The sequence below is a fragment of the Peromyscus maniculatus genome, chromosome 3 (assembly GCF_049852395.1).
Source record: "Peromyscus maniculatus bairdii isolate BWxNUB_F1_BW_parent chromosome 3, HU_Pman_BW_mat_3.1, whole genome shotgun sequence".
NCBI lineage: Eukaryota > Metazoa > Chordata > Mammalia > Rodentia > Cricetidae > Peromyscus > Peromyscus maniculatus.
In genome coordinates, this window is record NC_134854.1 from 143,134,078 (window position 1) to 143,206,166 (window position 72,089).

A 72,089-nucleotide genomic window follows, 5' to 3' on the forward strand; every position below is an offset into this window, starting at 1 on the left:
ATAAATAAAGTTGCCCGGGGGTCAGAGCTATTAGAGCCATAGCAAGAGTGTGGCGGCGGCGGCGGCGGCGGCGGCAGCAGCAGCAGCAGCAGCGCACGCCTTAATCCCAGCACTTGGTAGAAGAGCTAGGTAGATCTCTGTGTTCAGGGATACAGCCAGCATTGGAGACATATACCTTTAAGACCTGGAGGGCGGTACTTACAGGCAGTGACAAGGCAGTCATGTGCTTGGGTTTACAACCAATGAGAAGGCAGAACAGAAAAACTATTTAAAGACAGACAAACAGGAAGTAGCTCTTTCGGGGAGGTAGGAACACTGCAGGAGGTAAGATTTTAGCTCTGACCTCTAGGCTTTCTCTTTTACATTGGTTCTGTGTTTTTTATTTTAATAAGATGGTTGGATACATTTACAGACCTATAGCTTTCACTAGCTCTTATAACTTAAATTAACCCATTTATATTAATCCATATTTTGTCTCCCGGCTTTTTACCTTTTTTCCATCTTGCACTTCCTGTTTCCTCTCCGTGTTCTCTGAGGTCTCTCACACCTAGATTCATCTCTTCTCTCTCTGCCTGGAAGTCTCACCTAACCTCTTCCTCCTAGCCATTGGCCATTCAGCTCTTTACTGAACCAATCAGAAGGTGCCTTGGCAAAAATACATCTTCACAGTATATAAAGATTATTCCACAACACCCATGTAAAAACAAACAAACCAACAAAGTATGCACTCCTGTCTAGACAGTGAGCTCCAGGTTCAGTGAGAAACCTTGTTTCAAAAACTAAAGCACAGCCGGGCGGTGGTGGCGCACGCCTTTAATCCCAGCACTCAGGAGGCAGAGCCAGGTGGATCTCTGTGAGTTCGAGGCCAGCCTGGGCTACCAAGTGAGTTCCAGGAGAGGCACAAAGCTACACAGAGAAACCCTGTCTCGAAAAACCAAAAACAAAAACAAAAAAAAAAAAAAAAACTAAAGCACATAGGAACAGAGGAAGATGCACTACATCAACTTTTGGCTGCCACACACATTCATGTGTACCTACCCATCCATGTGCTCAAACATATGCTCTAACAGGAATGTGTACATATGAACATACAAAAGATAGAACCAATATTATTTTTATTATTTAAAAGAAATGTTTCTGATGGTAGTGGCATGTGCCTTTAATCCCGGCACTCAGGATGCAGAGGCATGAGGATCTCTGTGAGTTTAAGGCAGCCTGGTCCACAGAGTGAGTTCCAGGACAGCCAGGGCTACACCAAGAAACTCTGTCTGGGAGAAGGGGAAACTAGATTATTTCACTTAGTTACTAAATTACAGATTACAGACAGGCATGGAAGCACTTGTCTGTAATCCCAACACTGAGGAGACAGAGGCAGGAATACATACAAAAATTTGATGCCAACCTGGAGCTATATAGTGAGACCCTGGCTCAAAAAAACAAATCAAAGGCTGAGCAGTGGTGGCACACACCTTTAATCCCAGCACTCAGGAGGCAGAGGCAGGTAGATCTCTGTGAGTTCAAGAACAGCCTGGTCTACAGAGCAAGTTCCAGGACAGACAGGGCTACACAAAGAAACCCTGTCTCAAAAAACAAAACAAAAAAAAATTAATTAAATTGCCTTCTGTGGTCTCCAGACACAAAGGAATAAACTGAGGTTCAAAAGGGTACAGACTAGCTAGTCAATGGCCAGGCAGACCATGCCACCAGGCTGTAGTACATGCCCTGGCTGGCTGGTCAGTTTGCTAATGTCAGGACATCACAGCCTCGCCAGTCCAGGGCAAGGAGGGTAACTGGATGTCAGCAGTATACCAGCGAAGGGAAGGGTACCAGCCAAGGGAGATCGGGAGGGTTTAGTGTCAGAATGTCATCCAAGAACGCCAGGGAGTAAGTAGCTGCCTCCCTCCTGGAGAGGCCATGTCCTCAGAGCGTTTCTTAAAAAGTCGCCTTTGCCGGGCGGTGGTGGCGCACGCCTTTAATCCCAGCACTCGGGAGGCAGAGCCAGGCGGATCTCTGTGAGTTCGAGGCCAGCCTGGGCTACCAAGTGAGCTCCAGGAAAGGCGCAAAGCTACACAGAGAAACCCTGTCTCGAAAAACCAAAAAAAAAAAAAAAAAAAAAGTCGCCTTAGTTCCTTCTCTCGGGTCTCATCTAATAGTGCTGGGATTCGATGCTTTGTCTATTTCTTGGTTTATTTATTTAGCACTGAGGATGAAACCCAGGACCTCGTGCAAGTTAAACACTTGCCAGTCATTGAGCTGCACCTGAGCCCCAACCCATGTGATGTGAAGTGTTTAGATTGGTTGGTTGTATTGTTTTGTTTTTGAGACCTGGCTTCCTGGGCTGGCCTCCCTAGATAGCTGAGGATTGTAGCTGGTTGGAAGGTCAGCTTGCCCCAAATTAGAAGCCTCACCTGAAGATCTATGCTGACGGCCTTGGCTGGCCCACCCAGACTGCGGGCTGTGCCTTCAGGGAGCTAGGAAGGGCGTGGCAGAGGGGAAGGGCGTGGCAGAGGGGAAGGGCGTGGCAGAGGGGAAGGGCGTGGCAGAGGGGAAGGGCCAGGCCTCTCCTTTTGCTGGCTTGGCCTCCCTAGTTGCAGGGTTGAACTGCCCTGTTGCTGCTGACCCCTGCATTGACGTCAGAACCAGTGTCTCCAGGCTTTCTTGGTGGACTAGGGACCAGAGACTCTCGGGGAAATCTCCAGGCTTTTTATACCAGTGGGCCTGCTGAGGCACCCAGCCTTATGAGCTGACCCACCACTGGATGCCTCCACTACCTCCCCAACCAGATCCTGCCCCCCCCCCCAACTGTGGGACTACTCTGACTGCTGAGGTAGCAGCCTCAAGTACCGACTGCCCTCTCAGCTCTCAGGTGTGATTCTGCTGTTGTTACTATTTTAAAGCTGATTTAGTAATTCATGTATGTATGCATTCGTGCGTGCGTGCGTGCGTGTGTAGATATCCCATTAGTTCTGTTCCTCTAGACACCCTGACTCATAAACTGAGGGGTCCTTTGAGCTCCTGATCTTCCTGCCTCCACCTTCAGAGGGCTGGGACGGCAGGCATGCGGATCACACCCAATTTGCTGGGCTCACGACCAAACCCAGGGCTGTGTGCATGACAGTCAATACTGCAAATAAGCCACATCCCAGCCCTAGTTTGCAATTTCGTAAGTGCAAAGTACTCTCCCATTTTACCAAGAAAACCAGCAACTGCCCCCACCCCACCCAGCCCCGGGCAGGGCAGGGGATGGGATACAGGGGTACCTCCAGCTCCTTCCAGAGGAAGGCAGCACCCCATTTACCCAGAACTAGTACTGAAGTTCTCAGGGGAATTTAATCTCAGCACCTTCTCTTTCAAGTTCTGTCCTTTTTTCCCTTCTGGGGCACCCACCCACCCACCCTGTGAGGCATCATATCCCCAGACTAACTCCCACACAGGCCACGGTGGGAGATGCCGCCTGTATCCAGCAGCTTGGGGCAGACATCTGCTGCCTGCGTTGTTCTCTTGATCTTGGGCCCGAAGACCTGAGGAACTCTGACTTTGGGTACCAGCCACTCACACACCTTAGACGTTGGTGAGCCTTTTTTCTAGGTGAGCCTCAGTAGGAACAGGCTCTTCAGGTGCATTGACTGTAACCGTGGGAGGAGCTGAGGGGCACAGTCATCCTCCCTGGAATATCTTTATTAGATCCCTGGCCTGGCAAGTCACCTGCCCCCTCCCTCCCCTCTGGATCAGCAAAGGCCCTAAGGTCTAAGATAGAGGTGGTGGTTTGTATCACCCACCCACTGAGAGCCAAGCAGAGCTGAATCACAGGGAGCCACCAACAACATTTACCTGCCAGGCTTTATTCCAGAGCATTCCTGACCACCCCACCCAGGAACACCAAGAACCACAGTCAAGGTTGGGATAGAGGGGATCCTAGGGCAGAATCCTAGCTGAGTGGGGGTGTCATGAGGTTGATTGGTAGAAACACATCCACCCCTGCTCAGAGGGTGCTGCTTATGGTCTGGTGGGGGCGGACAGTGCTAACCATACAGGACACAGACACCAGGACAAAGGGTCGCACACCAAGAAAATGGTTAGAATGCAGGAAAATGGGATGGAGAAAATGCAGCTGAATGGAGTCAGGAACGGCCCCTGTGGAAAACAGTGGAAGCCCCAGCATAGAGGTTCACCCTGTAATCCCAGGATTTGGGAGACTGAGGCAGGAAGATGACTGTGAGTTCTAGGTCAGCCTAGGTTAAGAGTGGGGCTAGTTTCAACCTCCAATCCCTGCCTACTCTAAGAATTTGGTATTAGCAGAATTAACCGGAACCAGACCCCATCTAACACCAAATCAGCCATCAAGTCCTGGCATGCTAGGAACTCTAACTCAGGTGTCACCCGATCTTCCTGGTGACTGACTTTGTGGCCTGGCTGGCGACCTTCATTTCCCTGTGGACTGGAAAGTCAGCCTGCCTGGAAAGAGGAAGAGGAGACATGTACCTCAAGACTCTAGAGAGCCTAGTATGGTACCACACATCTGTGGTCTCAAGTGTTGTAGGAGGGTGCCAAGTTGGAAACCAGCCTGGGCTACATAATGACACCCCATTCCATCTCAGAACGTAACAAAACAAAAAGCTAAGCGAGAAGCCTAGCAAGCACGTCATCCCCACAGCAGCACTCTGTCTGCACTTTCTCCCCCAAAGAACAGATGCCTGGCTCCTGCCAAGCTCAGCCTGAATCTGCTCTCCATCACTTCTGGAAGGCCTTCCTTACCTCCTCATGGTTGATCTTGGAGATGTGGAGTTGGCTTCCCTTTACCCCAGGCTGTAAGATGAATTGCTAAAGGTCTTATAATAAAAAAAACCCAGAGCCAGAAATTGGGGTTAAAACCCGAGAGATCAGAGGAATAGGAAAAGCCACAGCTAACCTCACCTCACCAACTCCACAACTTCTAAAGAGACCTACTTCCTGTATACCCACGCCTTTATTCCTTTCTGTTCTGCTAACTCATTTCCTCTCTCCACCCAGCTACGCCACTTCCTCTTCCTGCCCAGCTCTGTCACTTCCTGTCTGTCTGTATAGACCTCCAGACCTTTATAGTTAACTAGTGTTAGAATTTAAGGCGTGTGCCACCACACCTGCTCTGTTCCCAGTGTGGCCTTGAACTCGCAGAGATCCAGATGGATCCCTGCCTCCCGAGTGATAGGATTAAAGGCGTGTGCTACCATTGCCTGACTTCTATTTCTAATATAGGGGCTGGCTTTTTCCTCTGATCCTCAGGTAAACTTTATTGGGGGACACGGATAAAATACCACCACACCAGGCCAGCCCATCACCCAGCAACTAGCCCAGTGTGCATTTCTCAAGCATTGCTTCACTCAGCGAAGGGCCAATTCCCATCACAACTTCAGTTCTAGGGCTGGAGAGCTGACTCAACCATTAACAGCACTGGCTGCTCTTGTAGAGAAGCCTGGGGTTAGGTTTCCAATCCCAACGTGGCAGTTCACAGCCAGGGGATATGACAGTGTTTTCTAGTCTCCATGGACACCAGGAACACATGTGGTGCATGTCACGCAGGGGGGCAAAGCACTAATACACACTAAAATAGAAGAGGAATTCTACCACTGTTCTTTTTCACTCTTATTTTTTGGGGGTCCTAGGGATTGAAACTTGGGCCCCTGGGTGCCGCCCAGCAACTGGAACCTGTTCACCCTTGCCTCTTCTGTACAACCAGGGCACTTCCCTGTTCCATTCTTTCTGGAACTCTACCCACGGCTAGCTAGCACAGCTCATAAGGCCAATGATAACAATCTATTTTTTCCTCCTAGCAACCTCAAGGAACAGACACCAGAGGTTTCCACAGTGACAGCTGGCATTCCTTCTTCACTCTCGCCTCCCTCCGTGCGTGACTCCAGGGATCCCCCCTCCCCACTTCGCCCCTTGTCAGCTTGAAGTAGCCTCAAGAATTCAGCGCCCTGTTCCCGTACTTGCTCTTATAATTCACCTCTTTCTATAATAATCGAAACGGAGAAATGTTAATATTCTGATCCCGCCCCTGGCACCACCCTGCGTCCTGATGTAGAAGTCTCTTTTTAAGGAAAAACTCCACCCCTTTTCTTTTCCTCTCCTCTACCTCCACTCTCAGGAGGTGTGCACCCCTCGACCCCCTCTTTCTTCCTTCCTCTCTCTCTCTCTGTCTCCCTCTCTCTGTCTCTCTGCCTCTTCATCTTTCTATTATAATAAACTCTCCATGTGGACGCAGCCTCTGGGTTGTGAATGTTCACCTGCCACCCCATCGCCATGCCCACAGGAGTGGGCCACTGCCAAGCCCGCCGCTACATCTGCCCACCATGTTTCCCTGTAAGCATGGGATACCCTTGGAGGTTCCCCCCCCCCACGTAATAAATCATAACAGGTGTGACCTTGTTGAAGGAAATGTGTCACTGGGGGAGGGTTTTAATATCTGTTTTTTTTAAAGCCCCATGCCAGGCCCAGTTGCTGCTTATGCTCTTTCTCTGTCTGTCTGTCTGTCTGTGGCCAGGATGTAAAGGTCTCAGATACTTAGGTGTAGTTTCAGATGCCTTTCATCTCAGCTCTGGGAAGGCAGAGACAGGCAGGCAGACCTCTGTGAGTTCAAATCTAGCATGTTTTACATAGTGAGTTCCAGGACACAGTGAGATCCTGTCTCAGAAGAAAAAAAAACAACTCAGATATTGCTCTGACGTCCGTCTGCATGCTGCCATGCTCCCCCACCATGGTGGTAATAGTCTGAACCTCTGAAACTGTAAGCAAGTCCTCAATGAAATGCTTCCTTTTATGAGAGTTGCCTTGGCCCTGGTGTCTCTTCACAGCAATAGAACACTGACTAAGACACTAAGCATTCTTCGGAGCCTCATTCCCAGCCAAAGTGACCTTTTGTTTTGTTTGTTTCTGAGACAAGATTTCTCTGTGCAGCCCTGGCCGTCCTGGAACTCGATCTGTAGACCAGACTGGTCTTGAACTCAGAGATCTGCCTGTCTCTGCTAATAGGTTTTCCATACCCCGACAATAGGTTTCTAAGTCGATGCAGTAAGCCAGATCAAGCCAAACTGAAAAAGCAAAAGACCAGGAATATATGAGCAAAGTAATTCCTGGGTGAACTGTGGGGCGTTTACCCACCAACCCCATAGCTCCCCATTTTCTTGAATGTGAGCAGCAGGAAATATTAGAAGGATTTATTGCGGATATAAACAGATAGAAAATAAAGGATAGCCCCGAGAGGGCCTGGAACCTTTTCCAACGGGCCCTGACTGTCTCTGCCCCAGGGTTTTTATAGAGATGCCAAGGGGTGGAGCAAAAGACCTCCTTCCCCAGCACAGCCAAGTGCAGACCATCTCAGACACCTGCACTCAGGCCCATGGTCCTAATCATCCTCTATACAGACATGCTGGGTAAAGCGACAAGGAACCCAAAAAACGGGCTCCCACAGTGAACCCTCCAGCCCCAGAGATGGGGGCCGGAGAAGCCACATGACCGAACTAAAGCTTATATATCCTGTAGGTGAGGGGGTGATGATGTACCTGCCACAAGATAGGTTTGTGCCCTAGTATGGTCAAAAGCTGGAATGCTTGGGCGGGGACTTGGGTGGCTGGTGACTTCAGGGGAGGAGCTACTGTAGGCGCCAAGAATTCAGAACTGGACTTTTTGGTGCCTTCCCATTGTTCAGAGGTCCTCTGAGTGGGCGGGGTTTCGAGAGACAGGAATGGGACTTTCTGGATCAAGCAGGAGTGAACTGGAAGTTCCAGCTGAACATCTGCCTCCTAAGTGCTAGAATTAAGGCATGTACCACCCGGCTGAAATGCTCGCTCTCTCTCTCTCTCTTACATTTATTTTGTATACATGTATGTGTGTGTATACGCATGCAACATCACGTCTGTGGAGGTCAGAAGACTACTTGAGGAAGCTGGTTCTCCCCTTCTACTGTGTGGGCTCCAGAGCTCAAACCCAGGTCATCAGGTTTGGCAGCAAACATCTTTACCCACTGAGCAGTTTTGCTGTTGCTACAGGACCGCACATGCGCTGTTCAGTAGCCAAACAAGGGGCCTTGTGACCTGCGCTGCGCAGTTGCGTAATTTGTGTGCAGCGTGATCATGCAATCTGTGTGCATGCATGGCGTAGCTATGTGAGCCCATACGCGAATGTATGTGTGGAGGATCCATAAAAAGTGGGTCACTGACTCCTCCCCCTTCTTCTTCCTCCCCTCTCAATGCACAACTGTCTATAGGCCTAAAGCACATTCCCCTCTGTTCCTTCCCCTAATAAACTCTCATAGTGGGTTTTGGCGTGCCTTGTGGCTTTTCTCTCATGGTAAACAGCACAGCTTAATGAATAACACAGCGATGCATAAAACCAACACTTGCCAGCCCCAGAAACAATCCCTTTGAAACAAAACCTTATTCAGGGCTGCAGAGATGGCTCAGGGATTAAGATCACATGATGTCCTTCCAGAGGACCTGGGTTCGATTCCTAGTACTCATATGACAGTTCACAACCACCCGTAAATCTACTTCAGGGGATCTGATTACCTCTTCCGGCTTCTGCATGTACCAGGCAGACAAACATGTTTCACAGACATATGTGCAGGCAAAACACCCATACACATACGATTAAATTAAATTTAATTTAAATGAGATTAAATTAAATTTAATTTAAATAAAATTAAATTAAAAAAACTTACTCAACAGACAAATATTAAGGATCAGTCACCATAAATGTTCTTTGCTTTGTTTTAATTTATTATTTTACTTTATGTGTGTGGATGTTTTGCCTGCATGTATGTCTGTATTCTTTGTATTTCTGGTGTCCTTGGAGTGCAGAAGCGGGCATTGAACCCGATGGGACTGGCGTTACAGATGGTTGTGAGCCACCATGGGATCCAGGTCCTCTGCAAGAGCAGCCAGTGCTCTTAAACACTGAGCCATCTCTCTGGCACTGGGTCTGTGTTCTTCTTTAACTTCTATGTGTTATCATTTCTGTGCTGAGGTGGAGCCCAGGGTCTCCCACACAGAGAGCAGATGCCTTCCCACGGAGCCCCAGCCCCAGCCCTCAGTACTGATTGGCTTTCAAGCTCCATTGTTCCCGAAGTGATCTTAGCCTCTGTGTTCCCGAAGTGATCTTAGCCGACGCCCCCACCCTGCTGTGAGGTGGTGTTGAGTCAACTCACACTGCTTCCTGCAGGGTTCTCCCTTCAGACTCCTGACCGGCCAGCTCAGTGGCTCAGGCCTAGAACGCACTCACACAGCACTCTCCCACAGTGGGAATTAGGTGCACCCCAAATCCTTGCCTAGTCTTAGACACTGTGAAACCTAAGTCGACTCCCATCAGAGGACCCTCCAGCCTTCACTTCCTGAGTAGGCAGCCCTCTCTGAACACCTGCTTTTATGACTTCCGATTTCTCTTTTCTCCCTACCCACTCCCCTCTGAGATAGGCTTTCCTGTAGCCCAGGCTGCCCTTGAACTCACTAGATAGACAAGGATGACCTTGAACTCCTGATCTTCCAGCCTCCAACTCCCTAGTGCTAGAATTACAGTTAATGCTGAGATGGAACACGGGCTTTGTGCATGCTGGGTAAGCATTCTACCAACTGAGCTGCGTTCCCAGCCTGGGCCCTGATTCCCGAAGGAGTTCCCAACATCGCTTCCACCCGAGTCCGAGTCCTCCGGGTGCTCTCTGCTGTGCCCGGTTCCTTTTTCTTTCCCGCTCCAGGCCCTTTGTCTCCAGCCGCACGGCCTCTGGGTCTCGCCCCTTGGCTGGCGGGGTGGCTTGTGTCTGCAGCCCCACGAGCTCTCTCTCCCCTTGCTAATCTCTTTCCCACACGCTGCTGTCTTCCACGGCCAGGCTGTACAGCAGGAACTGAAGGAGAGGCTGACAATTATCTAATGAGTCCGAACAATGCAGACAGCCAATTAAAATATCCTTGACAGGACACCCCTTCACTTTGTTTAAAGCTGACCTCCAATGAGGCCTGCCCTTCACAAAATCTGCCACACCATCTAGAGGACAGGCTGACAATAACTGATGTTTATCTCACTAGCAAGTGACAATTTCAGCACTCCCTGATGCCTTAGATCCAAATAAAGGGTCACTAAATGCACCCATAAGCAAGCAAGCAAAGAAACTCAGAAAAGCAACACACACACACACACACCGCACATTCTTATTGTTAGTGTATAACTTCAAACCAAAATCCAAGATCAAATAGTGAATACATTGAAAGAAAAGAAAAGAACAGAAAAGAAAAGAAAAGAAAAAATGAATCTATTCGTCTATAATTGTTTAATGCCAGAGATCAAACCCAGAGTCTCACATGTGGTAGTCAGGTGATCTACCACGGAGCCACATCCCCAGCTCTGGATTGTTTGTTGATTGTTGTGGCTTTTTGTTTCATTTTGTTTTGAGACAGGACCTTGTATATCCCAGGCTGGCCGGGAGCTCAGTGTGCATGCAGCACAGGATGACATTGAAATACTGCACTTCCTGCCTTCACTTCTGAAGGGCTAAGATTACAGGTGCGGGCCACCACAGAATGTCCGATGGTTAAAAATGATGTATCGATTGCAGGACTGGGTATTGAACACAGCGCAGCGGGGCCTCCTCACACATACTTGGCAAGTACCCTGTCTCTGACCTGCTTGTTTGAGATAGGGTAGCAAATAGCTCAAGCTGGTCTTGGACTCAGTATATAGCAAAAGAGACCTTGTGTTCTAATCCTCCCGCCTCCCAAATACAGAAATTTCAGGCATGCACCACCACAGCAGACTCTGTATTTTAAATATTTTTAGTTTAAAAAAAAAAAAGTTTGAGATCAAGGGTGCTTGGGTGCCCAGAGCATGTTGTAGTCAGAGGACAACTTTTGGAGAGTTGGTTCTCTCCCTCCACTTTTTTTCTTTAATGCATTTTAGAAAGATATTTTATTTTTAATTATGTATGTGTTTCTGGAGGGAGAGAATTGGGCTTGTGAATGCAGGTACCCACAGAGGCCAGGAGAGGTCAGATCCCCTTGGAACTAGAGCTGTAGATGGTTGTTAGTAAACCAATATGGGTACCTGGAACTATAATTGGGTTCTCTGGAAGATCTGGAAGAGGGATACATGATCTAAACCACTGAATCATCTCACTAGCCTCTCACGTGTATGTGTGTGTGTGTGTGTGTGTGTGTGTGTGTGTGTGTGTGTGTTGCCTGCATATGCTCAGTGCCTGAGGAGGCCAAAAGAGGATATTGGATCCCCTGGAACTAGAGTTACAGACAGTTGTGAGCTGCCACATGGGTGCTGGGAATCAAACCCAGGTCCTCTGCAAGAGCAGCAACTACTAATAATTACTGAGCCGTTGGGATGGTTTGAATAGGAGAGGCCCAATGGGTTCATGTGTCTGAATGCTCAGTCATCACGAGCAGCACTTCTTGGGAGGGATTAGGAAGTTTGACCTTATTGGAGGAAGTCTGTCACTAGGGATGGCCTTTGAAGGTTCAAGAGCCCAATCCAGGCCCAGTGGCTCTCTCTTTGTGCTGTCTATGGATGAATTTGATTGTGGGACTCTCAGCTACTTCTCCATCACCATGGCTGCCTGCATGCCACCATGCTCCCCACCATGATGAAAATGGACTAAACCTCTGACTGTAAGCGAGCCCCAACTACAAGCTTTGATAAGGATAGCCTTGTCATGGTGTCTCTACGCAGCAAGAGAACACTGACTAAGACAGTCATCTCTCCAGCCCCACATTAATTTTTGAGGCAGGATCTCTCTTGTCTCTGCTGCTGCACTTTGCACCCCAGGCCAGCTGGCCTGAGAGCTTCTGGACTGATTCTCTAATCTCTGCCTTCCATCTCTTGAACAAATGCCAGGATTACAGATGGATGCCACTGCATCCAGCTTTTTATATAGGTTCTAGGGATCAAAATCAGGTTATCTGGCTTGTGTGGCCCATGTTTTTACCTAATAAGCCATCTCCTGCCAGCCTGGTCTACAGAGCGAGTTCCAGGACAGCCAGGGCTACACAGAGAAACCTTGTCTTGAGAGGGGAAAAATCTCCTGGTCCTGTATTTTAATTTTTAATTAGCACATAGTTACTGTACATATTTTGTGGAGTACAGTGTGACCTTTTGACACATTTGCACAATGTGTAGTAGTCAGGTCAGAATAATTGCCCTGTCTATGACCTCAGACATACTTCTTTTCATTGAGAACATTCAGGTGTTTCTATACAAGCTGCTTTGAAATAACCAACATAAGACAGAATCTTCTCAGCTGGAGCTGTGGCTGAGTGGTAGCACGTACAAGAACCTGGATTCCATGCCTACCACCACATGAATTAAAAAGTTGAAGCCAGGATACAGCACCCATTTGTAATCCCAGCACTCAGGAGGCAGAGGCATGAGGATCAATAACAGTTTAGGGCAGGTTCTGGGATTACAAAACAAGTTGAAGGTTAGGCTGGGCTATATCAGACCATGTGTCAAAAAATAAAGAAAGAAAAGAAAGGAAAACCATAAAATATTCAGTTTTTCATTCTAAAAATGGTCTCAGTAATCTTTCACAGCATTTTGCTTATGTTCCTCACTCACATTGCTCACCCAGAACAAAGTCCAGGGCAGATTTGGTCTTAATGCCTTGAGAGTCCCAGCCCAATATCCAATAAGCCTCCTTAGGAGCTCCTAGAATAATAAAGTGCCTGACTTGGGGACAATGCACACCCCTTTCTTTCTCTCCAGGACCCCCTCCTCTGTGTCTTCTAAACTCCTTTTAATATAGGAGACAGGTCTTCCTGTGTTCTGATGGCTTGCCCCCAACCTCTCTGCTCTGGTGACCTTCCGTCCTTAGCCTCCCGGTGGCTGGAACCACAGTTCTCCACCAGGCTCAGCTGGACTGCAGCTCCTCCTTTCCCCTGGAGAAGTCTCCAAGGCAGTGACTTCGTGTGCTAGAGGGGCCGTGTGGCACACTGAACAGAACTCACCTCCTGTCCCTGAAGAATTGGGCATCTTCTACAGGTCCCAAAGCCTCTGAGCTTGTTTCCTGAACTGTAAGATGAGAATAACAATACTGACCTTGTAGAGAATGTGTAACGGGTAAATAAAATGTAATGGCCAGGTAATATGCCTCCAATACGAACTCTTAGGAGGTGGAGGAGACAGGAGGATCAGGAGTTCAAGGTCATCTTCAGCTACATATCAAATTCAAGGCCAGCCTGGTCTACATGAGATCTTGCCTCAAACAAATAACAAAATTGAAAACAAACCCTAAATTTATAATTTCCAGCACTCAGGAGGCAGAAGCAGGAGAATTACTACAAGTTCAAGGCTAGAACTCTTATGAGAGCTCAGGGCTATCCAGGAATACACAGAGAGACTCTGTCTCCCCCCCCCCCAAAAAAAAAATGGAGAAGGAAGAGACCCAAGAAAAGAAAGAAGAAAGGACAGGAGGAAGGGAGGGAGCGAATCACAAAGAAAGGTTCAGGATACAGTTGAGTGCTAGGGTGCTTGCTTACCATGCACTGGTTTGCCCACCCTACCTGGGTTTGGTCCTCAACTGGCTTGAGGCATATGTGCAGCAAGGCACACTGGGACTTCTGTGTGACGGTTTAGGGAAAATCTCCCATTTGCCATCTCGTGCCCAGGCCTAGTCAGACGTGCATATGGTTGAAATCAGGTGCATCATGGGAAAAGACATGCAAGGTAAAGGACAGCTCACATTAACACCATCCTGTCAATCAAAACAGATCCACCCATGCTTTGCCTTTTAATATCCCACCCATCCTTTTCTTGGCCCTAGAGAACAGCCAGGGGTCCTGAGGGCCCCTTGCAGGGTATAGGATCTGTGCTATCACTTTGCTTCTGAATACAGTTCCTTGTCACTTTGTCATTAATGTTCATGTCTTCCAGATAATCTAGCACCCACATCAGTTCCCAGCACCCACATCAGTTCCCAGCACTCACATCAGTTCCCAGCACCCACACTGGGTGGCTGTCAACTGTCTGGAACTCTATCTCCAGGAGACCGGATGTTTTTGGCTTCTGTGGGCACCACACACAGAGAGACACATTCACATAATTTAAAAAAAAAAAAAAAAAAAAAAAAAAGCATTCAAAATGCCATAGCCATGTGGTTCTGCTAAGGTCTGAGCCTGGACCCCAAAAAGCATAGCTTTTTCTTTTTCCTCTTTTTTAGCTTTTTTGGTTCCATTCCCCACTTCCACAACACGACCACTTACAAACAACATGGCTTTCTCTTCTCCTCTTCCTCATTCTCCTCCTCTGGCAGCTGCCCAGATGTACAGACTGCCTGCCTTGTTATTTTTCTTTTGAATGCTTAACACAAACTTCCTCTCCTTAAAGAAGGAAAGAAAGAAAAAAGCATCTGCGAGACATCCAAGCACGTCTCAAGGAGTAAGGACGGGAAACGGCATCACACAGGATGCCAGGGCCAAGCACAGCTGTAAACTTTGGGGGTCCTTTCTGGTTGGGCAGGGCACAGACACTTTAAAATATGTAGCGGTAACGCCCGCGTCACCGCTAACCGTTCACCACGTCTGAGCGAAGGGCTGCGGATTAAAAAATAGAGACAAGAGACAGCGAGTCATTCGTACGTTTGGATGTCGAATGCCGTTTATTGAAAGAGGGGAGAAACCTTAAATACGTACAGGCTTACAGCACAAATGGAGGAACCCCCGGAGGGCAGAAGTTCGCTGTCAATGGTCTACATTCCAGACTCAATGTTCGACCATCTAGCATCTAAGTAGTTAACGCCCAAAATACAGGATACACAACAAGGAACTTCCCTCAAGCATTCAGAAGGGTGGATACCGGCAGGGAATCCGAATAGGGAGGAATTCTGATCAAGGTCAAGCAAGCAAGGCCGCAGCCACTCCCAGTCGGGGGCCAGGGCCCATGGTGCCCACAGTTCCCCCCTTTTTATTAAATGAGCTTCTGACTTAGGTTGCGTGGGACCAGCAGACCACCTTACCCGTCATAGAGACACTTGCCCAGGCCACACAAGTGCTCTGTCTTAGGTTGGTGGCAGCGGCCCAAGCATTACCCGTCTCTGAATACTCATTATCATACAGACTCAACCATGTGAGCTGTAGAGTGACTGCTGCCAAAGATCTCAAAGTGGCACTGGGCTTGCAATCTGTGTGACACAGAAAAGACCAACAGAAGTCCGAACCCACCCATAGCCAGGAGGCTAAAGGCAATTGAACCACTCCCTTCTAAAACGAGCCTTACTGTAAATAGGAGTCCTTGTAAGGTGGTATCCCATAAGCAAATGGAACTTGAGTTTTAATAATTTTTTACAACTTACAAAGCCAATTATAATGTATAAAAGTGGAATTAAATTTGTCATGCCCAATAAGAAGAAAGATTAACTAACTGTGGTAGCTACTTTTGCTGCCAGGGTCTCCATTGTGCTAGCTGTAGTAACCAATTATGAAATAGCAATCCCAGAAACAATAGCAGCAGTGACCACCACTGCTAAAACAGCAACAACGGCAACAGCGATGTCAGAGCCTCTTCTGGAGCGTGTGAGCATCATCTGTGTCTAGCTGCCACGGTCCACTGGCATGGACACGGCTCCAGGAACACGAACCACCAAGGCCCATTTTTCTTGATCCCAGCACTACTTAGGCTGGCAGGTCTGCAAGAGAACAACTGAGAAACAAAGAAAACAGAAAACAAAAACAGCAAACAAGGAGTAGAACTAATGGCCTCAATAATGGCCACATTCAGGCTCACAAATTTTGAGGTATCTTCAAAAAAGGCTAGATGAATCAGGAGGCAAATAAATGTTGCACAGAGCCATTCCTGACAAGTAGGTACTACACCAGCTTGAGGGGGGTTGCAAAATGCGAAAAAGGCTTAGCTGGCATGCTACTGTTTACAACTGAAGTTCATTGACCTTCAGAGTTATCCTTAATCTCCAAGGTGTGGTACATTCTCAATGTTTTTTGAAAAAAGTTACCATACATTACCTTCTGAGGAATCCAACCACATGGCTACAGTTCCTAGGCTTAGAATAATGTTTGCCAAGGCTGGCCGTATTGGGCTCTCAATCCCCATCGGCATCAGAAGGGGAGAGTTTTTTACGAAGGCCCAATAGGTCTCTGCCATGTTGGGATTCAGCAGCAGCCACAGGGTGCACACAGCATTCAGGAATCCAAAGAGGAACTTCATTGTCCTGTAGAAAGACACAAACAGATCCCCGGGCCCACACCAACACCGGATCGGGTCCCCTCCAAGTGCCAGTAGAAAGATCTTTCCATTGCACCAGAGGATGATTTGCAACAGGAGCCCTCCAGTGCTTATCTACAGCGGATACTCCAGCAGAATCCACCGATAAAAAATTTAAAATATATAAAACAAGGGAAAGAATAGAATGTGGAGAGGAAAGATGAGCCCCTAACTCCCCCTTTTTTTACTTTAGCAATATAAGTTTTTAAGGTACGATGGCAGCGTTCTACTATAGCCTGCCCTTGAGGATTATAAGGAATACCAGTCTTATTAACAATAGAAAAATCTTGGCAGAATTTTGAAAATCCCGTACTACTGTAGGCGGGACCATTATCAGTTTTTATGCATTTTGGCATTCCCATGTAAACAAAAGCTTGAAGACAATGATTCTTTACACAAATACAATAAGGGAGAATTAAGATCTATATACTGCACGTGAGCCTGTTCCAGGGTCTCTTGCACACGTTGTAGGGCTACACGTCCTTCAGCTGTTAATTTACCGGGAGATGAAGGGTCAGGGTCGCCCTTTAAGACATCATACAAGGGGCGAAGCTGACCTGTTGGAATTTTTAAAGTGGGCCGAAGCCATTGAATATCTCCCAGAAAGCTTTGGAAATCATTAAGTGTGCGTAGCTGATCCATACGCAGAGTAATCTTTTGTGGGCGTATGCCCGTGCGTAACAATTCATGACCTAAATAATGATAGGGAAAAGATACCTGTACCTTTTCTGGGGCTATCTGTAAATTAGCCAGGCTAAGAACCTCTTGTAAATAAGAAAAGGCATCAAAAACAAGTTTTTTATCTCTAGCAGCCATTAATATATCATCCATATAGTGAATTATATAAACACCTGGAAAAGCTTTTCGAACTGGAGCTAGGGCCAAAGACACATAAATTTGACATATAGTAGGGCTATTGGCCATTCCTTGAGGCAATACCACCCACTGATATCTCTGATAAGGTTCCTTAAGATTTTCTGAAGGAACACTGAAAGCAAAGCGAGGACTGTCCTCGGGATGCAAAGGAATGGTGAAGAAACAATCCCTCAAGTCAACCACAATTAAGTGCCAATGTTTAGGAATTGCCACAGGGGCAGGCAAGCCAGGCTATGTTGCTCCCATGAGAAGCATGGTTTTATTTACAGCTCTAAGATCCTGTAACAGCCTCCATTTTCCTGATTTCTTTTTAATAACAAATATAGGTGAGTTCCAAGGTGAAGTGGAAGGAATGATATGTCCAGCATCTAACTGCTCCTTAACCAATGCATACGCAGCCTCCAATTTTTCCTTAGCAAGGGGCCACTGCTCCACCCATACAGGGTCATCACTCTTCCAAGTGATTTTTATCGGTTGTATTATTGAAGGCTGTTGTGCAGTGACCTTTATGGAAAAGATCCTAATCCTCTAGTATCGCCAGGACCCCTAGTGACACAGTTTTTGTCTGCCACAGGGAGCGGGTCTCCTTGCAACATTTTTTCTAAGCCTTTGTCCGGGCAGTAGCCCTGACTCTTCAGCATCTGTTGTACAGGCTGTGTAGTAAGCACTGTTCCAATAACTTCTAACACATCCCGTCCTCACAACTTCACTGGAATGTCAGGTAGCACAAATGGTTGAAAAGTTCCTGCATGACCTTCCTCATCCTTCCAATTTAAAAGTAGCTTGCTCTGTAATGGCATCTGAGCTGTGCCAATACCTTGTAGGTGAGAGGTAGAATCTTTAAGGGGCCAATTGGGATCTCAGGATTCTTGTGAAATTATAGATATACCCAGCACCAGAATCCAATAATCTTCCAATCTCAATCCCATATAATTTTATTTTTAATTTAGGCTGTTTATCATTGATAACTGTTTGTCAAAACACCTTTTTTCCTGTACTTCCAAAGCCTCTAGTTCTATATATTGGCGCCATTTTGAATTTAAAATATGAAAGCAATAATAATTGAGCAATTCTATCACCAGCTTCTGTTTTCATGGTCCTTTTTACATATGCCAATTATAAAAGCATTAAATACAATCTCTATAGGATTTTAAAAGGTAAACTTTAGGTAATACTCTTTAGTATTTTTATAAAATCTTAAAAAGATTCTTTTTTATAGATTTCAAGTAACACATTAGCACAAATAGCCAATTATTAACAATGTGGACCAAACAATTTACCTGTATTTTATTTACTGGAAAATTAATTTTGTAACCTCTTTATCAGTAAGAGATTATCATTTATGGGTTTATCTTAGCAACATTATTTAATAAGCTAACAACCCAAACCATTTTAAGTGTTATATTTTTATAGAATTAAACCAAGAATTTTTAGAAAGCAACTTAAATTGTAGTGCCAAATTTTTAGTAATGATCAACAGACAAGAGCACACCTAATATATAGTTCAAAATTATGAATCCTGTTTCTTTAGTTTTTCAACCATGAGGATCAAACATTCATCCAAACATTTATCAAGACAATCAAAAGAACAGAACATCCTTTATTCACACAGCATTGACTTAGCATTTAATGTCCTGACCAAAACCATTTTTCACCAGAAGTTAGGCCCGGTTAAACTTTTAGTGCTAGTCCCTTCCCGGCCTCAGCTCGCTTGGCGAGAGCCGCCGAGGCTGCAGCTTAGCTTTGCTCTGCCCACTGTTCAGGCGCTATTGCTAGCACCTGTCTGGGCCACAGTCTGAGCTCTGCCTCTCACCGGTGCATACCTGTCCGCCCGCTGCTTCGGGCTATCTCATGCACGCCTTTGCCTTTGTCCGCCACAGCTGCTGGGCGCGCCCCGCACACACAAACTCACATTTAAACTTCCTACTCCCATGAAGGGACTACCTAATAACGAGTTATTTCCACCATAAGGGAAAAACAGAAAAACATTTCCCACGAAGGGATCCTAAATATTGAATTATTCCCACTCTGAGGCAAAAATAAAAAACATTTGAACCCAAATTAAGCAAACAGACAGCAAAACTTTAAGCTCTGGGCTCGCTTGCTGTTCAGCCAGCAGCAATGAGGCCTACCTGTCGATTCTTTGTAATTCAGATGCTGCCACTCTGCACTGGCAGAGAGAGCTCAGAGTTTCAGTTATCCTGAAAACTCTACAACTGGAAAAAGTCTTTACGTCCTCCATTACCACTGGGAAGAGGCTTCTCTCTTTCCTTATCTTTCCTCTACAGGGCCCCAATCTTTAGGCCTAGTTTCAAAAATTTTTCCCCTTTTTACCGGGAAAATTCTTTTTTCTTGATTAAAATTTTTTCTCCCTTTTCTAACAGGAAATTTCCTTTCCTTCCCTCTTCTCTATTGGGAAGATTTCCTTTTTCATTTAAAATCTTTAGCTGTCTTGCCCTTTCTTAACTTTGGTGCCTTCCTGCTTCAACAGTCCAATTAACTGACTGTGAGCTAATTGCACCCATACCAATCCACTCTTACCTTAAAATGCCGGCCGGCCTTCAAAGAGTGTCCGTCAGCTGGTCCTTTCTTTCTCAGATCTCGGTAGGAACCTCCATTTGTAGCGGTAACGCCCGCGTTACCGCTAACCGTTCACCACGTCTGAGCGAAGGGCTGCGGATTAAAAAATAGAGACAAGAGACAGCGAGTCATTTGTACGTTTGGATGTCGAATGCCGTTTATTGAAAGAGGGGAGAAACCTTAAATACGTACAGGCTTACAGCACAAATGGAGGAACCCCCGGAGGGCAGAAGTTCGCTGTCAATGGTCTACATTCCAGACTCAATGTTCGACCATCTAGCATCTAAGTAGTTAACGCCCAAAATACAGGATACACAACAAGGAACTTCCCTCAAGCATTCAGAAGGGTGGATACCGGCAGGGAATCCGAATAGGGAGGACACAAGGAACTTCCCTTAAGCATTCAGAAGGGTGGATACCGGCAGGGAATCCGAATAGGGAGGAATTCTGATCAAGGTCAAGCAAGCAAGGCCGCAGCCACTCCCAGTCGGGGGCCAGGGCCCATGGTGCCCACAAAAATAAGGTGAAAGGAAAAGATCTTCTAATAGCTTGCATCTCTAAATGTTAAAAACAATGGTTAAACAGTTTGAATTAAGATACCCTGCATGTGTGGGGAAAGACATTCCCAGCCATAAAAATCCCAGGTCCAAGGGTGCCGTATCTTCCTATGGGGTGTTAAAGTCTCAAACCCTGGGACAAATCACTAAGGTGCCTATTTAACATATCAAATCAGACCTGGCTGCTAGGTTCTCCTAGCATCCCTCAGTCCCTACCTGTTACAGGGTGTGGCTGGCACACACACACACACACACACACACACACACACACACACACACACACACCACCCTCTTACCTGAACCCTCCAGCCCAGGGGCTGGACGGCCCTTCCCCCAGAGGCTCTTCCCTATATAATCCAGTTTTAGTTATCCACCGCTTTTGTACCTTCACCCTCGTGGCTACTGCACCTCGTTCTCCTCTCTCCCCTCTCAGTACCACTCCCCCTCTCCCCACGTGGCCCAGCTCAGTCTGCTCATGTCCACTCCGAACTGTCCCAGATGTCCCGACCCCTGACCACACTCTTCCTTTTATCTACAGTAATCTTGCTCCTCCGTCATACCCAGGAGCAGTCACGTCCTCTCCTTTCCCGTTTTTCTCTTTTTCATTCAGTATTGGCAAAGGAAGCTTCCAAGTCCTTCATAACGATACGTGACCGGCACTGCGGGTGGTCGCCCTTGAGAACTGGACGGCAAGACCCTGCTGCTGAAGACCCTGTGTATTTTGGTTGCCCCTTGATTTCTAAGGAGAAATCAAGCTGGGACTGAGTCGGGGGCCTCCTCTCTGGCAGCTAGCTTCTGTGAGCTTCCGAAGGTTCAGCTGAAGGAGAATTGTCGATACCATGCCTACATGTTACAAACACTGTCAACATACTGTGCAAAAGGTGTTCACTGATGCACTGAGACATGTCACTGCTGTCCCTGAGCAGAGAGGCTCCTCAGCCGGCCAAGGCGCAGACTCCAGAGTCCAGCTGTGCAGGGGAGGGGAGATGGTGGGTCGGAAGTTATCAAGGGATAGCTTTCAAGTGGGTGACACAGGAGGGATGGGTGCGAAGACTTCTGTCCACTCTGTTTTAAACTACGACTGCCATACAATGGTCAAAGGTCTTCAGTGAGTTCCCACCAGTATTTCTCACCCCCATCTCCTGGGGTATTTTTTGAGACAGGGTTTCTCTGCGTAACAGCCCTGGCTGTCCTAGAACTTACTCTGTTAACCAGGCTGGCTTTGCACTCACGAGATCTGCCTTCCTCTGCCTCCTGAGTATGTGTTTTGCTGGGACTAAAGGCGTGTGCCACCGCCGCTGCCGCCGCCGCACCACCCAAACAACCACCAAGGAAATCAAACAAAATAAAATGGAGGTGAGACAAGGTACCAGGAAGTGGCGCAGAGCAGAGGTGTATAAATGGTGGAGTTAAGACATCAGTGGAGGGAGGTGTGAAAACCCAGTGCCACGATCCCATTTCAAAGGCAACAACCAGCTCTTAGAGGTGGGTCTGGTCCTGCATGGCTGGCTTGTGTGGGAGACAGTTCAAAGCCCGTTTTTGGTTGAGTGGAAAGGACTGGAACATTAACACTGGAGCAAAGGGTCTGAAGGGTCCTGAGAAGCAGAGAGCAGGAATGGTAGTGAGGTATCATAAACTTTCCTCCCAAAATGATTCGGTGTTTATCACTGCTACCATGTCGAACATGGGACTGAGTACACACCTACAGGCATACCCACCAGAGGTGTGGAAGGACCCCCGGTAAAGGAAACTCCTGTGAAGAAGCCCCCAGAGGTGGGACATGTTGCCAGAAAAAGCGCTGCAGATTGTCACAGGGATTTTGTTTGCAGTTAGTGTCATTTAGACTGTCTAGCTCCGGGCCTGGGAGAAGAGGCCGGGTAGTGATAGCAGCAGAGACGCTCCTTCGGCTGTGAAATTCTGTGATCTATGTGATACCGAGGAAGTGCGTCTCCCGGTAATGTTAGGAGCCTGGGAGTGTGAACTTGTGGCTTTCCTAACCAGGTTTGTCCTCAGTGGTCACGGAAATTGACCATAAACCCTTCACCCTACCTGATTCTTTCCCTTTCTAGATGCTAGCATGGAGGTGAGCCCTCCCCTTCCAGCCAAGATGCTGCTGTCTCGGGGCTCAACCTCTCCAACCTTGGACTTCCTCCCCTCACACGGAGGTACTGACCGTGTCTCTTCTTCTGCACAGAATGCTAAAAGCCCCGGGGGCATGCTCCCTCCATACAGCAGAAGCAGAGTGGCTTAGTATCCCTTATTTGGCTTTATTGCTCTGAATGGATTCTTTGAGTACCACATCTTGTTACACCCAGATGGCTTGTAGCTCCAAAAAAAGCTGGAGTAGTCTTCTTCTCTGAGACAGGGTTTCTCTGTGTAGCTTTGTACCTTTCCTGGAACTCACTCTGTAGACCAGGCTGGCCTCAAACCCACAGAGATCCGCCTATCTCTGCCTCCCAAGTGCTGAGATTAAAGGTGTGCGCCACCACTGCCCAGCTGGAGCAGTCTTCTCTGGACACACAACCAACCCAAACAATGTTCTGTAAAATAATAATAATGAATAAGCCGATTACATTGCCTGTTTTGTATAGTGGCCATGGTTTCCTGACAAGCAATCTTAGACTACTAAAGGTAAAGGACACTCTTCACTGCTGAGTTGAAGGTCACAGTTATGTCAGGAAGTCTAGCCCTAGCTCTTGAGAAGTGACTGGCTATGTGTCCTTGGGCTGTCCACCAAATCATGTTCCTTAGGTCTTGAAGAGTTTGAAAGCATCCCTCTCGGGGTTGGGGATTTAGCTCAGTGGTAGAGCTCTTGCCTAGCAAGCACAAGGCCCTGGGTCCGGTCCTCAGCTCCGGGGAGAAAAAGAAAGAAAGAAAGAAAGAAAGAAAGAAAGAAAGAAAGAAAGAAAGAAAGAAGGAAGGAAGGAAGGAAGGAAGGAAGGAAGGAAGGAAGGAAGGAAGGAAGGAAGGAAGGAAGGAAGGAAGGAAGGAAGGAAGGAAAGAAAGAAAGAAAGAAAGAGAAAGAAAGAAAACATCCCTCTCCAACCTGGTAGTTAGTTCAATACCTTACTGTATGGTGAGCTCTTAGCTTCTATAAAACATTTACTTTGCACAAGGCATGTTTCAGCTAAGCTCTCTAAATCTTGAAGGGATTGCCTTCATATTGAAGGAGAGCAAGCTTAGTATAATGACCTTTTTTGGGGGGGGGCTTCTAGACAGGATTTCTCTGTGTAGTTTTCTCTGTGTAGATCACCGAGATCCACCTGGCTCTGCCTCTAAGTGCTGGGATTAAAGGCGTGGGCCACCCCACCCCCCCATCCTCTTCCTTTTTTTCCCCAGAAATGCCGCCTATACCTCCTGCCTAGCTATTGGCCATTCAGTTTCTTATTAGACCAATCACAGTTTCTCTGTGTAGTTTTTGGTTCCAGTCCTGATCTCACCCTGTAGTCCAGGCTGGCCTCGAACTCACAGAGATCTGCCTGGCTCTGCCTCCCGAGTGCTGGGATTAAAGGCGGGCGCCATCGCTGCCCGGCCACATGACGACTTTTAAAAAGTCATAGGAAAAGAAGGGGTGAGGGGCCCAGAAGGGGATCCCCCCAGAGCCATAACACAGCTTTGAAATGTGTGCAAATGTGTTCAAATGAACAGTGCAAATGTATTGAGAACCTGCTTTGTGTAAGGTACTGATATAGGTCCAGGAGATGGCTACAATGACTAAGGACCAGCATGCAGCGCGCAAGCCAAGCATGGTCATGGAGACCAAGCATGGTGAGGTAGGATGAGCATGATCATGCAGGCCAAGCATGTCATGCAGACTGAACACAGAGGTGTGGGCCTGAGGCATAAGGACCACCTGAGTCCAGGAACTGAGGCACAGACCAGGGAAGAGGAGGAAGAGGAAAGAGTTCCTGTCTCCTGAAATGGCCCCTCTTCTCAACAACTGCCTCCTGCAAGGTGTGCTGGTATACCTGCACTGTAGAGCATGTGATTAACATGTGTGAGGCCCTGGCTTTCTTCCCCAGGAGGAAAACGGGTAAAGGCAAAATAGAACTAAAAACCACCCTGCACGGCTAAGCAAAGCTAGGATAGTAGCTTCACGATGTGAATCCAGGCAATGGTAACACATGCTCAGAATGCCGCCAGAACTCCTGAAGTTAAGGCTAGAGGATAGTGAGTTCAAGGCTAGCCTGGGCTCCAGAGCAAGACCCTGTAGATGTAACCAATCGTATTATTAAAATAAGAAACACAGAGCCAAGGTAAAAGAGAAAAGCCGAGAGGTCAGAGCTCAGAGATAAAATCTTACCTCCTGCAGTGCTCCTAGCTTCCCCGAGAGAGGGAGGTACTTCCTGTGTCCCTGTTTAAATAATCTTTCTGTTCTGCCTTCTCATTGGTTGTAAACCCAACCACATGACTGCCTCATCACTGCCTGTAAGTACCGCCCTCCAGGTCTTAAAGGCGTATGTCTCCAATACTGGCTGTATCCCTGAACACACAGAAATCTACCTAGCTCTTCTAACCACCACGCTCTTACTATGGCTCTAATAGCTCTGACCCCAGGGCAACTTTATTTATTAACATAAAATTAAAATAACATTTCAGTACAAATAAAATATCACCACATTTCCCCTTTTCTATTTTAATAAAAAGAAAAAAGGCAAAAGGTTATAACTAACAAAAGAAAAACTATATACAAAAGTACAATAACTATATACAATATATACAAGTAACAAATACCTAAACGATGTCTAGTCCATTTGTATTTGACAAATCAGAGAAAATAATTCCCTTATCTATCCTATTTTAGTAAGTCCAAAATGTATCTAATTCACTTTCTATCCTAATTAATCTTCAACTATAACTAACTAATCTTCAACTCCCTCAGAGACCCAAGAAGGAAATAATATTAGCTAACAAAAATAAAAACAGGAAGTGCACAAAAGCAACTTCCAAAAATTTTGTGAGTTGACAGAAACAGCCAGCTGCCTGGACAGTCACCTGAGGTTTCTCCACAGTGTTGGGGCATCATCTTCAGCCTATTGGCTTATGGTATCTGACAGACTCATTTGTGAAGTAGGTTGTACACAAGGTCAACAGTTCAACCTCCATTTGGGTGAGAGCAGTCCATGTACCAGAAACACCTGAATTCCACTAGTGTCATGTCATGATTCAGGATTTTAAATTCTGGAAATTGTTGATGGTTTTTGAATTCAGCTGTCCATTCTTCTTGGCTGTGTATATATGGCTTCATCTAAGCATGCCCTTCTCCACATCCCTCTATTAAATGCCAGTCTACTATTGAGAGGCGTGAGCTTTCAGTTGCTGTTCCATTGCACAACAGAAGCCATCGGCCCACTGCCTGTTCAGCTGCCTTCAAAGAAAAAGGGCACTGTACCTTTTCCAGATTGTGAAGGCCACTTCAGGGATGGTGCCATATTGTCCTGGCCTCAGAAGATGCCGCCTGATAAAGCCATAACCACACTTGTTTTGGCAGGAATTGGTAGTCCTTTGTTTCGTGTTCTGTCTGTCCATTTTGTCCTGTTGATACGAGGATACTTTGTTGTCCAGTGGCTAACTTTTGCCACAATGAAAATTAACTCCATATGCAGTTTCTTCAATGCCCATATTTTCTCTGAAGTAGATTGGTACTGCCAGGAGCCGACATGTCTCAAAAAAGAAAAATTTCTAAGTTATTAAAACATTTTAAATGCCATATTCGGTAGATCTCTGAAGGGTTTGAAGATGACCTGTCTAAAATACATCTGCTCAATTTTTAAAACATATCTAATATGACTACAATTTCTATTGTAATGTCTAACTACTAACTTTCATTTCTTTATATCCTAATAGTTGGTAATAATGTAAAGTATTTAAAACTAGTAATTGTCTTTTTCTTTTCTTTTCTTTCTTTCTTTCTTTTTTTTTTTTTTAAACAAGAACCTTAAATCTAATCTCCTTTGCTTAGCCTTTTTCCTAACCCTTGACAACTTGTAACCTACCCCCCTAAATAATGAAAATTATCCCAGACCCAAAACCCATTAAAAGAACCAAAAAACCACCCGCCCCACACCACTTCTTTGGCAATGTGGGTGTCATATTCTTAAAATTGCTTCCTGCTGGGTATGGACGAAGTTATCTTTATCCTGAAAGAAAAATTTAGGTTAATTGTCAAATTCTAGGAAAGGTAACTATATCCTTCATTATTATCCAGTCTGTGTATAAAGCCAAAGTTCAGGGTTTATCTCAAGTCCTTATTCAAGTAGTCTTTGAGACTGGATCATCTCAGCTAGTCATCTCAAAATTGTTCTGAGCACCTTGTAGTTCAAAGCTGATCTGTAGATGATGTTTGTCAGCTTAGTGATATTATTATTGTCCACGTGGAATTGTTGTTGTTGTTGTTGTTGTGGGGCCCCATCTTCTTTCCGGAGACTTCAGTTGCTGTTAGGCCTGGCCGTGATTTCCTGCAGAAAACTGATAAGAGACTCGAACACAAAGACATATATATGCAGCTAACTGAAGCCTTTTTTCTAGAATTAGTTAGTACTCTATATGACCATTCATATCTTAACAAAGTTTAAAATGTATATATATATTAATCTTGTAAATTTTGATATAAAATTTATACTTTAAGAAAAGTTTAAAGAATCAGAATAGAATCAAAGAGTTGAGATTAGTAATAGAATAGTCCCTTAATTAATTTGGCTTTTGTCCTGTCCCATAGCAGAAAATGGCTCTTTTATTCTGTCATGATACAGGGAGTTTGTATTTTCATTTTAACAACATGCTTGAGTTTAAAGAAGGAGAGAGCCATTCTCCAACTCCAAAGTCAGCTTTAAATTTTAATTGAACTGGGGCTATTAGAAAACCAATAGTGTTAAATCTTTAGAGAAAAGCAGAAACAAACATTTAAGAAGACATAAAATTTTTTAGATAATATATACCCATATGCCATATACTCCAATATACTCTGTTTCCTGGGATAGATGATTTGTCCCTTTTCTTCAGTTGTCTCATTTGTCTTGTGTCCTTCAGATTCCTTAACCTTCATTCTCCTAAAAGACAAAAACAAAAACCTTCCCCCAAGACTAATTTTGGGGATGTTCCTTTTTGGCAAGTTATTATCTGATTAAATGAAAAGACATGTGTTACAGGTACAAGTTAGTTTAAATTGGATGTTCATGCTGGTTGATGAACTATCACCTCCTCTAATTAAGAGGTTTCTCTTGTTCAAATCGAACCTTTATCAATTTTGATGGTACCCACAGCTTATCTTCTCCTATAGAAACAAAAGCAAAACCTCGTCCCCAACGTAATACATACCCTGGCTTCCATTCTGAGGTCAGCACATCCTTAAAGTATATAGGCTGATTTAATTCTGTAGTTTTTTCTATTACCCAATGTCTCTCTGCAGCTGTTGTTCCTTTCTCATTGGCATTCAGAAAATTCAAAGTTAATAGAGCATTATGCAGTCTATTTCTGGGGGTTTTTGTTACTCCTTTCTGTTTATTTAGCATATCCTTTAGAGTTCTGTTTGACCTTTCTATAACTGCTTGACCTGTAGGATTATGTGGTATACCTGTAATATGCTTTATATTGTAATAAGCAAAAAACTGTTTCATTTTAACAGAGACATATGATGGAGCATTGTCAGTTTTGATTTGTGCAGGTATACCCATGATGGCCATGACTTCTAGCAAATGAGTGATTACAGAATCAGCTTTTTCAGAACTCAAAGCAGTTGCCCATTGAAATCCTGAATAAGTATCAATGGTGTGGTGTACATATTTCAGTTTTCCAAATTCTGCAAAGTGAAACACATCCATCTGCCAGATTTCATTTCTCTGAGTGCCCTTTGGGTTACATCCTGCTGGTAATGGCGTTTGATTATAGAAGGAACAAGTAGGACATTTCTTTACTATTTCTTTGGCTTGTTGCCAGGTTATGGGAAAATCCTTTTTTAAACCTTTACTATTGACATGATGTTTTTTATGAAATTCTGAGGCCTCCAGCACATTTCCTATCAATAATTTATCAATCTCATCATTGCCTTGTGCTAGAGGGCCTGGCAGACCAGTATGAGATCGGATGTGAGTTATATATAAAGGATGACTCCTTTTCCTGATTGTATCTTGTAATTGAATAAATAGTGAAGTTAATTCTGAAGCATCAGGGATAAATTCTGCAGTCTCAATATGTAATACCACTCTTTCAGCATACTGAGAGTCAGTTACTATGTTGAGAGGTTCTGAAAAATCCATTAATACCAACAGAATAGCATACAATTCTGATTTTTGCACTGAGTTATAAGGACTTTGTACCACTTTACTTAAATTTTCTGATTTGTAACCTGCCTTTCCTGGTTTGTTGGCATCTGTATAAAATGTACGAACTCCAGATATGGGTTTTTGCCGTACAATTCGAGGCAAGATCCAATCAGCTCTCTTTATAAAATCAATTCTGTTGCTTTTGGGATATTTGCTGTTAATTTCTCCCAAAAAATTACTGCAAGCTCTTTGCCAAGGTTCACTTTCTGTCCATAATTTTTCAATGTCCTCCTTAGTTAAAGGTACGACAATTTCTGCTGGGTCTATTCCTGCTAATTGACGAAGTCTCAATTTTCCTTTCCAAATCAAGTCAGAGATTTTTTCCCCATAAGTTTTTAATTTTTTATTTGGTTTATTTGGTAAAAATATCCATTCCAATATAATATCTTCCCTCTGCATTAATATTCCAGTAGGGGAATGCCTAGAGGGTAAAATAACCAAAATGCAATCCAGCTTTGGATCAATACGATCCACGTGCCCTTCATGTACTTTCTTTTCTACCAAGGCCAATTCTTTCTCAGCTTCAGGTGATAATTCTCTTGGACTATTTAAGTCCTTGTCACCTTCTAAGGTTTTGAACAAATTAGTCAGTTCATCATTTTTTACCCCAACAATAGTTCGTAGATGAGAAATATCTCCAAATAATCTTTGAAAGTCATTAAGAGTCTGTAGTCTATCTCTCCTAATTTGCACCTTTTGGGGTCTAATTTTTTGTAGCTCTATTTTATATCCTAAATAATTAATAGAATCTCCTCTTTGTATTTTTTCAGGAGCAATTTGTAATCCCCAGCAAGGCAAAATTTTCTTTACTTCTTCAAACATTCTTTCTAAAGTATCTGCATTTGAGTCAGCTAGTAAAATATCATCCATATAATGATAAATTATAGATTTAGGAAATTTTTTACGTATCACTTCCAATGGCTGTTGTACAAAATATTGGCACAGAGTTGGACTATTTAACATTCCCTGTGGGAGGACCCTCCATTGAAATCTTTTAACCGGTTGAGAATTATTATAAGTAGGCACTGTGAAAGCAAATCTTTCTTTGTCTTTTTCTTGTAAGGGTATTGAAAAGAAACAGTCTTTTAAATCAATAACTATGAGAGGCCATCCTTTTGGTAACAGAGTAGGCAAAGGAATTCCAGATTGTAGAGAGCCCATCGGCTGAATTACTTTGTTAATTGCTCTAAGATCTGTTACCATTCTCCATTTACCAGATTTCTTTTTAATAACAAATACAGGAGAATTCCAAGGGCTGGTTGACTGTTCAATATGCTGAGCATTTAACTGTTCTTCTACCAGCTCTTCTAAAGCCTGGAGTTTCTCTGTTGTTAAAGGCCATTGCTGAACCCATACAGGCTTGTCTGTTAACCATTTTAAAGGTAGAGCTGTTGGTATTTTTGGAAGATTATCAGTTGTTGTGCCCTGTTCTTGTATAATATGGATGGCTGGTGACCACTCAAAATAATGCCTTCTAATATTTCTCTCAGAAACATGTGCTAGTTTATGATTTGTTTCTGAGATTGGAGGGATTTTAATCTGAGTATTCCATTGTTGCAACAAGTCTCGACCCCACAGGTTCATAGCTATGTTAGCAACATATGGTTTTAATTTTCCTCTCTGTCCTTCTGGACCTATACATTCCAGCCATCTTGCACTCTGTTTCACTCCAGATAATGTCCCAATTCCTAACAGTTGAACGTTTACCTCCTGAAGAGGCCAAGCTGGATGCCAAAATTCTGGTGCAATTATGGTAATGTCCGCACCTGTGTCTACCAGACCAGACAACAAAACACCATTTATTTTTATCGTTAATTTTGGTCTCTGTTCATTAATAGAAGTTTGCCAAAAAATTTTCTTTATGTTTTCTCCTGAATTTTCTATTCTCTCTGTTTCATCATCCTGACCAGCCTGATTTATTCCAATAGTCATTTGGTTATTTAATCGCTCAGAGCAGGGATTTCCTCTACAGCTGCAGGAAAGGTTTGAACTGGTTTTGCTATGGGGGCCTGCATGAGGCCCCTCCGGGAGTTTCCCGAAAACTGAGGCAAAGGATTACCCTGTCTGTCCTTTGTTGATCTACATTCGTTGGTCCAGTGTTTTCCCTTACCACACCTTCTGCATACTCCAGAAGGAAGGGGCATTCTGTTGCCATTGTTCCTTGAAGAAACATTGCTTCTAGGATTGACCTGTTTACAGTCCCTTTTAAAATGTCCTTGCTTTCCACACCCAAAACATCTAACACTCCTCAAACCTTTTGAAATTACTTCTCCTACCCACGTATCATGCTCATCAACCTCAACATTAATTGTTTCTCTAATCCAATCTTCCAAAGGTGCAGATCTTGCCCTTAACGGCCTGATTATTCTTTTGCATGCTGCATTCGCATTCTCAAATGCCAAAGCTTCAATTATTGCCTTACTAGCTTCTGATCCTGAGACCATTCTGTTTACTGCTGAAGCCAGTCTTTCTAAAAAATCTGTGAAAGATTCTTTAGGGCCTTGCATAACCTTTGTGAATGACTCATGTTTTTGTCCTGGTTCATCAACTCTGTCCCATGCATTCAAGGCTGCCATTCGACATAAAATTACGGTTTGAACATCATATAAACATTGTGTTTGTATTGAAGCATATTGGCCTTCTCCAATAAGCTGATCCTGACAAACTTGTATTCCTTTATCCCTCCATTGTGTTTCTACGTTTCTAGCTTCCTCCTTAAACCAAGTCAGAAATTGAATTCTCTGGCTGGGTTCCAGAACAGCTTGTGCAAGGTCCCGCCAGTCCTGTGGTATAATCCTATTATATGTTGACCAAGAGTTTAACATTTGCTTTACATATGGGGAATGCATGCCATAAGATACTATTGCCTCCTTAAACCTTTTAAAATCCATCAGTTCAATTGGAGCCCAGATATTTTGTGTAGCCATTTGATCAGGCATCTGCTGTACGGTTACAGGATAAATTAAGGATGATTGTGTGAAAACAGGCTTTCTTTCTGTAACCTTATGATCCAAACTTGAACCAACTTCACTGTTAAAATTAACAGGTTTTTCTAAAGCTGTTATCCTGGCACTTAAATCGACTATCTTTTTAAATAGTAAAATGAGAATAAGCATGGTGATTAACTGCATAATTCCCATAATACTAATCTTTTCATATAGTTGTTCCATTGTCAGACTGCCTAAAATTTCAAACAAAACCCAATTTTCTTCCAATGTACACAGGAAACCCATTTTTTTAAATGTGGAAAAAATTTGTCTTTTAAATAGTTTCCTTTATGACTTACCAAATCTGCGTAGAACAGTAGAAATCCGAGCGAATTTCAAAACAGCCACCTAGAGTCCTAGGTGTAAATCCAGAGAGAGAGAGAGAGAGAGAGAGAGAGAGAGAGAGAGAGAGAGAAACAGAGAGACAGAGAGAAAGCAAGAGAGAAAGCGAAAGTGAAAGTGAAAGTGAAAGTGAAAACGAAGGGGTAGCCGGCTAAAGCTTAAAGCCAGCCACTTGTTCCCTCTGAGCTGAGTCAAGGCTTGGCTTTACAGCCAGGGGCCCTGTTTAGCAGGGCAGGCCTGAGCTGTTTGTAGCACTGGCTTTAAGCAAGCAGCTCACAGTCCGGCCTGAGCCCAAGCAGACCTGGGCTGGGGCTAGGGAGCCGGCTGCTCCGGCTAGGGAGCCGGCCCCAAGCAGTTTTTAATGGATTCTTGTCACGTTGGGCGCCAGATGTAGATGTAACCAATCGTATTATTAAAATAAGAAACACAGAGCCAAGGTAAAAGAGAAAAGCCGAGAGGTCAGAGCTCAGAGATAAAATCTTACCTCCTGCAGTGCTCCTAGCTTCCCCGAGAGAGGGAGGTACTTCCTGTGTCCCTGTTTAAATAATCTTTCTGTTCTGCCTTCTCATTGGTTGTAAACCCAACCACATGACTGCCTCATCACTGCCTGTAAGTACCGCCCTCCAGGTCTTAAAGGCGTATGTCTCCAATACTGGCTGTATCCCTGAACACACAGAAATCTACCTAGCTCTTCTAACCACCACGCTCTTACTATGGCTCTAATAGCTCTGACCCCAGGGCAACTTTATTTATTAACATAAAATTAAAATAACATTTCAGTACAAATAAAATATCACCACAAGACCCTGTCTCAAAAAGGAAACATAATATGAAATATGTTGATGATTTGAGATTTCATAATAGCCACATTAAAGAAAGAACAGTAAAAAGAGGGCTGGGGTTGTTGATTACTGATGGAGTGTTTGCCTACTGTGTGTTGGTTCAGTCCCAGGAAAAAAAATGAATGTGGAGACGGACCCCCGGGCAGCCTCCACCAGACGCCTCCTTTGGTGTCTACCAGAGGCCGACACAGTGGCCAGCCGGCCAGTGTTTGTTCTGAACCACCTGGGACCCAGGAGGAAGTCCTGCCCTCATTCCTCATCACTCTGACCCTGATCCCAGCCCGAGGCAGAGCCATTGCCTCAAGCTGTCCAATGCCCACAATCGCTGAACCGAACTTCCTCCCCAGAGGAAAGAGGCAAACATCGTCTTTCTTTTTTCGATGGGCAGTCACCGTGAAGTGGCAAGACTGTTTGTCTCAGCTTTTGGCAGTTTGCTACAAACACCTCCAGCTGTGACTGGTCCTCAAGTGTCCCCTCCTGCCATGGGTGTGGGCACCCATCCCTTACCCAACTGTGCTCTTTCACACAGAGCAGCTCTGGGTTTTTCTTTTTTTCTTTGCCCCAGCTCCAGGTCCCAGTGTCATCTAATTACTGCGATGTTGTAAACCAGGGACCTTCAGCCAGAGGTGTAGGCACGGGCTGTTGCAGGCCCCCGAGTTTGCTTTCTTTTCCTCTATCTGTTTGTCTGTTTATCTATTTATTTATCGTTATTTGTTTATCTTGAGACCAGATCTTGCTGTGTAGTCCAGGCTGGTCTTGAATTTATATTGCTCCTCCTGCCTCTGACTCCCAAATTACAGGCATGTACCACTGTACTGGCCGGTTCTATATGTTAACTTGACACAAGCCAGAGTCATCAGAGAGGAAGGAGCCTCAGTTGAGGAAACGCCTCCATGAGATCCAGCTGTAAGGCATTTTCTCAATTAGTGATCAATAGTAGCGCCCAGCCCATCGTAGGCAGGGCCATCCCTGGGCTGCTGGTCCTGGGTTCTATAAGAGAGCAGACTGAGCAAGCCATGGGGAGCAAGCCAGTAAGCAGCACCCCTCCATGGCCTCTGCATCAGCTCCTGCCTCCAGGTTCCCGGCCTGCTTGAGTTCTTGTTCTAACAACTTCAACAATGAACAGTGCTATAAAAGTGTAAGTCAAATAAAGCTTCTCCTCCCAACTTGCTTTTTGGTCAGATGTTTTCATCACAGAAATAGAAACCCTGACTAAGGCACCCAATATGCTCAGGTTTTTTTTCCTTAAAAAATTTAATTAAAATTTTTTGGGGGATAGGGTTGTTATGAAGCTGAGGCTGGCCTCAAATTTGCTATATAGCTGAGGCTAGCCTTAACCTCTGATACTCTTACCTCTATCTCACAAATGCAGGGTTATAGCCATGCCCTACCATACCCAGCTCTCTCTATATATTTTATATTTATATAATTTCTATTATTTATTATGATGTTTAATTTATAGTGATGATTTTGTTCTGTTTTTTTGAGACAGGGTTTCTCTGTGTAGTTTTGCGCCTTTCCTGGAACTCACTCTGTAGACCAGGCTGGTCTCGAACTCACAGAGATCTACCTGCCTCTGCCTCCCGAGTGCTGGGATTAAAGGCGTGCGCCACCACTGCCCGGCTGAGGAGAAGGTTTTATTTTAGATGTGAGGGAGAGAACAGCCAAAGGCATCTGGAACAGGGCCATGGGGGAGGAGGAAGTGAGAGAGGAAGAGGAGAAAGAAGAGAGGTCCATGGACCAAGAGAGGGATAAGAACCAAGAATGAGCCAAGAGTGGTACATGACCAAGATGGCTGGGTTATACAGGGAAGGAAGCCCGGGGGAAGGGAAGCAAAGCCCCCAGGTTGGAGTGGTTAGGGGAGGAGGAAGGGTAGGAAGTGCTGGGAGGACCCACAGGTACCGCGGGGATATTGTCCTGGGTTTCTTTGGGCCCTGACAGCTATGAGGCCATCTGGATCTTGGAAAGCTATGGCCACTTCGGTCTCAGCTACCACTGAAGACCTTTGGGAAACTTTAGACATGCCATACATCAGTGAGCTATGGGTTTTGGTCAGCTCTTTTCTATTGAAATACTGAAGTTTTTTGTTGTGTTGTTTTTATTATTTGTGTGTGTGTGCTGTGTTGTGTTTTTAGTGTTGAAAAGTTTTTAAAAGTTTCATAGATGAATACTGTCTTAGTCACTGTTCTACTGTTGTGAAGAAACACTATGGCCAGGGCAACTATTGTAAGAGAAAGCATTTAATTGGGGCTTGTTTATAGTTCAGAGGTTTAGTCTATTATCATCACGGTAGGGAGCATGGTGACATTTAGACGGGCACTGGAATTGTAGGTGAGAGCTACATCCTGATCTGTAGGCAGAAAGACAGACTGTGGGCCTGACATGGGCTTTTGAAACCTCAAAGCCCACCCCAGAGACACACTACCTCCAACAAGGCCACAACTCCTAGTATCTTTCTAATCCTCTCAAATAGCACCATTCCCAGATGACTAAGCATTCAAGTAGCTTTTTATCTATGGGGGCCCTTCTTACTTAGACACCTCTGTACTGTAATTAATAATTTCTACAGAGCTCCCTCTCCCACGGCCCTCTCCAACTCCTTCCGGACCCTCCCCTTTCTATTCTTTGTTGTTTATCTTGATTTTGGGACTGGATCTCTTCTCTACATAGCCCTGGCTATCCTAGAACTCACTGTGTAGACCAGGCTGGCCTTGAACTCATAGAAATCCACTTGCCTCTGCCTCCTGAGTACCGGGATTAAAAGCGTGCTCCACCACACCCCACATGGTTCCCTTATTCTTTTTTTTTTTTTTTTTAAAGATTTATTTGATTTATTTATTGTAGCTAGAGTTTTCCTGCCTTGCCCACAGTCAGGACAAATCTTTGTCACCCGCCAGTCCCACAGCCGCTCAGATCCAACCAAGTAAACACAGAGACTTATATTGCATACAAACTGTATGGCCGTGGCAGGCTTCTTGCTAACTGTTCTTATAGCTTAAATAAATCCATTTCCATAAATCTATACCTTGCCACGTGGCTGGTGGCTTACCGGCGTCTTCACATACTGCTGGTCATGGCGGCAGCTGGCAGTGTCTCTGCCTCAGCCTTCTGCTTCCCAGAATTCTCCTCTCTCCTTGTCCCACCTACTTCCTGCCTGGCCACTGGCCAATCAGTGTTTTATTTATTGACCAATCAGAGCAACAGATTTGACATACAGACCGTCCCACAGCACTTCCCCTTTCTTTTTTTTTTTTTAAAGGAAGGTTTTAACTTTTACACATCTCCAAAGTCAGCTTGGTATATTTGGGAATTTGGGCGTAGCTTCTCTTACTACTTCCTGCTGGAGGGGGGCGCTGTATCTTATGGGGACACAAAGAAAATTTTAGGATCATGGAGTAGTCCATGAGGCTGTATCATCTGAGCCAGTTGCCTTGAAACGATTCTGGATGTTGGATCATTTGGGCCATGGTGTCATCGGAGACCTTTCAGGTGGTCTTGGCTGGTCAAACCTGATGTATCTTAATCTGGAACAAATCCATAGCCTCTGGCTTTCTGTAGAAACAAAAGCAGAGCCTCCTTTCCAAAGCAACATATCCTTACATCCAAATTTTGAAGTTAAGGTACCTTTAAAACACACATTTTGGCATAACTCAACAGCTTTTGCAATCAAATGTTTCTCTTCAGTTACGAATATCAAAGAGAACATAATCCAGATTCTCTGTGTGGTAGCCATCTTTATGTGGCTTATGTTTTATATTACCTTGAGCCTATTGCTTTAAACTGCAGCCTTCTAAGCCTGAAACGGCGCTGTGGCTGCTGGCTCCGCCCACTTCAGCTTCCCAACATGGCAGTGGTACATTTTCCGCAAGCTCTGGAAGCCATCGTGGGTCTATGCTTTTATCCAAGCAGCGTGTAGCCCAGAAACCTCTTTTTTTGTTTTGTACTAGCAAAGGCTAAATCCACCACGCAGCTTAATGTGCCACTTGCAAAGGCTTCATTCCCGCCATACTGCAGATCGAGCACACACTCCAGGAACCCGCCAGTAACTCAAACCGGCAGCTGCTGCTCATTTGAGAGAGACAATTAGGAAGCTGTTTTTAGCTCCGTTTTAGAATCTTTTCTCAGGTTTTAGGTGGAAACTCTTGCCCTCTCGTTGGGCGCCATTTGTAGCTAGAGTTTTCCTGCCTTGCCCACAGTCAGGACAAATCTTTGTCACCCGCCAGTCCCACAGCCGCTCAGATCCAACCAAGTAAACACAGAGACTTATATTGCATACAAACTGTATGGCCGTGGCAGGCTTCTTGCTAACTGTTCTTATAGCTTAAATAAATCCATTTCCATAAATCTATACCTTGCCACGTGGCTGGTGGCTTACCGGCGTCTTCACATACTGCTGGTCATGGCGGCAGCTGGCAGTGTCTCTGCCTCAGCCTTCTGCTTCCCAGAATTCTCCTCTCTCCTTGTCCCACCTACTTCCTGCCTGGCCACTGGCCAATCAGTGTTTTATTTATTGACCAATCAGAGCAACAGATTTGACATACAGACCGTCCCACAGCACTGATGTAGATGTAACCAACCGTCTTATTAAATAAAAAACACAGAAACAATGTAAAAGAGAAAGCCGAGAGGTCAGAGCTCAGAGCTAAAATCTCACCCTTCCTCCTGCTGTCCCAGCTTCGCGAAAAGAGACCTACTTCCTCTCGGTTCGTATTTTTAAAGTATGTTGTTCTGCCTTCTCATTGGTTGTAAACCCAAACACATGACTGCCTCGTCACTGTCTGAATGTACAGCCCCCTAGGTCTTAAAGGCATATGTCTCCAATGCTGGCTGTATCCCTGAACACACAGAGATCTTATGGGATTAAAGGCGTGTGCCACCACCGCCACACTCTTGCTATGGCTCTAATAGCTCTGACCCTGAACACACAGATATCTATGGGATTAAAGGCGTGTGCCACCACCGCCACACTCTTGCTATGGCTCTAATAGCTCTGACCCTGAACACACAGATATCTATGGGATTAAAGGCGTGTGCCACCACCGCCACACTCTTGCTATGGCTCTAATAGCTCTGACCCCCAGACAACTTTATTTATTAACATACAATCAAATTAATATTTCAGTACAAATCAAAATAATATTTCAATACAATTAGATTACCACCACAATTTATTATGTATACAGTCTGTCTGTATACCAGAAGAGGGTACCAGATCTCATTACAAATGGCTGTGAGGCACCATGTGGTTGCTGGGACTTGAACTCAGGACCTCTGGAAGAACAACCAGTGCTCTTTAACTGCTGAGCCACCTCTCCAGCCCAGTTCCCTTATTCTTGAGACAAGGTCTTGTCTCTGTCCAGACTGGCCTCAGACCTTGGGCTCAGAGATCCTTCTGCCTCCAACTATAACTAGGGCTAAAGGCTGGAATTAACCCATGTCACAAGAAGCTGAATTTTGAACACTTTATTTACCCAGCTTTGGCACTAGCAAATAGATGAGAGCAATAACATCTCTTCTAATGAATACTGTACAAGAATATTATTTTGTTTCAAACCATTTTGTAATGTTATTACTGGTAAATAATGAGTTCATTTGCTTCTGAGGTTGTATGTTTTCTTTGTTCTCTTTATCTCTTTACCTTAATTATTATGTTTTTTAATATGATGGATTATAATTTTCTATATCCACCAGACTTTTTGTTTTTGGGGTTTTTTTTATGTTTGTTTGTTTGTTTGTTTGTTTTTTCAAGACAGGGTTTCTCTATGTAACAGCCCTGGCTATTCTGGAACTCATTTTGTAGACCAGGTTGGTCTTGAACTCACAGAGATCCACCTGCCTTTTCCTCCCAGGTGTTGGAATTAAAGGCATGTACCACCATGCCTGGCTTCATTTAGATATATTTTTAATTAGTAAAGTTTATAATTTGATGGGTTTTGTTGTTGTTGTTTTGAGACAGGGTTTCTCTGTGTAGTTTTGGTGCCTGTCCTGGATCTCGCTCTGTAGACCAGGCTGGCCTCAAACTCACAGAGATCCGCCTGGCTCTGCCTCCTGAGTGCTGGGATTAAAGGCGTGTGTCACCACTGCCCAGTGGTTTTTGTTCTTTTGAGACAGGGTCTTACTATGTAGACCAGGCTAGCCTCCAACTCTCAACAATTATCTTGCCTCAGCTTTCCAAGGGCTGTGATTATAGGTAGATACCATCATGGCCAGACCATGTCTGACTAGTAGTTTAAATCTTCTCCTGTTGCTGCTGCTGTTGCTGCTGCTCTAAGCTCTCTCTGTGTAACCCTGCCTCGCCTAGAACTTGCTACATCAACCAGGCTAGCCTCAAACTTGCAAAGATCCTCCCACCTCTGCCTCCTGAGTGCCGGGGTTGCTGGTATGTGCCACCAAACTCACCTGCGTTTGGTTCTGAACAGGTTCTTACATAGGCCAGGCTAGAGCCCACCTTGCCTTGTACCTGAGGCTAACCTTGAACTCCTGACCCTCTTGCCTTTACTTCTAGTGTTCTGGGATTGCTGGTTTGTGCCATCACTCCAAGTCTGTATGATGCTGGGAATTAAACCCAGGCCTGCTAAGCAAGTACTCTACCAACTGAGTCATAGTTTTGGTTTTTTTTCTTTGAGACAGGATTTTCTATGTAGCCCTGGGTGGCCTTGAACTCATAGAGATCCACCTGCCTCTTAGCCTCCTGAGTGCTGGGATTAAAATTATGTTGCCTGACCTCAGCCATAGTTTTAATCATAAAGGAAAAAGCTCCATTTTAAAGATTAGTCATAAGGCTGGAGAGATGGCTCAGCCCTTAAGAACACTCACTAAAGGTGGATATCTGAGTTTGAGGCCAGCCTGGTCTATAGAGTGAGTTCTAGAACAGCCAAAGTTACACAGAGAAACCCTGTCTGGGGGGGGGGGGCAAAAAACCAAAACAAACCAAACAAACAAAAAAATAGTTGCTAGTTTGGGCCTGATAGTTCAGGCCTTTAGTCCCAGTACTCGGGAGGCAGAGACAGAGGCAGCAGATTTCTGTGAGTTCAAGGCCAGCCTGATCTACATAGCGAGTTCCAAGCCAACCAGAGCTACATAGTGACATCTTGACTAAAAACAGTGTCTTAGATAGGTTTTTTATTGCTGTGAAGACACATATGACCACGGCAACTCTTATAAAGAAAACATTTCATTGGGGTGGCTCGAACACAGTTTCAAAGGTTCAGTCCATTATCAACATGGTGGGCAACATGGCAGCATGCAGACAGACCTGGTGCTGGAGCTGAGAGTCCTTACATTTTTGACTCAAAAAGAACAGGAATTCAACTGACTGTTATACTGGGTGAAGTTTGAGAAAAAGACCCCAAAGCCCGCCCCCACAGTGACACACTTCCTCCATCAAAGCCACACCTCCTAATGGTGTCACCCCCTTTGGGGCCATTTTCTTTCAAACCACTGCAAACAGAAAGAAAATTAAAAACAGAAAGACAAACAAACAAAAAACATACCTGTTGCTCACCCAGAGGACTCAGGTTTAGCGCCCAGGATCCATATAGTGGCTCACAACTGCTTGTAACTTTAGTTACAGGGAATCTGAGACCCTCTTCCAGCCTACGCAGGCACCAGGCACTCACATGGCACATATATATACAGGCAGGCAAAACATTCATACACACACAATAAAAATAAGTACTTTAAAAAAAAAAAGGTTTGGCAGGTGGAGGCCTCAGAAGACCTAGCGGTTTTTCCTGGTCCTATGCTCTGACAACCAGCTGTAAATTCCTGGGATTACTTCTAAAACCTTTTGTGCTCAGTCAAGATCAGAACCAACCTGTGGGTCCAGATTTGTGTAGATAAGAATAAAGGTAGATAAGAACCCTGGGCCCTGAGCCAGAGCATCCTGTCTTCACGTCCTGCCCCGTCCCCACTTGCCTTCCTCTCCCTAGACCTGTGTTTTCCACTGTCAGACGGAGCCAGCACCACTTAGGACTGTTAGATTAGTCAGTAACGGCACCCGGAGACACTCGTATACATAAAAGAAATGGATACAAATTATTTTGAAAATTAAGTATAAAAATGAGAGGCTAATTAAAAAAATGTGTCAGGTACCACAATAATGGGTATGTGTGTGAATATGTTTAAAAATAGGGGTGCACAGTGATTGAACAGAATCTTGACCTACATGAATGAGGCCTGCACTAGAGAGAGAGAGAGAGAGAGAGAGAGAGAGAGAGAGAGAGAGAGAGAGAGAGAGAGAGAGAGAGAGTCACAGTTCCATTCCTGGCCCTTCCTTAGCTGCCGTCTTGTTGCCGACCACTCCTCTCCACTCTTCCCACACATGTTCACTCCCACTCTTGTTATAACGCACCTCAGAAGGTTTTCTCAGCCTGGTAGAGGTCCTGCATATCTTTGGTTCCAGCACTAGGGAGGCAAAGGCAGTCGGATCTCTGTGAGTTCGAGGCCATCCTCTTCTGCAGAGTTCCAGAACAGCCAGAGCTGTTACACAGAGAAACCCTGTATCTCAGGGGCTGGTGAGATGGCTCAGTGGTTAAGAGCACTGGTTGTTCTTCTAGAGGACCTGGGTTCATTTCCCAGTATCTACATGATAGCTTCCAACTGTCTGTAACTCCAGTTCCAGGGGCTATGGAACCCTCACACAGACATACATGTAGGCAAAGAAAAGAAAAAGAAGGCTTCCTCAGTTGGGTTTAAGCTCTTTGTGTATATATAATACACAGCTCAAGTATTTTACCAATGTGCTCAAAGGAAAGCTTCCTCCTAAGCAGCACCTATAAATCTGATAGTGGATTTGGGGTAGTCAGCATCTCCTCAAACTGAAATTGTGGAGCTTAAAAAAATCTAGGACCACTGTCTTCAGAACCGGTATGAGTTTTCTGCAGTTCACCTAAACCATGAAGATGGCAACTACGTCTGTAGTTCTTTTTCCTCCTTTAAAAATATTTGTCAGCTGGATAGTGGTGGCTCAAGCTTTTAATCCCAGTACTCGGGAGGCAGAGGCAGGTGGATCTCTGTGAGTTTGAGGACAGCCTGGGCTACAAAGTGAATTCCAGGACAGCCAGAGCTGCACAGAGAAACCCTGCCTTGAAAAACCAAAATTAAAGCCCAGTTGTGTGGCCTTAAGGCAGTGTACTAGGATACAGTGCCTGGGTCCTCGGGTTCAACTCCCCCTCCCCCTTCCCTTAAGAGAAAAAAAAAGAAAAAAAAAAAAAAGAAAGAAAAACCAAAATTAATATTATTTGTTTGCTTATTGTGTGCATGTGTATTTATTTATTTATTATTTATTTATTTGTGGTGTGTGTGTGTGTGTGTGTGTGTGTGTGTGTGTGTGTGTGTGAGCACTAAGCACACAGATGCTGAGGCCAGAATTCTTCTCTCATTCTCTGCTTTATTCCCTTGAGACAGGGTCTCCCACTGAACCTGGCCGTTTTGGCTAGGTTTGCTCGCCTGCTTCTTCCTGTGATCTCCCTGTCTCTGCCCCTCATGCTGGGGTTACAGGCATGTGTGGCCATGGACAGCTCTACATGGGTCCTGGGAGTTTGAGCTCAGATTCTCATGCCTCCATAGCAAGTGTTCTTACCCACTGAGCAGTCCTCCCAGCTACAAGATTCTTTCAAAGCAGACTGTTACCGAGTTTACAGAGGATGTGTTGAATCTCTGCTGTGAATGCAAGCACAGTCTTTAGGGAAAGGAAAACTAAATAGAGAGTCATGGAGTCAGAGAGAGAGGCTTGATGCTATTACTGTTCACTGGGATATTAACGTGAAGGTGTGCACCTCCCCCATGCATTTTAGGCTGAAGTCTCAACTCTTTTTTTTTTTTAAAGATTTATTTATTATGTAATACAGTGTTCTGTTTGCATGTATCCCTGCAGGCCAGAAGAGGGAGCCAGATCTCATTACAGATGGTTGTGAGCCACCATGTGGGTGCTGGGAATTGAACTCAGGACCTCTGGAAGAACAGCCAGTACTCTTAACCTCTGAGCCATCTCTCCAGCCCCTGAAGTCTCAACTCTTGCTGTGACTGTATTTGGAGGCTTCAAGGAAGCAGTTACGATTAAGGGAAGAGAGCCAGCATTTAGTTTGCGGTAGAATTCGCAGGTCCTGACGACCCTGTAGTAGGGGAGCCAGAGCTCAGTATTTTCATCCTTGCAGCACCTGCGGTGCCCAGTCTGGTTCACACCAGGTGCCTGCTGAAATAAGACGGAGGCAGAGGGTAGAGCGCACTGCAGAACACTGGCTGTGATGGCCAGTTTTCATGGTCACATCGGCACAGCCTAGACTCACCTGAGAGAAGATGCTCAGTGAGAGACTGTCTGCCTTGGGTTGGCCGGCGTGTTGACATTCTGGCCTTCCTCTTGGGGACCCCCTGCGTCCTGACATAAATCCTCTTTTAAGGAAAAAAATCCCTCCCTTCCTCTTCCTCTCTCCTCCTTCCTCCTTCCTTTCCCCGCCATGAGGAGTGCACACCTCCGCTTCCCCTCTTTCCCTCCCTTTCTCTTTCTTCCTCTCTCCCTCTTTTCCGATCTTCCTCTCTCTCTGTCTCTCTCCTATAATAAACTCTCTCCTTGTGGATGCCAGCCCTGGGGTGTGAGTGACTTTCCAGTTACCTTGTGGATTTTTTTGGTCTTTTTTGTTATTTTGTCCTTTTTTTTTTTCCAGAGCTGAGGACCGAACCCAGGGCCTTGCACTTGCTAGGCAAGCGCTCTACCGCTGAGCTAAATCCCCAACCCCTGTGAGTGACTTTCCATCATGCCACACCACTGCCCGAAGCATCTGCATGGCGTGTCTCCCTCACCTGTGGGGCACCTTGGCCCGATCCGCCAAGGTCTCTGCTGCGCCATATCATTACACTGTGGACATGTTTGTTGGGGATTATCTTGTTCATCTTAACTGGGAAGACCCAGGCTGAAAGTGGATGGCACCAGTCACTAGTTTGGGAAAGCTAGCTGCGTACTAAGCACGCAGGCATTCACTTGTCTCTGTTCTTGCCTATAGTTAGGTGAGTAGCGGCTTCCACCTCCTGCCGCTGTGACTCAATCACAAGGATGGACTACAACCTGGAGCCAACTGTAAGCTGAAATAAACCCTTCTTCCAGGAACCTGTTGGGGTATTTTATCACAGTAGCGGGAATGAAACCAGAGCACTTTCCTAGCATGTGAGCTGGACAGGAAAGTGCATGATTTTAGGGCAGGTTTACTTCCCCACAGTATACATGTACCCCTCCTGGGGCTGGTGGCACACCAGACACTCTCTGCCTCCATTTCCCTTGACTTCTGTCCTGTGTCTGTGCTAGCAGGTTCAAGATTGCCAATCCCTATGATAGAAGTAATCTCACCATTTATCCAGTCTAGAGGAGAGAACACTCATGCCTGGGGCACTGGGGGTCAGGGCAGAACTAAAGTTGTTGCAACTGGAAGATGGAAAGAGTTAGCCAAAACCCCTGAACCCCATGTGAGAAGAACTTCCAGTCCCTCCTATGGTTCTGTGTTTGACTTGGAACAAATCCATTTCATCTCTATGTTTCCATTTCTAGAGGAAATTGAACTAGATTCCTTAAAAATCAGTTTCAGACTGGGCATGGAGGTACACACCTATAATCCCAGCCCCCAGGAGGCAGGGAAGGGAGGACTGCCCAAGTTCCAGGCCAGGCTAATCCACAAAACAGTTGCCACCGGCCCCAGCTCTGGAAATGTCTTTTTAACTTGCTTTGAACCAAGCTGCATGGGACTAACTCCTTCTTAGCCCCATGAGTTGAGTTCAGAGAAAAGCTGTTTCCAAGCTGATGGGCAGCAATGTGCCTGACCCCTCGGTCGCTTGGTCTGGGCTCCTAAGGCAGGGCTGCCTTCTGTGGCATGCCTCTGATGAGTAACTTTGGACACTTGAACCTATGGGGCCTGTAATTAGAACTCAAAGTTCTAATCACAGAGGACAGGGAGATGTGTCTGTTAAGAACGAGTTGTTACTCTCGCCAGGCATGGTGGTACACAACTTTAATCCCAGTGCTTGGGAGGCAGAGGCAGGTAGATCTCTGTGAGTTCGAGGCCAGCCTGGTCTATAGAGCGAGATCCAGGACATCCAGGGCTACACAGAGAGAAACCCTGTCTGGAAAAACCTATATAAGTAAACAAGTAAATAGAAAGGGTTGTGAAGTATCTGACCAGGTGGAGAGTTTCTTAGGGGCAGTGGTATTCTTTTGCTTTGTTCTTGGGCTCTATGGCACTGGGGATGGGACACCAGTTCTTCCACACGGTGGGCAGGTGCTCTGCCCCTCCATGGAATCCCCAGCCTCCAAGTGTGTATGTTGTGTACATTTTCATTTTGTTTATTTGCTTGCCTGGCTACTTACTTTGCTGGCGTTGAGGCATTGAGCATGGTCAGCAGGGTCCACCAGTGAGCTCCATCCCCCAGCCCTAATGCTGATTTCTTGGGGGTTTATTTCCTGACTTGTTTACCCTGCAACCAGCAAAGTAACAGCCACATCTGTGGCTGTTTAGCAGCATTAAAGAACATCATCTAGGGCTTCATCTCTAGGAACCTGATGCCTGCTTTGAAACCTACTCATAGGGAGTTACAGCACTTTGAGTCTGTTTGTTCTCAGATTTCTGTTTTGATCATTTATTTATTCATTTATTTGTTTGTTTGTTTTTATTACATGTGTGGGAGCATGTGGATGCCACAGCACATGTAGAGGTCAAAGGATAACCTGCAGAAGTCTCTTCTCTCCTTCCATCACGTGGGACCTATGGATGGAATGTAGGTGGTCAGGCTTGACCATCTCCACAGCCCTGTCCTGACATTTCTGACAGAGTTCATTGACAGAGACTAGATGGAGACTTTCGCAAGCCCTCGCTCACGTTAAATTGTGTTCGTGTCACTCTTGTCTGTTCAGAGGATGTCTGTCATCCAGTACTATAATTTATTGTATAACAAATCATTCAAAACTTACCTGCTTAAAACAGTATTCATTTCCTCAGAGTTCGTAGTGTTGAGGAATCTTGCCTGGCTTGTCACTGTGGCTTTGGGGTCTTTCACCAAGCTGCAGTCAGGGGGTAACCACAGTCTCATCTTGGAGTATAATCTATTGCCTTTATTCCTCTTATGGGTAAAGGGTTGGAGCCCAAGAAGATGAGGTAATTCACTTAATTGCCTCCATCTTGTCCTTACAGACCATCATGACTGTACTAGAGACTGTTCTTCAGGTAGGGATAAAATTTCATCTGAGATTCAGCAGGGGTAGGGGAAAAGAAATGGCCTTTTTTTTTTTTTTCAGGGATGAGAGTCGGGGGCAGGGTTCTTGAGACAGGGTGTATACCAGATACTGAGGATAAAATCCAGGGTCTTGTGCATACTAGGCAAATGCTAGACTCCTGAGCCACACACCAACCCCGCTGACATCTTTTCTTTTTCTCTTTCTGCCTTTCATCAAATTCATTTTTATTTTATGTGTATGGATGTTTTGCCTATATGTATGTATGTCTGTGCACCACATGTCTGCCTGGTGTCTGCAGACTTGAGAAGATGTTGAATCTCTTGGAATTAGAATTGTGGAAGGTTGTGAGCTGCCATGTGGGTTCTGGAAATCAAATCCAGGTCCTCTGGAAGAGCAGCCAGTTCTTAACCACTGAGACATCTCTCCAGCCTGTCTAGTGACCTATTTCTTCTTCTTCTTCCTCCTCCTCTTTTTTTTTTTCCCAGGACAGAGAGTAGCCCTGACTGTTCTTAATCTCACTCTGTAGACCAGGCTGGCCTCCTCAAACTAAGACCCTCCTGCCTCTGCCTCCCAAAGACTGGGATTAAATGTGTGTGCCACCAAGCCTGACAGAGCTATTTTAAGAGTATGCATACAACATGCACTAAACAAACCCTATAGTAATTATTAGCTCTCTTTCTGAGATAGAGTCTCATTATGTAGCCTTGGTTAACCTGGAACTCACTCTGTAGACCTGGTAGGGCCTTAAACTCACAGCTGACCTGCCTCTGCCTCACTGGTGCTGGGACTAAAGGAATACACAATCATACCCAGCTTCTTCCCATTGCTTCATATCTGGGGACCTTGAGTTCTCCTCTGTGGGGCGTTTACCCACCACCCCCAGAGCTCCCCAGAGTTTTCTTGAGTGCAATCAGCAGAAAATATTAGATAGAAGGATTTATTGCGGAGAATATTGCAGAGATAAACAGATAGAAAATAAAGGATAGCCTCTAGAGGGCCTGGAACCTATTCCAACGGGCCCCGACTGTCTCTGGCCCAGGGTTTTTATAGAGACGCCAAGGGGTGGAGCAAAAGACCTCCTCCTCCAGCACAGCCAAGTGCAGACCATCTCAGACACCTGCACTCAGGCCCGTGGTCCTGATCATCCTCTATTCGGACCTGCTGGGTAAAGCCATGAGGAACCCGAGAACAGGCTCCCACACTCCTCTTCTATATCTTTATAGAATATGTACATATTTTTTGAGACAGAGTCTCACTAAGTAACCCTGGTTAACCTGGAACTCCCTATGTGGATAAGGCTAACCTCAACTCACAAAGACCCACCTACCTCTGACTCCAAAGTGCTGAGATTAAACTCATGTGCTATCACAACTAACAAAATACCATGCCCAGCAAAATATATACTGTTTTATTGTGATCTATAGTCACACTATTGTACTCTAAAATATCAGAACTAATTCCTCTGTGTTTTGGCTCCCTTTATCCAACTTCCTTCTAGCCTCTAGTAATCACTTCCCATACAGATTATCTCGTTTCAGCTTCCATAAGTAAGAGAACACACTACAGTTGTTCCCTATCTAGTTTTCTTTTTCTTTTTTTTAAAATTTTTTTTAAGATTTATTTATTTATTATGTATATGGAAGAGGGTGCTATATCTCATTTCAGATGGTTGTGAGCCACCATGTGGGTGCTGGGAATTGAACTCAGGACCTCTGGAAGAGCAGCCGGTGCTCTTAACCTCTGAGCCATCTCTCCAGCCCTAGTTTTCTTTTTCTTAAAATGATGTCTTCCTTTCCATGTATGCTGCTGCAAAGAATGGGCTTTTTGCCAGGCACTGGTGGCACAGGCCTTTAATCCCAGCACTCTGGAGGGAGAGACAAGTGAACTCTTGAGTTCGAGAGCAGCCTGGTCTACAGAGCAAGTGCCAGGACAGCCAGGGCTACACAGAGAAACCCTGTCTCAAACAAAACAAAACAAAATACCAAAACCAATCAACCAACCAACCAGCAAAAACCCCAAAACCAAAAATGGAGTTTCATTCTTTGCTGTAGGAGAGAAAGAATAAGAATCCCTTGTGTATGTTCACCACCACATTTTCTTTATCCATCCCCTGGTGTATGGACCTGGGTTCATTCTATACACACTTACCATGTTTGTTTATTAAGCATCCTCTAAATAAAATGTAGGTTTATTTTCTTCATTCGTTACCTTTCTTATATACCTGACATATAGCAACTTAAAGAAAAACAGATTTATTTTGGCTTGTGGGTTGAGGAGATGCAGTCTACAGTCCTGGGGAGGCATTAGTGGCAGGAGGGTACACCACAGTTAGGAAGCGGAGAAAGTCCTGGAGCGGAGCTGGCTTCCTCCTTCACCCTTCATATTCTGGTTTTGCTTGGTGCGTTTGAGTGTTGTGTCTGCAAATGTGCTTGGTGCCCCTTGTAGCCACAAGACGCTGCTAGATCTCCTGGACCCGAGCTCACAGATGGTTATACACCACCATGTGGGTGCTGGGAACTGAACTGAATCTTGGTCCCCTGCAAGAACAGCAGTGCTCTTAACTGCCGATCCACCTTTCCAGTCCCATACACTCCTACTTCAGGTCCTGAGACTCGCTCATGGGATGGTGCAGCCCACATTCAAGGTGAATTTTCCCTCCTCAGTTAAAGAACTCTGGCCCTCACTGACAAGCCCAGAGGGATGTCTCCAAACTGATAACGAAGATTAACTACCACATGAGGTATTTCTCTTGTTGTTTGCTTTGCTTTGTTGAGACAGGGTTTCACAACATAGCCCTACCTGGCCTTGACCTCCCTTTGTAAACTAAGCAGACCTTTAACTCACAGAGATCTGCCCGAATCTGCCTTCTAAGTGCTGGGACTGACAACATGACCAACACATGTTTAACGACCAGGGCTTCTTAAGTTTATACTGCATGGGAAATACATTTTCTTTTCTCTTTCTTCCTCTTTCTCTTCCTCTCCTTCCTTCCTCCCTCCCTCCTTCTCGCCTTTCCTCTTTCTCTTCCTTTCTTTCTTTTCCTTCTGAGACAGGGCCTCCTATATCCCAGGTGGGACTTGAACTCAATCTATGGCTGAGGATAACCTTGAACTTCTGGCTCTCCTGCCTCTACAACCCAAGGGCTGGGATTAGCAATAAGAACTACCACCCGTCACCTGAGGCCATAGTGATATTCTGGTCTGTGCTGCCGCCCAGGGCCACATCTGGGTCTGTGGTTTTACTACAGCTGGGGTCTATGTTGATGTCCGTGGCCCATGCTACCAACGAAGGCCACATGGATGTCCGTGATCTGTGCCACAGCCTGAAGCCATGTTGATGACCATGTGCCATGTGGCTGCTTGGGGGCCATAGTGATCTGAGTGGCCTGGGCTGCCACCTGAGGTCATGGTGACATCTGGACTGATGCTGCCACCGAGGGCCATGTTGGCATCTGTGGTCCTACCGTAGCTAGGGTCTGTGTTGATGTCCATGGTCCTTACTGCCATCGAAGGCCATGCAGATGTCCATGGCCTGAGCTGCCACCTGGGGCCATGGTGATGTCCAGGTCTGTGCTGTTGGCAGGGGCCATATTGAAGTGAGTGGCCTGCACTGCCGCTGAGGGTCATGCTGATGGCTGTGGTCCGGGCTGTTGCTGAGGGCCCTGCCAGGGTCCGTGATCCTGTTACAACCGGGGGTGGTGTTCGTGGTCTGTACTGACACCAGAAAGCCTGTGGAAGCCAGTGATCCATGCTCTCGCTGAATGTCAAGAGCAAGGAAGCTACTTTGGCAGTGATGTTGATGACCGCAGACACACAGTTGAGAAAAAGGGACATAGAAGGCTTCTGTGACAACCCCTACCACTGCCCCACCCCCATCCCAAAGAGTAACAGCCTAGACAGGAAGCCATGGAAGAGAACTCTTAAAAACTCTGTGAGTTCAATATCAGCCTGGTCTACAGAGCGAGATCCGGAACAGGCACCAAAACTACATAGAGAAACCCTGTCTCAAAAAAAACAAAAATAAAAAACAAAACAAAAAGTGTGACAAGAGCCAGGTTGTGGGGGCGCAGGCCTTTAATCCCAGAACATGGGAGGCAGAGACAGGCAGATCTCTGTAAGTTCAAGGCCAGCATGGTCTACAGAGTGAAAGAGTGAATTCCAGGATAACAAGGGCTACACAGAGAAACCCTGTCTTGAAAAACAAAACAAAACAAAAGACACAGACCCTGAAGTAGCTCTCCACAATCGATGACTTCTAGCAGGGTTGTGGGAGAGGAAGGACTCAATTCTATTTAAGGGGCAGGCCATTGAGAGACTGACCATCTCGAGTGAGTATACAGATAACACAAATTGGACTCCCCCCCCTTTTTGTTGGGGGTTTGTGTTATTATTGCCGGGGGGACCTGCGTGTTATGAATTATAGCCCGGGATGTGCTGGGGGACCCCAAGGGTGTCCAGTGCATGCAGTGAAACATGCTGGGCAGAGCAGTGGCTGGTGGAGGCGGTGGCCAGTAATTCACAACCCAGACACAGCACCCACATGGAGAGTTTCTTACAATAGCGAGATAAAGAGAAAGATAGGAAAGAGAGAGACAGAAAGAGAGAGGGGGGGCAAGGGTGTTCCCCTAGTGGGAGGAAAAGCAGAAGAGAGGAAGGGGAGGAGTTTTTCCTTAGAATGAAGATTTTATGGCAGGATTCAGGGCAGCGCCAAGGGATGGGATTTCAAGGGACCATCAGAATATTAACAGGGGGAATTCACAAGAGCAGGGGAACAGATATGGGAACACTGGGAAGTGAGTGTGATTAGGGTATATGATGTGAAATTCCTGAAGACTTAATACAAATGTCATGCTAAAAAAAAAAAAAAAAAAAAAAAGCGGGTGTTGGGGATTTAGCTCAGTGGTAGGGCATTTGCCTAGCAAGTGCAAGGTCCTGGGTTCAGTCCTCAGCTCTGAAAAAAAAAAAAGCTACCCCCCCCCATTTTGTTCAGTGCAGGGAATGAACTCTGGGCTTTATGAATACTAGTTAAGCACTCTAACTGAGCCAAGTGCCCTGTGCATGGTGACTGTAGTTTATATGGAAACTGGTAGATGTGCCAGCTATAATGGGTACCATTCCCACGACAAAAAGAGACTCACTTGCTCCTCCTACCCAGGATCAGGCTCCCAAATCTTTTTTCTTTGCAGTGCTGAGGACTGAATCAGGGCCCCATGTGTGAACTAGAGCTCTACCACTGAGCCATGTGTCCAGCCCCAGGATCTCAGCTCTCGCTTTACCATGGACCTGCCCTCTCTGCAGACTCTGGGCCTTGTCCTCCTTCTCTGGATTCCTTCACTGTAGACCCCCATGCAGCCCATGCAGAATCAAACACCCACTTGAGAGTTTCTGCAACCTTCTATTACATTGTTGGCTTTTTCCATTTTATTGAATAGGATAGGCAGTTCCCCTCTTCCAGGGCTGTAAATTGAGGTCAGAGGCACCTGTTACTGCCAGTTACCCCCCAGATGGTCAATGGTGGTGAACTGCCCACCCCTGGGGGAGGGGTGGGACAGAGTCCAAGCTGATCTTCCTGCCTCCACCTTGGCAGGCAGGGATTACAGCCGGGGTGGGGGTGGGGTGGGGGGAAGGGTCACCACCCTCAGCCCTGATGCTGCTGAATTCTTGACTGTCAGTGTATTGGGTCTGAGAAGGCCCTAGGTTAGGGAGACACTTCCTGTGGTGTGCCTAAAAGGGAGTTTTTGGTTGGCTTCCTGGTCAGCTTGAGGTAGGACTTTCCTTGACCATGTGCTCTTCTCGATGTTCTGCCTCACACAGAACCCTGACATTGGAGCAGGACAGTCGTGGGTGAAAAAGTACTCTTTTTGCGGAGCGAGACCCAGGACAGGCACCAAAACTACACAGAGAAACCCTGCCTGGGGGGGGGGCAGGGGGGGGATCTTTTCAACAGTTTGTCTCGGGTATCTGTCACTGAGACAAAAAAGGTGACTAACTGTTTCTCAGGCTGGTCTTGAGCTTCTAGACTCAAGCAATCCTCCTGCCCCAGTCTCCTAAGTAACTGGGATAGGTGTGCAAATGTACCTACTGTAATTATTATTATTATTATTATTATTATTATTATTATTATTATTATTTTTGAGACAGGATTTCTCTGTGTAAGTCCTGGCTGTCACTCTACAGACCAGGCTGGCCTGATACTCAAAGATCTGCCTGCTTGTGTCTCCTGAGAGCTGGGATTAAAAGTGTGTGTCACCACGGCTTGGCTCATTTTATATTACCATGAGTAACTGAGGCCCTATATAGAATTGGTTTACATATACTTATGAAACTAGGAAGAATTCTATGGTGGTATTTTATTTGTACTGAAATGTGATTTTAATTGTATATTAATAAATAAAGTTGCCCAGGGGTCAGAGCTGTTAGAGCCATAGCAAGAGCATGGCGGTGGTGGCGCACACCTTTAATCCCAGCACTTGGTAGAAGAACTAGGCAGATCTCTGTGTGTTCAGGGATACAGCCAGCATTGGAGACACACGCCTTTAATCTCAATACCATAAAAGACCTGGAAGTCTCTACAGACAGGCAGTGATGAGGCAGTCATGTGTTTGGGTTTACAACCAATGAGAAGGCAGAACAGAAAGACTATATAAAGACAAACACACAGGAAGTAGGTCTCTTTCGGAGAGGTCTCTTGGCTGAAGAGGCTAGCTTCAGCTGGAAGGGTAAGGCTCTTAGCTCTGACCTCTTGGCTTTCTTCTTTGCATTGGTTCTGTGTTTCTTATTTAATAAGACGGTTGGTTACATCTACAAATTCTAGCTTCACTAGTGCATATTCATTCAGATATACAGGCAGAGGACCTCTTTCAGGAACTGATTCTGTCCTTCCACTGTGGGTTCTAGGAATGGAACTCAGGGTGCCAGGCTTCTGAAGCAAATGATTTACCTGCTTGCTTAAGATGAGTTCAGATAGGCACAGGAAACAGAGGCCACAGGAGCCCGGCAGGTTGTAACCATGGGTGAGTGACTGGCCAGAAACTAGTGAACAGGACTAGATTTCTCAGGTTTTTCAGGGAAAAAAAAATCTGGCTTTTTATTTATTTATTTATTTATTTATTTATTTATTTATTTATTTATTTATTTATTTAAGACAGGGTTTCTCTTTATAGATCTGGCCATTCTGGAACTCACTCTGTAGACCAGTCTGGCCTTGAACTCAGATCCACTTGCCTCTGCCTCCCAAGTGCTGGGATTAAAAGCGTGCACCACCACCACCTGGGTTGACGTGTGTGTGTGTGTGTGTGTGTGTGTGTGTGTGTGTGTGTGTGTATTACATATACATATATATACATGTATAATATATCTACTCCTCCATTTTTAAAGTTTTATACTGGATTAGAAGAACTTTAGCAATGAGCAAAGGGTAGATGTGGTGGACATATGGAAAGTAGAATTCTTGGCTTCAAATTATGGCTGTTTGTTGTTATTTTGAGCTAAATGTAGCCAAGAACGGTCCTGAACTCCAGATCCTCCTGTCTCCAGTTTCCAGTTCCTAGAATTACAGGCTTACTCCATCATGCCTGGGTAAGTCCTGGCCCTTATACTTAATGGCTGTGATCCCCAGGAAACATAACTAATTTTCCTTTGTACCTGAGGATCCTTATCTGTCGAGTCTGTTAATAGTATCTACTTCATGAGGTTGTTGTGAGGATTAAATGAATTAACTGTCTGCACTATAAGTACCTGTCAAATAAAGAAAATAATATTTAAACACAGACCATAGGAAACACAGCTGGGCCAGTACCCACCTCTGGGGCTACAGTCTGTTGTAATGTGCTCGCTCTGCTCTTGAACGTATCCTCCAGTATGATTATAAGCAAGCCTTCCCTTGAAAAAGCTGTCTATAGCTCCTTGCATTAGTCAGCTTCATATTATTATAATGTGCTTCCTGAGGTAATTCTCTTACAAAGAGAAAAGGGATTTTTTTGTTGTTGTTGTTGTTGTTGTTGTTTTTTTCGAGACAGAAGGTTTCTCTATGTAGCTTTGCGCCTTTCCTGGAACTCACTTGGTAGCCCAGGCTGGCCTCGAACTCACAGAGATCCGCCTGGATGTGCCTCCCGAGTGCTGGGATTAAAGGCGTGCACTACCACCGCCCGGCTGAGAAAAGGGATTTTTATTTTTATTTTATTACTCTGTATGTGAATGGCAGCGCGCACGTGTGTGTGTGTGTGTGTGTGTGTGTGTGTGTGTGTGTGTGTGTGTGTGTAGGCATTTGACACTCACATGGCAGTTGGTTCTCTCCTTTTCCATGGGTTTGGTTCTGCCACGTAACAAGTGCTTTTAACCAATAAGTCATCTCTCTGGCCTGAGTAAAGATTTTTTTCTACTTATGGCTTTTGTTGTGGGGTATCCACCAGAGAAGACGGCTCAGACATGGGTTTAAGCCAATAGAAAATCTTCATTAGCCAGCCGGCGGCTGCACTGCGTCTTCAGGATCCCAGTCTAGCACTGAGCCTTTCTCAGGGTGAGCTTTGAAGCACAAAACGCACATTTTGTGTTAGCAGACTTCAGTTAACAAGAACAGTGAGCCAGAAGTGGAACTCCAGAAGCCAAAAAAGAACTGTGAACTTTGATGGCTCAGGTCTTTGTTTTCTTTTTGCCAGGTGGTACTGTCTGCATTCTGGGTTCCAAGGCTTGAATGTTACTTCCATCGTGGAGTTATTTGGACTAAGGTCTGGGTGCCTGTTACAGTTTTGAAGATTTTAGTCTAAAACCTAGGAGTGTCATTGTTTGGGGCGTCATCATGAGCCAAGGAAACAGAGAAGGACAAGAAGGTTCTGGAATCCTACAGTCCTCTTCAAGAGCTTACCCACAGGGACCTCAGGAGTAGCATCACCACAGGAGCCAAGTCTCTAACACAGACCACCAGAGGGCATATCCATAGTCGAAGGACGGTACCTCCTACTTGGAACCTGTCCCTCTTCTTTTTTTAGATTTATTTATTTATTATGTATACAGCATATGTGACTGCAGGCCAGAAGAGGGCACCAGATCTCATTACAGATGATTGTGAGCCACCATGTGGTTGCTGGGAATTGAACTCAGGACCTCTGGAAGAGCAGCCAGTGCTCTTAACCGCTGAGCCATCTCTCCAGCCCCCTGTCCCTCTTCTTGATGAACTTTACCTGCCTCCTGGGCAGTGCCCCCACCCCCTATTCACCTCAATAGGCCTTTGCTCAGAGCACCTCACACACTTTCCCCCAGTGACTTGAAAACCCAGTAACATGAAAAGCTGTTTCGGGCTGAGAATGTCGCTTAGCTAATAGAATGCTTACCTGGTAGGCAGGACGCCCTGGGTTTGATCAACCAGACATGGTGGCACACTCCTGTAATCTCACGACTCAAGAGGTAAAGCAGGAAGATTGTGAGTTCAAGACCCTCCTCAGCTACATAGTAAGATCAAGGCTAGTCTAGACTACAAGGGACTTCGTCAAAGGGGTGGTGTGGGGTGTGGGGAGGGTGTCAACTGGTGAGGTGACTTGGTGGTTAAGAGCACTTGCTGTATGTTTTAGTTTGATGTCTATTGCTGTGCTAAAAAAATACTCTTGACAAGAAACAACTCAGGTTAGAAAGGGACTGTTTTAGCTTACAGTTCTAGGCCTTAGTCCATCATGGTGGGAGAGCTAAGCAAGAACTCCAGACAGCCAAATCACATCCATAATCAAAAGCAAAAGGAAAGGTATGTGTAGATGTAACCAATCGTCTTATTAAATAAGAAACACAGAACCAATGTAAAAGAGAAAGCCAAGAGGTCAGAGCTCAGAGCTAAAATCTTACCCTTCCTATAGTGCTCCTAGCTCTCCGAAAGAGACCTACTTCCTGTTTGTCTGTCTTTAAATAGTCTTTCTGTTCTGCCTTCTCATTGGTTGTAAACCCAAACACGTGACTGCCTTGTCACTGCCTGTAAATACAGCCCTCCAGGTCTTAAAGGCGTATGTCTCCAATGCTGGCTGTGTCCCTGAACACACAGAGATCTATGGGATTAAAGGCGTGTGCCACCACCGCCACACTCTGTCTATGGCTCTACTAGCTCTGACCCCAGGGCAACTTTATTAACATACAATTAAAATCACATTTCAGTACAAATAGAATACCACCATAGGCATGCATACATGCCCCTCTTCCTCCTGCTGGCTCTCAGTCAACTTTCTCTTCTCTTAAACTACTCAGGACCTCCTGCCTAGGGTGCAGGGCTTCCCATAAGGGGCTGGGTGCTCCTGCATCAGTGAACAATCAAGAACCCCCCACAAACAGCCCACAGGCCAACTGATGTACAAAACACTGCTTTTTTTTTAAAAAAAAAAAAAAATTATTTTTATTTTATGAACACTGGTGTTTTGCCTGTACTTATGCTTTTGTGAAGGTGTTGGATCCCCTGAAGTTACAGACAGTTGTGAGTTGTCATGTGGGTGCTGGGAATTGAATCTGGGTCCTCTAGTGCTCTTAACCACTGAGCTATCTCTCCAGCCCTGAAAATTCCTCATTAAGACTCTCCTCCCAGGCAATTCTAGGTTATGTCAAGTTGACAGTTGAAACTAAGCAGCACACTATATAACGATGACATCTGGAGTTTGGATCCCAGCACTCATGTAAGAAGCCAGGCATCTTGTGTACATACATGTATACATATACTTACACAGACACTTATATAGAAATAAACCTTTTTTTAAAAAGCCACTATGCAATGATGACCTATTATGAAGCACAAATCTATTTAGTCTTAACACTAACAACCTAAAGTCAGGTGTCAGAGTAAAAGCTGAAAGATCAGAGAAGCAGAGAGCAGCAGCCACTAAAGAGTTCTTACCTTTACGAAGCCTCAGACTGAATGAGGTCAAGATCCCATCTCCACCTGCCTCCCTAGTGCTGGGATCTAAGGCATGAATCACCATTACCCAGCAAACTTTGTCAGAATACAAACAAAATATCGTACAATGCTAAGCTTCCGTTGTCCCTTGTAATTTTTTTTTCAGGAAGAAAGTAAGTTATTGCATACACAATGAGGGACAGCAGACTGGGCAGTAACAAAGTCATTGTCAGAAGCTTGTTTTGAGACAGGGCCTCATCCCAGGCAGCCTTGACCTTGCTGTGTAGCCATGGATGACACTGAATTCCTGATATCCTGCCTCTCCTTTCCTGGACACGTGCACATTGTTGGAAAACTCCACCCCCAAGCTCACTTTCAGTAAGCTAGGGACAGGGGCCACATCATCACCAGCTGCCAAAAGGCGACGCTGTCACCAAGAGTCGCATACTCTCCCTATGTGCATGCCCTGTGCCCCTTTATAAAAAGCCAGTGCCTTCTCTTCCCGCCCTCTTTCCCCTTCTACCCTCACTCAGAGGCAGCCTCTGTATACCCCTCCCCTGTAAATCTCTCCAATGTGGCCTGTTGCATGGTGTGACTCTGTGCCGTTCCCTGGCTCCAAGCTTTGGTACGCTTCCCTCCGCCTCGAAACCCTGACACACATACCACCACACCCTGCTGCATTGCATGGTATTCTGGACCCAGAGTATGGGGAATTCAACACCCTGACTGATGGTTGTTTGAAACAGTCAGAGTACCTTAGTCCAGTTGGCAGTTAGTGGCTAATAAACAGGGTCACATGCTGATGCTTCACAGACTGATGCCCTGGGCTGAGGGACTGGCAGGAAAACAACCACATTATTGTAGCCACTTCCCAAATGATAAGATTTAATGAGCCAAGGATATTTAATTATTTCCAAAAGTGTACCTTCTGGTTTCGATTATGAGCTGGTGGCAGACATCGTTAGCATCAGATCTTCTGGAAATAATTACACACAGGTACAAACAGCCCTGGGCTCAAAATACACTGCCATCATTTTAGTCACACATTAGATTTTCTCATTGCTGAGGTTGTAACTGATGGCCTTGCCCTGGTAGGCAAGCACTCCATCATCAATCCTCAGCCTTCACATTTCAGCTTAAAGAAACATTTAGTTTCATTTACTGTGTATGCATGTTTTGCCCACATGTATGTCTGTTCACATGTGTGTAGTGCCCTCAGAGATCAGAAGAGGGTGGAGCCTCCTTTGGAACTAGAGTTACAAATAGGTGTGATGTAGTTGAAGTTTTTTCTCCAGGTCCCGCCAAACCCCGGCAGTCCGACAGCCCACTTATAAAATAAACACACAGACGCTTATATTATTTAAAAACTGTATGGCCGTGGCAGGCTTCTTGCTAACTGTTCTTATATCTTAAATTAACCCATTTCTATAAATCTATATCTTGCCACGTGGCTCGTGGCTTACCGGCATCTTTACATGCTGCTTGTCATGGTGTGGGCTGGCAGTGTCTCCCTCCTCAGCCTTCTACTTCCCAGAATTCTCTCTCCTTGTCCCGCCTAATTCCTGCCTGGCCACTGGCCAGTCAGTGTTTTATTTATATAGAATGATATCCACAGCAGTGTGAAGTATCATGTAGGTCCTGGGAACCAAGTCCAGTTCCCCTGGGCCATCTCTCCAGTCCCCCATATTTCTCGAAAAATATTAGGTATGATCTGGGTGTGATGGTACACACCTTTAATCCTAGAACTTGAAAGGCAGAGGCAGGCGGATCTCTGTGAGTTTGAGGTCAGCCTGGTCATAGTCAGTTCCTGGACAGCCAGTGCTACACAGTGAGACCCTGTTTGGTACCTTGTGTTGCATTCCCAGAACCCACAGTGGAAGGAGACAATCAGTTCTCTCTCCCTGTTCACATACAGACATCATACACACTCTGACATCATCATCATCAATAATAATAACTTTTTGTTGTTGTTTTTCTAGACAGGATTTAAAAATAGGTTAGAACATTTAAAAAAAAGTATATATAAGGTGTGAGTAGTCAGGGCCATTGGGACGAAGCTGTGGGCATACACTGGGTATTTATTTATTTTCAGACAGTGTTTCACTGAGTAGTTCTCAGACTGAAGATGTAGTTTAGTGATAGAGTGTTTGCCTAGCATGCACATGTCCTGGTGCTCGATTCCCAGCACCACACACACACAAACAAGAAAGGAAAAACAAAAACCTAACTTTCACTGTGCAGTTCTGACTGCTGTGGAACTCACTAGGCTGACCTTGAACCTGGAGATCTGTCTGCCTCTGCCTCATGAGTGCTGGAATCAAAGGCTTGTGCCACAGGGCCTAGATATCCACTGAGTTTTGAATAACGATGAAGAGTTCAGTGAAGAGTCACTTTAAGATTTGTGATATAGGTGGAAGTTGAAGTTCGGGTGATCAGGACATGGGGTCTGTGCAGTGGAGAAGGAAACAGAGAATCTCTGGGGCTTGAGGTATGGTTCAGGGGTAGAGTACTTCCCTTACATGCTTAAGAATGCTGGTGTCCATTCCCAGATTGTAAAAGTTAGATAGGTAGATGGGTGGGTGGGTGGGTGGGTGGATGGAGGATGCATAGATAGATAATGGGCTCTATGCTGCTGGTCCTACTTGAACTATGTATTTAGCTTTTTAAAATTCTAATTAGGGCTGGTGAGATGGCTCAGTGGTAAGGCCCTTGCCCCCAAGCCCGGCAATCTGAGTTCAATTTATGGAACCTGTGTAAGGGTGGAAGGAGAGAACAGACAAGTTGTCCTCTGACCTTTACCAGCACTCTGGCTCTTGGGCCTACACACAGCATGCATACACAGACACAGTAATAATAAAAATAAACAAACAAAATTGCCTTTAAATAAATTTAATTTTATGTGATTTGGATTTCAGATTGCAAACATCAAACATCTAATATCCGCAGCAGCCTGTTTTAGAGGTTCCTTTAATGTAGTCAGCGACTTTATATTGGCCTTTGACATAAAGTATACTCTTTACTTTTTTTTTCCCCTGACATGAGGCTTTGCCTGTTAAGTCTTAAAGACCAGACTCAGGGCCAAAGAGACGGCCCTGCTATACTGCTCTTGCAGAGGACCTGAGTTCAATTCTCAGCCCCATGTTAGGCAATTCACAACTGACTGTGACTGCAGCTCCAGGATCTAATTCTGGCCTCCATGGATACCTGCACTTATATTCTCTCTCTCTCTGTCTGTCTCTCTATGTCTCTCTGTCTCTCTCTCTCCCCCTCCCCCCTCTCTCTAACACACACCACACACACACAAAAAATAATACTAATAAATCTTAAACACAAATAAACCCGAGGGACATGATGGTATGCCTTTAATCCCAGCACTTTGGAGGCTGAGATAGGTGGCCCTCTGTGAGTTCGAGGCCAGCCTGTGGTGAGTTACAGGACAGTTAGAGTTACTGGTTAGATCCTGTCTCAAACAAAACAAAATAACAACAAACCCCCAAAAGCAAAACAGCAAAAACAAACAAAGGGCACTGGAGGGATGCTCAGTGGTTCAGACATTTGTTCTGGCAGAGGACCTGGGCTCTGCTCCCAGCATCTACACGGTGGCTTCCAGCCGCCTGGAACTCCAGTCCCAGGGGATCTGATGCCTTCTCCTCAGCCTCCATGAGCACTGTGTGTATGCTGTGCATTTACATACATGCAAGCAAAAGACTCAGACCCATAAACACAAACTCTACAAACAAAACAAAACAAGAAATACAACCCTCCCAGCTGCAAGTTCCCACCTTCAGGCTCCCAAGCAACTGGACTATGGAATGAACCACTATGTCTATGTCTAGCTGGCTTGTTACTTTTCTATATATTTAATATCATGGTTTTTAAGTTGGTAGATTATTTTATAATTCTATCTATCTATCTATCCATCCATCTATCCATCCATCTACCTACCTATCTCAGTGTATGGCTATATACACCAGGCTGGTGGTCTTGAACTGAGTCAATCAAACGTCCTGTGCCTCCTGAGTGCTGGGACTACAAGGGAGTTATTACCACACCACACCTTGTTGTAATGTTTCTTTCAAGTAAACATGACTGAGAAACTAACACTAGGACTCACTTGCTTAGTGTGTGAAATTTCCCAGCAAAACACACACACACACACACACACACACACACACACACACACACACACACGCATCCACACATGCATGCAGATGTATATATATAGTGTTAGTTATTTAGCTGCGTTGTGTTCTTACCTTGCAAGGAAACGTCACAAAACACGACAGAATCCGCTTATAGAGTTTATTAGAGTTAAAGGGACAGAGTGCGCAGGCCTGTGGGAGAGACATGTGCGTGAAGAAGGAGAGGAGAGAAGAGAGAGAGAGAACCGGGAATATGGCGCTCCGCTTTAAAAACCGGCTGGGGGCGTGGCCAGGTCACGTCACTACTCCACGCATGTGCGTAGATCACATGGTCACGTTGCACGCTTACGTAGCCATGTAACGTCACAGATTCTGGTCACGCGAGATGCCTTGGCCGGAACTTGCTAGGCGGAGGTGTCCGGCCTGATCGGAATTGGCTAGGCGGAAGTGTCCGCCTGGTAAATACAACCGTGTGTGGGGGGGGGGGGCGTGTTGTGAACCCTTCATATAGAGATTGGAAGAGCTAATTGTTTGGTTTGTTTTGAGGCAAGGTGTCTCTGCGTAACAGCCCTGGCTGTCCTGAAACTAGCCTTATAGACCAGGCTGGCCTGGCACTCACAGAGATCGGCCTGCATCTGCTTCCCTAGTGCTGGGATTAAAGGTGTGCGCCACCATGCCTGGCTGAGACTGTTAATTGTAACTATTATTGTCTACTGAATTCCAGACACTATTTAAGAGTTGTTAGCTCATTTAATTCTCACAACTTAATGAGGCAAGCGCTGTTGCTTGAAGAAACAGCTTAAGCAGTTTGCCCAAACTCAAGCCAAAGGCTCTGAGCCCACAGAACCCCAAACAAGAGCAGTCCTAATGGAGCACTGTGTGCTGAGCCTGCCACCCCTCTACCTAGGGAGCTACAGTGGAGGGCCAGGCCCCTGGAATCTGGGGTTACGGAGTTTCAAAAGAGGGGGTGGGGGGGCCTGGTGAGATGGCTCAGCGCTTAGGAGCACTGGCTGCTCTTCCAAAGGGCCCAGGTTCAATTCCCAGCACCCACATAGCAGTTCACAACTGTCTATAACTCCTGTTCTAGGGAATTCAACACTCTCACACAGACATACATGCAGGCAGAACACCAATGTACATAAAATACAAATAAATAAATGTTTAAAAAAAAAAAAAAAAAGAGGGGGTGGTCACAAGAGTCCCTGTGGAGATCAAGTCACTGAGAATGTGAGTCATCCCCAGAGCAGAAACCTGGGAGGGGCCTTCTGAACCCAAGCCTGACTGCACAAGCCAATGTGGGTGCAATTGCACACTGTGTTGGACCTCGCACATGCCCAGCTGTTTGACAAGGGTGATCAAGCGTGACAAGAAACAAGTCGGTTAAGTGAGTTAGTCACCAACCTTCTCTGTCATCATCATCATCATCATCATCATCATCATCGCGCCATGCCTTTAAACTCGTTCAAGCAGCCATTCAGGTGGCTGAAAAAGAACATGAGCCTACGCCGGACTGCCGGCAGAGCCAGTTTTGAATAAAGGAAGGATAAGGACGATCGCCGATCGCCGCAGTTCCTCTAGCAGAGGCCAGAGAGAGTGAGGACAAGGGACTTCACACGGGCCTCTGGCGGCCCTGGGAACAACTTCCCATTCCCTAGGTTCCTGGAACACTAGCCCTCAAGCTCCTCTTTGCACCATGGAATTGTTCTTTTGTGTCAGTGGTGCTGGGACTCCACTGCCCTGGTATGAAGTCTGCTCCTATTGGATGACCTTTGCGTGGATTCCCTTGCCTGTGTGGGCTGTTTAGGGGTGACTTCTGGCCAATGTAAAGTCTAGACGAGGCCTCTACTCTGCGCTTCATTGTGAAAACCTTCCCCATCTGCTCCCTCAAGGCCACTGGTCTTTTTATGAACTAATTAACTTATGTTTTTAGTATTTTAACTTATTTTTTGTCTGTGTATGTAGTAGAAATAGATCAGGGTATGTCTCCTTCATTTTCTGGTTCCCATCACGGCTACTTCTGGGTGGTACACTAAGCAGTCTTTCAGGAAGCTTGAAGGGCAGGTGCTACTTAAGGCAGCTGAAGGGCTGATGGCCCCTGAGCTGGTGAGGGTGCTTGCTGATGAGGCCGACAGCCTGAGTTCAGTCCGGGAAACACACACGGCGGAAGGAGAGAAAGTTGTCCACTGACTTCCACGAGTGTGTCTTGGCACATGTGTCCTTACATATATAAGCCTTAAAAATGTAAAGAAAAAGGTCTAAGTGAGGAGTGAGAAGCATAAAATAAGAACGAACCCACAAATTGTTTTTTGCTGGGCCTGGAGAAATGGCTCCGTGAGTAAGAGCACTTGCCATGCAAGCATGGAGGCCTGAGTTCGAATCCCAGAACCTACGTCAATTTTTTTTTTTTTTTTTTTACAAAGCTGGGTCACGTTCCCATGCACCTCTAACCTCAGTGATGTTGGGAACAGAGACAGGAGGTTTGCTGGAGTTTTTCCAGGCTTAGTGAGAGACCCTGTCTCAAAGGAAGGAATCGACAAGTAAGATCCTTTCCATCCTTCTCTGACCTCTGCCCACACACAGACCTAAGCCTCTGTACACGTGTGTATATAACACACACACACACACACATTCACACAACCAAAACAAAAAAACAACCCAGAAAATATTTATTGCACAGAAACTTTCCCAGATGAACCTTTAATACTGTTACTGATAAATTCAGAATTTTACATGGGACATGAGCAATTGTAGATTTGGAAAGGGCTCTACTACATTGTATTTAGTTATATTTATTTGTGTGTGTGTGTGTGTGTGTGTTCATATGTGTGTAGAAATCAGAGGACAATTTCAGATGGCTTCCTCAATTGCTCTCCATGTTGTTTTCATATATTTATTTATTGTGTGTGAGTGTGTTCAGTGTATGTCTGTGATGTGGGGAATATGCACATGTGCATAAGGTACATGTGCTTGTGTGTGCACACTCATGTAGAAGTCAGAGCTTAACCAATCACTTCCACCTTATCTTTTGGGGCAGGGTCTCCCACTGAACCTGGAGCTCATCGATTTGGCTAGATTCCTGGGCCTCCCAGTTCCAGAGATCCATGGGCTGGACAGTTGGCTCAGTGGTTAAGGGCACTTGTTCTTGTGAAAGAGCCAGGTTTGATTTCCAAAACCCACAGGGAGGCTCTCCACCTCCTCAGGCACCAAGCACACAAGTGGTGTGTAAACACAGACACATAAAATAATAAAAATAAATCTTAAGCCGGGCGTTGGTGGCGCACGCCTTTAATCCCAGCACTCGGGAGGCAGAGCCAGGCGGATCTCTATGAGTTCGAGGCCAGCCTGGGCTACCAAGTGAGCTCCAGGAAAGGCGCAAAGCTACACAGAGAAACCCTGTCTCGAAAAACCAAAAAATAAATAAATAAATAAATAAATAAATAAATAAATAAATAAATAAATCTTAAAAAAAAAAAGGCCCCAGGGACCCTCTTTTCTCTGTCTCCCCAGAGTTAGGATTACCACCAAAGCACCACCAAAGCTTTTTTTCTTTCATGTGTGTGGAGAAGAAAGCTTTGTTTTTATCCCAGGCTTGGGATAATAAGAGACTGTCTCAAAAAAAAAAAAAAAAAAGTCCACATTTTCCAAGGGGAAAGTCTCAAGAATTTTTTATACAGTGATGGATGAACTTTCTCATCAATGGGATTGCTAGGGACAAAACTGAAATCCTCATGCTTGTAAGAGCAAGAACTTTACTGGTTATATTTTAATATTGCTCTCTTCTTTAAGGTAATAATTATTATTAAGAATTTTATCTATTTTCCCTTCTCAGGGCATTTCATGTGTGTCCCTCTTAGGGTCCTCCTTGTTACCTAATTTCTCTAGGGTTGTGGATTGTAGCCTGGTTATCCTTTGCTTTACATCTAATATCCACTTGTGAGTGATAATATACCGTGTTTGTCTTTCTGGGTCGGAGTTACCTTAGGATAATTTTTTTCTAGTTCCATCCATTTCCCTGAAAATTTCATGATGCTATCATTTTTTTTACAGCTGAGTAATACTCCATTGTATAAATGTACCCCATTTTCTTTATCCGTTTTCTGGTTGAGGGCCATCTAGGTTGTTTCTAGGGTCTGGCTATTATGGATAATGTTGCTCTGAACATAGTTGAGCAAGTGTCTGTGATGTGCCAGACCTTGTTGACTCCCTGTGGGAGCCCTCACCCTCTCTGAGGAGTGAATGGGGGAGGAGGCAGGGGAGGAGGAGAAGGAGATGGAGAGGGAACTGTGGTTGGTATGTAAAATAAAAAAAATTAAAATAATATATAAAAAAGAATTTTAAGGGTAAAACTGGCTAATTGTTAGATAAAATTTTGTACATTTAATTTTTAAAAATATTCACTATTTCCAGGCAGGATGGCACACACCTTTAATTCTAACACTGGGGAGGCAGAGGCAGGCAGATCTCCGTGAGTTTAAGGCCAGTCTGGTCTACAAAGTGAGTTCCAGGATAGCCAAAGCTGTTACACAGAGAAACCTTGTCTCGAAAAAACTAAAAAAATTCATCATCATTATTATTGTTGTTGTTGTTATTATTGAGACATCATTTCCTTTTGTGTGGCCCTGGCTGTCCTGGAACTCACTGTGTAAATCAGGCTGGCCTCGAACTCACAGAGATCTGCCTGCCTCTGCCTCCCAAGTGCTGGGATTAAAGTCTTGCACAACCACCACCAAGATCATTTTTATTATTTTTATATTTATTTATTTATTTATTTTTTATTTATTATTATTATTATTATTGGTTTTTCGAGACAGGGTTTCTCTGCGTAGTTTTGCGCCTTTCCTGGAGCTCACTTGGTAGCCCAGGCTGGCCTCGAACTCACAGCGATCCGCCTGGCTGTGCCTCCCGAGTGCTGGGATTAAAGGCGTGCGCCACCACCGCCCGGCCTTATTATTTTTAATAATGTGTGTGTATGTATATACATGTGAGTGTACATGAGTGCAGGTACCCACAGATGTCCTCAGAGTTGGATCTCCTGAACTGGAGCTATAGGTGGTTGTGAGTCACCTGATGTGGTTGCTGGGGATTGAATCAGGTCCTCTAGAAGAGCAGTATATGCTCTTAACTATTGAGCCATCTCTCCAGCCCCTGGACACTTTATTACTTGTTGTTTTCAATGCTGTTTTCTGCCTTTAAAAATGAGTTGTTTCAAAGAACAATATACTGATGAGGTTTAAAAATCACACCCTATAGGACAGAGTGGCTTATGCCTGTACTCCTATCACAAGGCAGATGAAACAGGAGGATCACTGTGAGAACCAGGGCAGCCTGGGCACGTAGTGAATTCTAAGCCAGCCTAGGCTATAGAATAAGACCTTGTCTCAAACAAAATCAGAATGTATTAATAGGAACGTTGGGGGATCCCTCCCCAGCTTTGCCTCTCCTGGGGCCCAGTCCCAGCTCTCACAGCTAGAACACACGGACAGCCAGTTCTAGATTTTATTCAGTTATTTAGGTTCTTTGAGACAAGGTGTCCTACATGCTAACAAACTCCCTGTGGTCACATCCTGGTCCCCAGCAAACACACGCCTCTGCAGCACTATGGGAAGTGCGCCAGGCTGTGAGTACAAAAGTCAAGGTTTCTCAGCTGGCCCTGGCATGCTTTAGAGCCCCAGCGACTCAGGAGGCCAGGACAGGAGGAGTGCTTGAGCCCAGGAGTTTAAGGCCAGACTGAACACGGTTTCTAACCAGTGGAGCTCAGTCTGGTGCAGTGGTTCTCAGCAGTGGCCATTTTAACCCCCAGGAGACGTTCCCTGAGGTCTAGACACAGGTGGAGTTACTAAACTGGGAGAGGGAACATATCCAACCTGGTTCTTGACACTTCCTGGATAGGAGCCAAGGATGCTGCTAGGTGTTGGACAATGCACAGGGCCACCCCCACAAGGGAGTATTTGACCCATTGTTGATAGTGGAGATTTGGTAAATCTGGTTTAGTAAGAAAGAGAGAAGTTCAAATGGGCAGTGGAAGAAGTTTCCTCTTGAGGCTTAGAGGTAGGGCCCCTGAAGAGTGGGATCCTGGGTCAGGGTGGAGGGAATGGAGGGGTGAGGGCAGGGGGTGGAAGGGTGAGGCAAAGAGAATAACAAGAGCGATGGCCTGGGGCTATGAAAGACCCTCTAGCAGGTCGGGAAGGGAACCCAGGGCTTCACCCTTGTCAGATAAGGGCTCTCGACCTGGAGGAACTGTTTGAGCGGCTAGACTAATAAAAGCTGTGGTGTGAAGCAGGGGCAGGTGGGTGGGGCCCGGGTTGGGGGGATGTGATGGTTTACACCTTAATCCCAACACTCAAGCGGTAGAAGCAAGCAGATCTCCATGAGTTCAAGGTCAGTCTGGATTACTGGGTGAGTCCAGACTCAGGAAACCCTGTGCTATTGGAACAGCAAGTGTGTAGCTGTGTAGCAAGGCCAGGGAGGGGGTGGACCTGACTAACAAGGACTCCGGGCCAAGCCAAAGACTCTGGATCTATAGAAAAGAGAGTCACAGTTACTAGTCCCAGAGGGAAGGAGGGAATGTGCATCTTAGAAAAGCTACTCAGGGTTCCATGGAGGAGGGATTGGATGGGGTCACGTTTGCCACAGGCAGGAGAGTCAAAAAGCCGCGGTCAGAATCCAGCTCAGAAGTGACAAGAACAGTAATAAACAGGGGTGGTGGGTCCAGGGGATGAAAGGTAAAGTAGAATCAGGGCTTGGCCTAAAAAGGAACTTCACAGGATGACCCCTGGGGGTCTGCTGTACCGCAGCAAGTGGACAGAGACGAACTCATAGGACCACCCCTGGGGGTCTGCTGTACTGCAGCCATGGTGCACAGTCAACAACACAAAAAGGAACAGAGAAGGACAGGACAATTTTGTTTCCTTTTTTTTCTAGAAGCAGGATTTCTCTCTGTAGCCCAGGCTGTCCTTTGAAGACCTGAGTGTAAGTAAGGTGACCTGTGGGAAATTAGGAAAAGCAGGGAGGTAGAGAGCTGAGCCCCAAGGAAAGGAGATGCTGTAAAATATGAAGGTGCGATGCTGTAAAATGTACAAAGCTGAGGCTGAATTCTCGGCTCCCACTGTTCTTATCTCTTCTGGACACATGGACATTGCTACTCTCTGTTTTTCTTCCCTAAAAGCATCCTAATTCTTTTTTTGTTTGTTTGTTTGGTTGGTTTGGTTTGGTTTTTGGTTTTTGTTTTTTTTGAGACAGGGTTTCTCTGTGTGGCTTTGCGCTTTTCCTGGAATTCGCTTTGTAGCCCAGGCTGGCCTCGAACTCACAGGGATCCGCCTGGCTCTGCCTCGCCAGAGTGCTGGGATTAAAGGCGTACACCACCACCACCACCCAGCCCTAATTTTTTTTTAAGCTTATTTATTTATTTGTGTGAGGGGATTGGGCTCATGCATGCAACTTGTGGAAGTCAGTCTCTCCTTCTGCCGTACGGATTCCAGGGATTGGACTGAGGTCATTGTCAGACTTGGGCCCAATCACCTTTACCTGCTGCCCGCAAGCATCCTAGTTACTTGAAAAATTTTTTTTGGATTTTTTAAAAGAAGATTTATATTATTTGGAAGAGATGACTCAGAGGGTAAGGAAACTTGTTGTTTTGCAGCAAGAGGCGGGTGGATCTCTGTGAGTCTGAGGCCAGCCTGCTCTACAGAGGGAGTTCCAGGACAGCCAGAGCTGTTACACAGAAAAACTCTGTCTCAACAAAACAAAACAAAACAAAACAAAACAAATGGATGCACAGAAGATCGAAGTAGTCAAATCGTTTCCTGTGTCCCACCTGGCCAGCCGTTGGGACAAATCTCTCTCACCTGCGACCCCACAGCTGCTTATAAGATAATCACTCTAAGGCTTATATTAATTACAAACTGTATGCCCTAAGGCTAAGAATTCTTGCTAGCTAGCTCTTTCATCTTAAATTAACCCATTTCTATTCATCTATGTATTGCCAAGTTGCTGTGGCATTATGGGTCTGCTGGAATGTTGTTCCTTGGGTGGCAGGCTAGCATCTCTGCTGTGGATATCGCTCTGTATAAATAAAATGCTGATTGGCCAGTAGCCAGGCAGGAAGTATAGGTAGGACAAGCAGAGAAGAGAATTCTGGGAACAGGAAGGCTGAGTCAGGAGACGCTGCCAGCCATGGCCATGAGTACCAACATGTAAGATACTGGTAAGCCATGAGCCATGTGGCAAGGTATAGATTTATAGAAATAGGTTAATTTAAGATATAAGAACAGCTAGCTAGAAGCCTGAGCCATTAGGCCAAACACTTTAAATAATATAAGAGTCTGTGTTTTATAAGTGGGCTGCGGGACTGCCAGGGCTTGGTGGGTCCCGAAGAGAAAACTCCAGCTACATGTCTCCCCTGCCTCTGCCTCTGCCTCTGAGCCATCTTGACAGTCACAGGATTTTTGTTGTTTTGTTTTGTTTTGTTTTTGTTTTTCAGACAGGGTCTTACATTATTACTCAGGCTGACCTGGAATTCACTATATAGTCCATGCTAGTCTCAAACTATTAGCAATCCTCCTGCTTCATCCTTCAAGTGCTAGGATTGCAAGTATAAACCAACATGTATGGCTGTACAAGAAAATTTTAAAGTGTTTGTGGTGGTTTGAAAGAAAATGGCCCCCATAGGGAGTGGTACTATTTCGAGGTCAGGCACAGCTTTGATGGAGGAGGTGTGGCTTTGATGGAGTAGGTGTGGCTTTGATGGAGTGGGTGTGGCCTTGTTGTGGAAGTGTCATTGTGGGGGTAGTCTTTGAGGTCTCATATGTGCTCAAGCTATGCCCAGTGACACAGTTTACTTCCTGTTTCCTGCAGCTCAAGATGTAAGAACTCTCAGCTCCTTCTCTAGCACCATGTCTGCCTGCACGCCACCATGTCCCATGATGACAATAATGGATTAAACCTCTGAAACTGTAAGCCACCCCAATTAAATATTTTCCTTTATAAGAGTTGCCATGGTCATGATGTTTCTTCACAGCAATAGAAACCCTAATTAAGACAGTGTTAAAGCTACTTCATATGATATTATAAAGGTGTACATTTTTCTGAACCTATAAAATATACCTCAAAACTGGACCCTGAATGGAGCCTGGAAGCACAGGTCTGTAATCCCAGCCATCTAGGAACCCGAGGCAGGAAGATCAAAAATTCAACACTAGGCTTGACAATTTAGTGGGACCCTGCATTAAAAACTACAAAAGGAAGCTGGGTATGATGGTGCATGCCTTTATTAACAGTACTTGCGAGGCAAAGGCAGGCAAATCTCTGTGAGTTGGAGGCCAGCCTAACCTACACATCAAGTTCTAGGTCTGCCAGGGCTACATACTGAGGCTCTTTCAAAACAAACAAGCATAAGGGGAAAATGGGGGCTTGGGATATAGCTCAGTGACAGCATGCTTGCCTAACATGTATGAGACCATGAGTCCAATCCCCAGCACCAGGCGTACACATAGAAAGAGTAAACCCCAAGCTGGAGGCATAACTCAAGGGTAGAGGGCATACTTAGTATGTACAAGGAGTCAATCTTCAGGATCAAAAAGAAGAACAAAACCAAAACTAAGCTAAAAGTGTGAATCCTGGGGGCTGGTGAGCTGGCTCAGTAGGTAAAAGTGTTTGTTGCCAAGCCTGACAACCTGAGTTCGATCCCTGGTACCTACAAATTGTTCTCTGACCTCTACAAATGTGCCATAGTATGTGCGCTCTCACACACATACACTAAATGACCATCATGGCATGACAGCAGGCAGGCATGTCACTGGAGCAGTAGCTGAGAGCTCACACTTGAGCCACAAGCCACTCTGAACCACAGAGGGTGCTGAATGGAAATGCCATGGACTTTTGAAACCTCAAAGCGTGTACCCGTAACATACCTTCTCCAAAAAGACCACACCTCCTAATCCTTCCCCAGTGGTTCCACTAACTAGGAAATAAGCATTCAAACATATAAGCCTATGGGGCCCACTCTCCTTCAAACCACCACAGCCAGGGACTGGACTCAAGTGCAGGTAGCTTGGCTGGCATGGCACACGGCTCTCTGAGGGATCACAGGTACGACTTGCATTTGGTCACCATAGCTCATACATAATTTCAGACCACATTAAAGACCCACCGTGGGCCAACAAGTTGGCTTAGTGTGTACAGATGCTTGCCACTCAAGCCTGTCAACTTGAGTTCAAGGCCCAGAAGCCACATTAGGTCCAAATGACTCCACTGTGTCCTCCAAATGCACATACACCCACCAAGACATAAAGAGCCACAGAGACAAAATTAACCTTTATGTGTCTGTGGTTTTTGTTTTCATTGGATTTCCTATCTAATTTTGTTAACAGTTTCATTGATGTCATTCTTGAGTCATACTTAATAAACAAGGCGGGATCACTAGCAAGAAAGACAGAAGAATGCAACCAGTTCACCTGCCTAAGATGAAGATGTTTTGCAACCCAGTTCCCTCAGGGAGAAGTGGAGAATGACTAAATGATGACTTTATGCCCAACTGCTGTACAAAGCTGGATGACAGCAACACTGGGAGCTGGGAGCTGCAAGCACCCCGGTGTGGCATGTTGCTATAACTACAGAGGGCGGCCTGGGCTGTCAGAGGGTGAAAGCTGTGTACAAACAACTCCTACCATTGACTCAGCTCCCTGTGGTGACCACAAGCTCAAGGAGCAGCCAGCCTTGACTTGTTCCTTGTCTGTGAAGGATAACCAGGTTTCTTTGATCATACCAAAATACCTAAGCAGCCCCTGCAAAGGATGCCAGCTCTGGATATTAAGGATGTACAGAGGTACCAGGCAATATACAGCGATATCTAACCAATGTATAAATATTCTGTTTGCTTTTTTAGATTTACATTTATTTAAGTTTTATTTGAGACAAGGCTTCTTTATATGGCCCTGGAAGTCCTGGAACTCACTCTGTAGACCAAACTGGCCTCAAACTCAAAGATCTGCCTGCCTCTGCCTCTTGTGTGCTGGGATTAAAGATGTTCACCACCACCACCTGGCTTCTGTTTGTTTTTTAAGACTCTTAATTTTATTTCATGCATGTGAGTATTTTGCCTGCATGAATATAAGTATCGTGTGTGTG

The 72,089-nt window shown here is 45.4% G+C and overlaps 1 long non-coding RNA gene across 1 annotated transcript; it reads right to left on the reverse strand.

Annotated features, from left to right (window-relative positions):
• Positions 1-14,604: 14,604 nt before the first annotated feature.
• LOC143272494 (uncharacterized) lies at positions 14,605-20,214 on the reverse strand. Its single transcript, XR_013050127.1, has 2 exons — positions 19,891-20,214; positions 14,605-19,791 (listed from the first exon to the last, which is right to left on the reverse strand). It is a non-coding gene; the product is annotated as an uncharacterized LOC143272494 (long non-coding RNA).
• Positions 20,215-72,089: the final 51,875 nt, after the last annotated feature.